General features: G+C 34.1%; 3 protein-coding genes and 1 pseudogene across 5 annotated transcripts in view; 3 read left to right on the forward strand and 1 right to left on the reverse strand.

Annotated features, from left to right (window-relative positions):
* Positions 1-12,008: 12,008 nt before the first annotated feature.
* LOC122569769 (transposable element Tcb2 transposase) lies at positions 12,009-12,551 on the reverse strand. The gene is given in 1 exon segment (XM_043731330.1): positions 12,009-12,551. A coding segment is annotated over 1 exon segment (543 nt).
* Positions 12,552-17,389: 4,838 nt separating this feature from the next.
* Positions 17,390-18,166, forward strand: LOC122569770 (annotated as a pseudogene).
* Positions 18,167-32,835: 14,669 nt separating this feature from the next.
* On the forward strand, positions 32,836-48,911 carry LOC122569860 (aminopeptidase N-like). The gene is made up of 12 exons (XM_043731515.1): positions 32,836-32,922; positions 33,347-33,886; positions 34,219-34,674; positions 35,209-35,392; positions 35,687-35,846; positions 41,468-41,549; positions 43,224-43,573; positions 45,213-45,490; positions 46,181-46,374; positions 46,989-47,294; positions 47,394-47,472; positions 48,303-48,911. Exons 2-12 carry the CDS (start codon positions 33,405-33,407, stop codon positions 48,513-48,515), a joined length of 2,784 nt encoding a protein of 927 aa, XP_043587450.1. The 5' UTR covers positions 32,836-32,922; positions 33,347-33,404; the 3' UTR covers positions 48,516-48,911.
* A 13,764-nt stretch (positions 48,912-62,675) lies between these two features.
* LOC122569859 (putative aminopeptidase-2) overlaps positions 62,676-72,089 on the forward strand; it is a 67,876-nt gene continuing 58,462 nt past the window's right edge. For 2 of the 3 annotated variants that reach the window (XM_043731512.1, XM_043731514.1), the window contains exons 1-6: positions 62,676-62,997; positions 66,959-67,077; positions 67,510-67,918; positions 68,214-68,369; positions 69,520-69,988; positions 71,484-71,719. In XM_043731512.1, the coding sequence (XP_043587447.1) occupies positions 66,993-67,077; positions 67,510-67,918; positions 68,214-68,369; positions 69,520-69,988; positions 71,484-71,719 (1,355 nt within the window). In that variant the 5' untranslated portion in view covers positions 62,676-62,997; positions 66,959-66,992. The remainder of the gene's footprint in view (positions 62,998-66,958; positions 67,078-67,509; positions 67,919-68,213; positions 68,370-69,519; positions 69,989-71,483; positions 71,720-72,089) is intronic. The other variant, XM_043731513.1, reaches the window with a different exon arrangement.

The following is a 72,089-nucleotide window of genomic DNA, read 5'->3' on the forward strand; positions in this document are numbered from 1 at the left end:
TAAATCATACCTAAGCAACAGAACATTTGTAGTAAAATAAAGGATGTATATTCTGAAGTAAAAGACATCAAGGGGCACCGCAAGGAAGCGTTTTAGGGCCAATATTATACATACTATATACAGCCGACATACCAACAACTACCAACAGCAAAATACTGACATTCGCGGATGACACGGCTGTACTAGTCAGCACACTAATCCAGAAACAGCAGTCACATTACTACAAGAGCACATAAAAAAAATAGAAAAATGGCTACAAGGTAAATGAATAAAAGCAAGTCCCAGTAAATGCAACCATATTACATTTACACTAAAAAAACGGAAACCACCGAATATCCAATTGAATGGCACGCATATAACACAAACAAGACAAGTTAAATAGCTAGGACTCCACTTAGACATACAGCTTACATGGAAACAACGTACTAAAGCAATTATAGACAAAATACGGATAAAAAGAAGACAAATGTACTGCTTAACTAGTCGAAATTCTAAACTCAGCATAGAAAATAAACTAAAAATCTACAAAACGATAATAAAACCAATTTGGACGTACGGAATACCTCTATGGGGGATAGCAGCAATGAGCCACACAAATAAACTAGAGTCGCTACAATCGAAGATACTGAGAAGAATAGTCGACGCGCCATGGTATGCCAGAAACGAAGATATACGCAAAGATTTAAAAATACCAACGATCAAAGATGAAATCGGCAGGTATGCAGAAAAATACAAGGAAAGGAAGGCAACACATCCAAACCAGCTGGTTGCTGATGCGGGCAAAACTCTCATAGAAAGAAGACTAAAAAGAAAACACCAAAAAATTTACCAATTGTTCAGCGAGACAAATTGTAAAGTACAAATTAAATAATAATAATGAAAAAACAGTGTGAGTGTAATTTCAACACAAATCAATGCCAGATTCACGGTTTGTGTTGGGCTTGGAGTAGTGCTTTTGTTCAGGCCGTTATAAGGCGACCAACCATCAGTTACCTGCAGCATTAAACCTACATAAGTAAACTTCCTCTCTTATTTCCCTATGCTAGTGGTACCAGTCAGTTAGAGCTGTTGCAAATCTTGTATCGATCAATCCTGCTGTTGGTGATATCTGATTTGAATACGATCCATCAGAATACGTTCATCGAACTTAGAATTTGCATACAATATATATTCTTGTTTTATCTCTTTTCCTCTTTTCTTTTGTACAAACGCAAACCGTATGCATCGACATCGCCTAAAATCATCTCGCAATCTGTAATCGCTTGCCGTACCCAGCGACAATGAGGATTTCGTGGATATATAAATTTAATAAGAAAAAACTTGTGCCTAAATTCGGGAAACTCGGTTTGGGTACTGAAGCTAGAATCGTGGAACCGCGGCAAAGACCAGTTGACTACGTCTCTCGGAACGACATTCCAAAGAAGATATGTCTATCTCGACGACTACAACGAGGAAGTGGATAAAAGCAGGGAGCTAGAAATCGATGCACTCGAGAAAACAATTGGACAGGATACAGGGACATCAAGGTTTTCACACACCGCCCTCGCAAAACCGATGTACGTACACCCGCTGTCTATCACATTCTTGATGTAATGAAAAGGATGTCTATTCCTTCCTAAAGCGCGTGCAAGAGTTCATAAGGCACACGTCTTCACAGAGGAAGAATTCTTCAAAGAAGCATCTGAACCTCTAAGGAGTAATGCGCAACATCGGTACCGGAATTGCACCAACAACTGCTAGTCTTGGAAAGATTTCGAGGAGAGATCTGCGGTTAATGCCCATCCGCAAACGGACGACGACACTTAAGTTGTCAGATCATTGAGCAACTCCAAGAGCCTCACAGTCCGATCAGGATCTACATCACAGTCTTCTCGACGCTTATAATTATTTACCAAGGGACAGCAGAAGCGAACTATTCTGCTCTTACTGCGGGAAGAGCGGCACGCCGATTCGCGACTGCCGCGGACCGAATCCGGGAAACACCGAGCTGGACTAAATGGATAAAACCAGATCAATTTGAAACATTTGCTACTATGTCGACTTCAAGCTAGGAAACATCCTAGCTTGTACGTACACGAATCAACAAATGGTATGAAAGTGCCAAACTACGAAGATGGCAGGCGACAAACGCAATATTGGCTAACGACTCAGAAATATTCTCTTAACACGAACGTAACCGGGACGTGGAATATCGACGAAAGAAGTATAAAGCATAGCTTCTTGTAAGTAAATAATACTCAACAGAAAACATGATTTTATAGCTTTTCTCCGTGTTTATCTTATAGTTTGCAGAAATGTCTGTTCTTTTGCGTGATATGATTAAATTTTCTTCTAAATATTTAATTTTTTAAATAAATGGAGAAATGTAAGCAAATAGTGATACGTTTTGGATGTCCTTTTCACCTTGATCATTGTTACGTCCGGTGACTCTGTACACAAACCGGACTCCATACTTCGGGCAAGATGGTTGCCAGATATCTACACACCCTTAATGCGGACTCTCAGTAATCTCAAGGACCCATCATAAATCTTAGCACCTTCATAGTTAAGGTCCTTCAGATCAAATATCAGAATCAAGTATCTTTTTAGTTGAAGTATTCTTTAGATTTAGTATCCATTCCGAGGAAACACGGGAAAGCGGTTTTCGGCGACCAGCCATCCTTACTCACCAGCCTTTTTCTTATACAATTAGAAGCAATGACACTTTCCTAGCCAAAATTACCATCAACGAATCCGATAGTCCCATGCACTAAATACACCTATCAATAGCTTTCCTCCACGACAACATCGCTGTTACAAGAGGGCCACCCGCTCAGAAATAGTAATCAAGTAGAGGAAACATCCTTCATGCCACAGCTATCAAAATAATAACAAAACAATAGTTGAATAGCCGCCTCTGATATACATCCGACGATAACCCCTCCAAAGGGACTAAAACCTCACTATAAAAACCCTCCTAAATTAGTAACACTTTTCCTAGTAGTAACACTTTGAACCGTCATTCTGTGGGATTTATATAATAAAAATTCCATCATCTTATACGAAGTTCAATTTCTTCACCTTATTCGTGAAACGTTCGAACTTCACTGATTTTTCATTCTTAGATCAGTCACCATCTCTTGACTGGTTTTCCGATCATTGACCAGTCATCAGTTTAACTTGTTACTTACACTTCGCTGAGAATACATCCACACGCATCACGCGTAACTACTTACATCTACATATACACATCTACTACATCTACAACGTTGTTGGAATAAAGTGTATATTGTAACCTGTTAAGTGTTATAATTCATTAAACACTCCTATTATCCTAACCGAAATAGGGAATCAACCGACCCGTGGCGTCGATTATCAAATCGTAACGGGAATTTACGACTCTCGTTGGTGCGCTTCTTCGCGATCGCGTCTCCCCGCGAAACGGTCGAACAATCATTATTCAAACATATTTAAATCTTTATAATGCAATAACAATCTATCTCATTTTATCCAGAAAGAGTTCACAGAATCTTTTCGTGTCAGCAACAACCGAATAACAGCTGTTGGAAAAACACAAAACATCTCCAAAGTTGAAACTTTGCATTTCTTTTCTTTTAAAGAATGGTTTGTAAATTCGTTTTTAGGTTACAAAGATCAACAAGAATTGTCTACTGAAGGATGTAAAATCGGAAAAAGGTCAAACTTTGATGATCAGTATTATATAAGTTAGTACTCGAGTAAATGAACTTCTATTGTTTATTCTACTCATTTAAATATGAATGAAAGATCATCAATAACAAAGAGAATCAATGAGTTTCTATTATGTAAGCTCCAGTTGCATTCTTACGCTCTGATAGGATCATATAAACCAAGTTTTCCTGTAATGTATCTGTGTGACTAGGATATGTCTTAATTTGCTGTATTCTTTTGATCATTATCGACTCGATCATCAAATACAAAAATATGAAAGAACTTTCGGTATAATTTTTCGTTTCAACTGTACGCTATAGATTTACTTAGAATATTAAGTCTTCCTTTATTTGCTACAATGAGAGCAATATTGAAATATATGAGAGAAATTCTAAAATTGTAGTAGACTTAATGTAAAAAATGTAATATAATATAAAATGGAGCTAATAGCTAAGAATTTTTAGAGATTCATATACACATATAAAATTCTAATGAACTTCAAAACGCTATGTGTTTTATAGAATTTAAAAATTTGAAAAGGAATCAATTTAGAATTCTTTTATCTTAAAATATTCCTTAATCAAAAATTGATTGAAGTAAAAGAAATTATTATTGATATTTGTAACATTAAATTCGAACTGATAACAGAATTAGTGTGAGTGTCATTACAGGTATAACTAAGAAATTGATTCCAAATTCTTTTGAAATCAATGTATTCATATGGATAATAGGGATGAATCACGGATGTTACATTAAAATCTGATTATCAATTTTAGTAATTGTTTAGACAACAATTGTTTAGAATTGTTGCTAACAAAATTTTCAGTTCGATACTACATATAAAATAAAATACTGTTGAATATATAGTACATTTGTATTGTACATGCGAGAGTGAGGGAACGTAGAGCGAAAACACACACACAAGTATGTATGCCCTTCTTGGTATGTATGTGAGCATCGCATGATGGCCTAGGACGCCGTTGAAAGAAAAGGGAGAAGTTCAGTGTGAAATCTCGTGCCCTAGACCTCCGGCGAGTAGCCCACGTGGCGAGCAAAGTTATATGAATGTTAGAATAAAGTTCTTTGTAATACCTCTTCAAGTCCTCTCCATACTTTAACAAATACAAAATTTTCGTGCAGAATCTATATTGTGAAATTTGAAGGACATTGAAAGTAAAAGTATAGTTACTGTGATAATATTAGTAATAGTAATAGTATTTAATATAAAGATTGCACATTGTGTGTTTAGTTCTTTTTCAAGTTTATTTTATTTGTCTGTCATTGTAATATAGTATTTTATCAATATCATTATCGTCACCATGCTAATTGTTGCCTTCCAAATAAAAAACATTTTTTACGAAGTATAATCTTGTCTTCTTATAAAGAAACAACAAATGTTAACCACAGACGAAGTATAAAAAACACTACAGGTTCTGTACACCGCCTATGATTAGGCTGACAGTGAGTGTTAGCTAGTTGTTGTTATGTTATGTATGTATATATATAGACCGTAAATATTTGTGCAAATTCACATTTTTATAAAAATAATTAAAGAAAATGGAATCTATAAGTATAACATTATTTTACATTCTAAATATAAAGAATACATTCAATAGAAGAATTACAAAATCATACATTGAATATTTTACATAATTTTTACATAAAATGTATATAATATATGTTTATACTGTCTATTTTTGTGCCTTCAAGTCTCTCATAAGTGCGTAAAAGATGGTTTACAAAGTTATGTGAAAAACATGTGAGCATTTAACAAAAGCAAATTTACGATGCAAATAACATTTTTCATCAACGTTTCCTGTTTACCGAAAGAGAATTTAGAGTTTAAATTTTATTTAACTTAATATTTTCAATTTCGAGCTAATTTTTTGTTAATAATATGTAATTCGTTAATATACGTAATTTTAGAAACATAAATGAAATACATAATTTTTATATTTGTGTAAAGTTTTCGGTAATTTTTTGTCATTTATTTGTTATGTATTATTTAAATTTTATGGTTTTCTTATTAATTTCTTACATTTCTTCACAGTGTGTTCTTCTTGGATATAAACAATTTTGCACAAATCATTGTACAGGTTGTTTAAAATATATATTTCATGGGTGGGATTGTAGTCTCTCGAACGAGGTGCATCATTTAATTGTGATCAAATTTCACTTACAGGTAAATTCATTTTACCGCTCCGTTATATTTCATTCGCTTCGTTCGTTCGATTACAGGTGTTGTTCAGAGAAAATAGCAATTTTAAATTCTGTTTGTCGAACTTTATGTGTACTATTATTTATATATATATTTAATTTTTTAATTTTTTATCATATATCTAAAATCCTTTTCTTTCCTTCTGTTTTTTTTTTTTTTTACTTTTACGGTGTTTATAATAACCTTATTTATAAAAAACCTTAATACCTATTTCTGAGTTCCTCAGTCGAAATGTACTATGTCTATGTACTGATTATGTCACGTCGGAGACACAAGAAATCACGAAACCGATAGATCGCCGGTGATCTCCTCGCGTCGCAGTTCGAACGTTTCACGAATAAGGTGAAGAAATTGAACTTTGTATATGATAATGGAATTTTTATTATGTAAATCCAACAGAGTGACGGTTCAAAGTGTCACAACAGAATAATGTCTTGAGCGCTAATTTAGGAGAGTTTTTATATTGAGGTTTTTCTCCTTTTGGAGGGGTCTCAGAGACGGCTATTCCGTTATCATCCAGCTACTATTTCGATAGCTGTGGCATGCAGGACGTTTCGTCTACCTGGTTACTGTTTCCGAGCGAGTGGCCTTCTTGAACGTGTGACAATTAGAATATATCTTGTAATAATTACTCTGAAGACGATATAAACGCAATGCTGTTGCGAACTCGTAATTATCTGCTAGTGTAGGTTTATTATAAAACTTTTCCAAAATCTAGGAGTTGTTTGACGGCCCTACTGTTCTTCTAGTTGTAGCTAAATCCATACTTCTAATACTTTAATATAGCCGCGCGTTTTGTCGAATGAACTATGAATCTATACTACTCTTCGTTAAGACACACCTTATCCGACCCTTAATTTGCACCTTAGCGACCAATAATTTGAGACACTTATGTGGCCTTTCTGTTGCAATAAATAACGTGTTAGCCTTGCCTTTTGAAGCTTTGATCTATATAAGATCTATATGTCTATATACCTGTAGGAAATAATATAGTGCTAGTAGATTTGGTAACGGTATGATTTGTTACAATGTCATTTGATGCTCCGTCAGTCTATATGCATGCAGTCACCATTCGTCACTCACTACTCTCGTTACAACGGTTCTCTTTTTATACGCTGATAACACTCCTTGACAACGCTGACAACACACACTTGACGTCTCCTAGGCAATCCATCCATAACTACACTATACTACATACCTATCTGTATAATCTATATATTTGCCTATATATCTATCTATATAATATCTATATATTCCGCAATAACCGTCACGGTAGATAAGTTAAACTCTTCAACAGACTTTGGTAAGACTAATAGTAGCTGATAACGTTCTAAGCCTGATATTTTAATAACATCTAGAATTTTTATTTTTGGTCTTGTCTTAATCTTGTTGACTTAATTTTAGATATTTCGATAGATACTAATGCCTGTGCTCTACAAAAGCAATACCTGGGGCTAATAATGTTATTACGTTAGTAGTAGTACGTTAGTAATTTAATTTATTTTAACCTTTTTTTATTAGTACTTTGCGCCTTCACCTATTTTGTTTTGATGAAAATATATGATGGAAAATCAAGGATACTACGAATTTATACGTAGTTAAAATACTATGTGATGCACCTGCTTCAAGCCACTTATTTAAAAATTTTAGGAGAATACTTCTTGCAGATTCATAAAATTCAGAATTAGTCTCTTTGCAGAATTGTACCCATACTCGTAATGCCGATTCATACTGTTTAGTCGTCCTGAGAGCTAAAAATTATTAGATAATGTCCACTGCTGTGATAGGTACATTTTTTTTAGGAAGGCTTCCCCGATAGTTTATTCACTATTAAACGCAGATACTTGGCCCGAGGATGCGTTTCGTTTTGCACGAAGATAGTATGATTGATTATAACAAATCAATATTTGGTTTAAATATAAGGAGTTTGTCTACAAGAAGACATATAAATAAACGGTACCAAGGGTACTAAGAACTTAACGTGGCCAATCAGGTGCAATAATAATTCTTGATGCTTCGTCTCGTTTAATTACTTAACAAACTGCTAGTAATTCTCAATAACGTATGTGATATTCTGTTTATCTATCGTCTGAAAAACCGTATGTTTCCTCAAAACCATTTGTAGCTCTCCAGCCAGTGCTTGATACATCTGTACTACTTTGAAATCCGTCGTCTTTATAGTACTAATTGTTATTGGTAAATTTTGCAATCATGGCGTCAGATCTAGTAAAATTAATTTTGGAATTAGCGTTTTTACGTCATATAGTTGAAGCTATTAGGCAATAACAATATCTTTCTCTCTAATAATTTAGTTCACAGTGGCCCATATTTGACTGTTGGACAAGTTGAGATTAATTTCTCTATGAATTATGCAAAATCATATTAAACACAATGTTTTCAACAAAAAGATCTTTATTCCTCTTTTTTCCTTAGTCAATTGAATCGCATATTCAATCAAATCAATTTTAAACCTAAGAAATTTGCATGCAGTTGAAGAAATTTAATAAAAATTATAATAAGTTAACAGTTTCCTTAACATTCATGTAGCAATTTTCATAATCTTTACTAATACACATAATATCATTCAGATATATAAACAACATTAAACCCTTATCTCTTATGAATCGAACTACTGGTTTTAGTAATTTTGTGAAAATATATGGACTTAAATGTAGCTCAATAGGCAAGTACGCAAATTGGTATAAAGTTCATAGAAATTCAAATCTTAGGAATTTTCAGCTTTTTTGTGAATCGGTACTGAATAATATGCATCTTCTAGATCTATCATGCATATGAAGAAACCTAAGAAAATCAGTTTCGCAACCGTTCGAATATCCTCAATTTGAAAATTGTTAGTATTTATAAATTTATTTAGCTTTTTTAAATTTAGTATAAAACGGAAGAATCCGCTTGGCTTTGGGACCAAAAACTGATTTGATAAGAATTGTCTTTTGTTTGGTTTGCAATTGTCTGGTACTCCTTTCAAACATATTTTATCAATAGCTTGTCTAAATCTTTTAATTTCTTCCATTGTCCCAAATTTTACTGATGGAGTTTTAGTCCGTTTTACTTTTTTATGAAGGACTATTTGATATTCTCTAACAGAACTTAATATAAATTTACCAGCAGTAGAACCTACGTTTATTTGAACCTCATTTGACGTTTCGCTTTATTGTATCCCTATTATTGCACCCTGTTGCTGAATGGCTGTTTCGTCCTGAAGAACAACCGCTTGATCTGTTCCGCTGAATACCGGTATCCATGTTGGAAGTCTGACTGGTTTAGAAATGGCTTTCTTTCTAGCATGCTGTTCGAGTTTAAAAGCTGTCCGGATGTCGCATCCTCTAACCCTTGAGACTTAGAAGAGGATTGCTTTTTAATAGAGTTGGCTACTTTATCCATTACTTTAGCTTCTATGATTTTTTTTGGATAGATTTTATCCAACTAGAAACTCTTCTGTTTTTGTCCTCGAACATGGTTTTCGTTTCTTTCGTCTTAATGAAACCTTTTCTTTATTTGTTCTGACTATGCACAATTTGTGTGATGAGCTTACCTGTATCATGTAATTTCCCCATGAATTGAATTTTATCGAGCTGATACTTCGATCAACTTTCTGATAGTGGAAACAAAAGCTGCTAACACTGCATTTGCTAATCGTCATCTCTTGGTCATGTAGCTACCTCTTGATTATCGATGCTTTAATGATTTTAAAGGGATTTCCAAGTTTAACTTAGGCCAACAGGATCTTGATATTTTTCTAATAAGCTTTCTTGTTCCTGCTTTTCTATTCCGTTTGCGAACTAAAATTGCCATTTGTTGTGAATGCAGGTCTCTAACTTTATTTGTAAAACTAAAATTAGATTCTAAGAAATCATCACCGAAAATTTCGCAAATTCTTCGTTAGAATGTACCTTGTTTATTCCCTCAACAGTCATTGATAACTTCTCTTGGTTACTAGCGTTCTGCTTAATCTCATTGGCCAATTTTAGTAATTTTCTTTTATTACTTACAATATGGAGGGGGGGGGGGGAGGATAAAAAGTTTTATGATCGTCTTAACGTCGCAAACGTGCGCTTATCTTTAAATGATAAGTTAGTTTTCTGGTGTACCTACGTGTTGCGAATACATGTTTACATGTGTATCTATAACGAGATAGGAAAAATCTGGTGTTTTCTAATTCGTTATGCGAGCGTACATATTTTCAGAAAGCTTCTTTTTTTAATTTTAGTCTTATTTAATTTTCCTTCTTTTCTTCTTTTGTGTGAACACTTCGTGCGAACATGTATATTCTTATTCTTTTAACCGTTCATTTACATACTGAGTCGTTTTCGAAATTGACTGTTTCTGCTTTTATAGTTACTTGAAGTTCACGAATTAAAGGAAGGGTTTTCCCTATCATGCTGATGAGTTATTTATAATAAAGTATGTTTGATTAATTGAAAAATTTGGAAAATTAAAAGAAATTAATATTAATCGAAAGAAATTAAAAAAGATAGGAATTGAAAGAAAGCAATTTATTTTGTTCCTCCTTTATTTCAGAAGAGCTTTCATTTTTTCTGCTTGATCTGATGCTATCTATTCTTTGTGAATCCTTGGCGTTACTATCCGACTCGACAGAACCTCCTGGAATGCTAACTCAATAAACCTTTTGTAATTGCTTCTACTATTTTATTCTTCTTGCTTAAGTTATCTAATAATTCTTCGTTACTATCTTTCTTCAGCTTATTCATAAACCCCAATTAACTTAAAGATTTAAAAAAATGTACTAATTATAGAAAGACATGAAAATGGAGCGGATTGAGGAGCGAAGACATGGTTCCTGTTTATGTTTCTTTTTTTTTTCTTTAAACTTGAACGTGGTGACCATTGACAGGCATCGAAGGAATATTACACCTGTAATCAAACAGGCGAGGCGAATGAAATATGATTAATTATTATCTGTATGAAATATTTGACTAAAAGGAAGTTATTGGAATAATTATTTTAGATAAAAATTTATTCAGAATCATTTAAATAATAGGCAACTTATTATAAACTGGTTATAATCCGATTATAAAATGTAAATATATATAGATAATGTCAATGTACGAGCTGGTGGAACCTTATGGTCATTTTCCAAGAGAAGACTCACTTGGTTGTCTTGGTGGTTCTTTTGAGACTTCCCTTCTTTGTGACAAACAAAAAATTTGATTTTGAATTTCAATTTTGCGGTATCTTTCTTTAACAGATTTTCAGGTATAGAATCATCTGTCAAAATCATGAAATACATGTTCTGAACACCTTGTACAACAAGAATTGAGATTAATTAAAAAATTTTTCAGATATTTTTTTATACGATTTAATTCAGATATTTTTCTACATATCTAAATATTTACATATTTTTATACCATCTTACATTTGAAATAAGTTTGAAATATTTAGGTACATTATTAGAGAAGCATTCGTTTAGATTGCCGTGTTGAAGTGCTAGTATTACAGTAGCGGACAAAAGATTAAGACGAAATGGAAAAAATAAATAACTGATTTACTTTCCGTAAAAAATATAAATACAGTGTTCTAATTTTGGTATTAACTAATTAGACATTTGTTTATACAAAAAAATTTCATTTTGATATTTTGCCCAGTAGCCAAGTTATGAAAAAGGAACGAAATCTGTATAATATTTCGTCGGTCAAAATTTTAAAACTACACAAAAAATATTAATTTTTGGTAAGAAAATATACACAATTTTTGTTTAAATTCAATATTTTGTTCAATATCCGTTATTTCTTATCACTTCGGTACATCTTCTTGGCATAGAATGTATTAATTTTTTACATTGATCTACCGTAATATTACTTCAAGCTGTTTCAATTGTAGAATAAAGTTCATTTAAATTTTTCGATTTATAATGCTCCACAAATTCTCGATTGGATTAATGTCTGGTGATTGCTAGGCCACAGCAACACGGTAATATTTTCTTCTTCAAAAAACTGTTTCACAACCCGAGCCGTGTGCTTCGGATCATTATCATTTTGAAAAATAAAATCATCACTCATATTGTGGCGTGCAAAAGGCAACATTGTGTTCTTGAGTATGTTCATGTATTGAAAACGGTCCATAATTCCATTGATACGACATATCAGACCAGGACTGCCTCGTTCCCACCACAATGTTTAAGAGTTTTTAAAACGCACTGTGTTTTCAAACTTTCGCCAATTCGATGTCTAACATGCCGTATCCCGTCAGAAGAGACGCGATTGAATTTCGATTCCTCTGAAAACAATATCTTTTGCCAATCTTCACTTGTCCAATGCTTATGAGCTTTAGCAAATGCAAGTCGTCTTTTTCGATTCTTAGAACTCAGTAGTGGTTTCTTTTGGGGTTTTCGTCCTCTTAAGTTAAAGTCTTCTAATCCTCTCCTAACAGTTCTAGCACTAATTTGTGTATCCTTTCCGCTCAATCGATGAACCCGGCGATCCATTTTCAGCGTTGTTTCCCGTGGTGTTCCGTTTTTTCGTTGATCGCAATACATGTCTGCCTTTAAAAATTTATACCAAGCTTGCTTACAAGCCGTTTCTGACCTGTTCACTATATTTGCTATTTCGGTGAAGGTTTTGCTTTGCTTTCACAGCCTTACGATTTGTTCCCTTTCGTTTTCGAGTAAATTCTTTGATTTACCCATAGTCTGTTTCTACCTAAATGAATTTTAAGCAATAAAAAGTGCGCTAAACAATGATTTTGACATTCCAGAATCAAAACACAGATCATCTTAAACTAATGTCCACTGTTTACAAGTGCTGTAACTAACTGTTGTAACTTCTACATTGTTTGCATTTAACAATTGACGGTCTGAGGTTACGAAGGTCAAACATACAGCTATGTTATTCCAAAGAGACAAACCGAGTAGAAGAACAATATGCGTATAAGATGTTTGTAATCCGATTTACAAATCATCGTTTAAAACTTTTGTCCGCTACTGTATATTAAAAATTGTGTCTCAAGAAAAAGTTATCTTATCAATTTAAGAACCTAGATAAAGTTTTTATCTGTTTTATAATATAGGTTTTATAATATAATATAATGATACAAAAGCTACGACAGTAACGCTAATACAATTATGAAAACATCTTTGCTAGATTAATCCAATATCGTATGATACAAAGTGTTGAAATAATTTCAACTTAGACATAGAAAAATTTTGTTTACAAAATTTGTAGGACGTTATAATCTGTCAGTAATAACTATTTTGTGGAAAAAGTATCTTTAAAAGTGTCAAATTATCTCTATTTTGTTTTAATAATATTTTTCAACCTTTTAATTATTTATTTTTTAACCAACTATTTAAACGACTTTTAATAAGAGATAAAAATTTCTAATAGATTTCTAAGATCATTTCACACACAGAAGTGAAAGAACGAAGCTCAAATAAACAATGTTTGATACAAGATTTCAATCATTAGATTCTTGAAATCCATACATTTCTTATTATTACCATATTGATTTTCGCATGCGTTGCGCACGCGTGCAGGTGCAAAACTTATAATGATGCATCAAAGAGCTCCTTTTGTGTAGGGTGTCTCTTACAATTGAATCAAGTTACAGCTTTAAAATAATAAAATAATAAGATAGGAGATGAAACAAATTCATTCATTTAGACAAAATTAAGTGGTTCTGCGTCGTGCATCCTGTTTTGTTTATGCCTTTTTCAGATGTAGAGACTGAACAAAGAGAATAATAAAAATTCAGCTTTTTCTGTTTAAAAACAATAGGATATTTTAATCACGGAGGTTCATCTCATATAAAATGTGACAATTGAATCAGATTATCAGAGAAGCACTGAATTGGTCAGACATTCATGCATGATAACAGCCCGAAATATATAACAAAAATGAGTAAAAGTTTTGATATTAGCTTTTCGGAATAAACAATCGCGTTTCAATTTTGCATTTGCACTTTGGGCTGACGTTTCGTAAACATTGTAGTCTGTTTCTTCAGGGCAGACCTGAGGATTCAGATTCCACAATCACCGTTACGTCACACGATGTTTCGGATGGTCGATCAAACTGATGACTCAAATCGGAAGTTCTAGCCGAATATTCAACCCGGAATATCTTATTGAAAGTCCCTTAACTTAATTGGTTAATCGAATTAAAAAGCTGACAGGACAGGTTACTAGGCGCCTGGATCCTTACAACGACAGAATTAAGAATAAATCACTTTGATGAATTGTTAATGAAATGGATCAGAAGACGCAGAGAGCTGGTACTTTAGGCGATCTACTGGACAGAGTAGAGTTTAATCCTTCTAATACGATGGAACGCCACTTTCATTTCAATGACGCGATCTCCCGGCTTTCTATCGAATCGGCATCGCCAGCCAATTACGGGGTAATAACGGCGCTTTGTGAGCGAAAATTTTCGCGATCCAATACTCTGAAGGCGAGCGTAATAACGAACAAGGCGATCATGAAATACACCGTTAGCGTAAACGCCGCGCCAGATCGACATTTTCATTCATGACGATGTAGATTTCGGGTGATGTACGGGGCCCCGGTATGGGCGGACGATCTGATGGCGAGTCGTCGCAGTATCCTGTTTCTCAGGAGGCTGCACAGGGTAACTGCCATCAGAATCGTCAGAGGATACCGAACAGTGTCGCACGCGTCGGCGACCGTTCTGGCCGCGTCTCCGCCGTGGGAGCTCCGGGCGTTGGTGCTCAAGAAGAGGTATGAGCAAAGGAGACCGTGGGACCCGGGAGGGGACTCGGCCGAGCAGGCGGCCCCAGACGACCTAGGAACCGCCGAGGAGGACGCGTGGTACCAGTGGCGATCCCAGCTGATCAACGAAGCAGGTGAACACCGAGGCGCGGCGGCAGTTCTCCCAAATTGGGAGACATGGAAAAGCCGCCGCGGCCTCCCGCTCACCTTCAGAATGACCCAGATACTCACGGCGTGTTCGGGGGTATCTGAAGAAAATCGGACGGGAGACAACGGACATCTGTCACCACTGCGGGCAAGACAGGGACACGGCGCAGCATACGCTGGAGGCCTGTCCGGCAAGGGAGCTGTCCCGCTATACCCTGCGGCAAGTCATAGGCGAGAGGCTGACCCCCTCAGCGATCATAGCAGCGATGCTGAGCGGGCCACAGGAATATGAAGCTGTCCGCCTCTTCTGCGAGCGAGTTATGCTCGCAAAGGAGCGAGCAGAAAGAGTGAGAAAGAGAAATTCTCACCCGTGTAGGATAACGCGATGGAGGAGGATGGCAGTCAGGCGGCCCAGACCTAACTCACTGCCACCACAACGAACCGCGATTAGAAGGAGGGAAGGCGCCAGAAGCAATGCCCCCCCCCCCCTAGCGCCAAATTCAACAGCCAAGGAATATACAAGACTGGCTCGAAGAGAGAACGCGGGAGAGGATGCGACAGAAGTAATTCACCCGAGGTTCCTGGAGCACCCCCTGTCATACGCGTAGGATGGCCAACGTGGTGTTTTAGTCGGTAGGAGTCCGACACTACTCTGCTGCTACTGTTAGCGGTAGCGGAGTGTCCATGAGAATTTCTCCACGTGCAAAAAAAAAGGGTCCTCACAACGAACCCAACAGGAGGCCAGGAAGGTGGTGCTCCCTCCCCCTCGACGGTCATCTGCGGTGACCCTAACACTGAGTGAGGGGACGAAAACATCATATGCCGAAGTGCTATCGACGGCTAGACAGAAAGTCCCGTTAGCCGAATTCGGCATCGAACTGTTAAAATCAAGAAGGAGATGACTGGGAGCATTATTCCAGAAGTTCCCGGGGACAAAGAGAGGGAGAAGACACCCGCGCTTGCAGCACGGTTGACACAAGCCCTGGATCCGACCACGGTAAAAGTTGTGGGCCCAACAAGAACGGCGGAGCTGAGGGTAACTAAGATCGACATCTCGATCGGCAAGGAGGAATTTCGAGACACCCTGGCGAGGGCTGGAGGGTGCAAGGCACTGGAAGTTCGAGTAGGAGACATCAGGACTTCTAGAGGTGGCCTTGGGTCAGCCTGGATAAGATGTGCGACAGCAACAGCGCGGAAACTAAGTCAAGCGGGAAGAGTTCTTGTGGGCTGGTCAATGGCGAGGGTCGAAGCCATCCCGAAGAGGCCCTTAAGATGTTATAGATGCAGCTATGCTACAGGTGCGGAGGCATTGGCTATCAGGCCAGGAGTTGCTCTGCCTTCGTGCCGAGGTGCCCGCTTTGCGCGCCCGCCACCCACAGAATGGGAGGAGCGGCACGTGTTCCGCCGAAAACTAAAGGGACGAGCCGGATTCGGGGGCCTGCTACGGACAGGAAACAGGGCGATAACGCGAGAGATCTACCGCAAGAACAGGAAAGGATCACGAGTGGGGAAGATGGCCGGGGGAGGCCATGGATATAGACTTAGCAAAGTAGATTCATGCGGCTCCTCCAGACCAAGTTAGGGCGATCAAAACGGGCACAAGACCTGCTCTTCCAGACGATAAGGGAAAGCAGGATTGCCCTGGCAGTGATAGCTGAGTCCTGTCTCATACTAGACACCCCTAACTAGGTCGGAGACCTGGAAGGCTTAGTCGCTATGACGTGGACGCCAGCACCGGGCACACCCGCCGCAAGGATCCTGCTCGAGCAGGGCAAGGGATATGTCGCGATTGAGTGGGTTAGGATGGTCATGGTGGGCGTATATGTTTCCCCGAACAGTGGCCTGGGCGCGTTTGAGGAGTTCCTGGATGGGGTTGGCGATTGCGTGAGACGATACCTTTCACGTCAGGTCCTCGTCCTGGGAGACTTTAATGCTCACTTCTCGCAATGGGGGAACACAAGGACAGATGTTCGTGGCCGGGTGCTGTCAGACTGGGCTGCGGGCCTTGGGCTCCTCCTACTTAACAGAGGCTCGACCAGCACATGCGTGGCGTGGAGAGGGTGTTCCGTCGTCGATATTACATGGGGTACCCCTAATGCCTTCCGGCGAGTCTCAGGCTGGAGAGTAGCTGAAGGGGTGGAGATTCTCTCAGACCAACTGTATATATTTATGGAGGTCAGCTCGCAGACAATGCCCGCGAGAGAGGCTCGCAGCATTAGGGGAACGGAACGCTCCCACCCGCCTCAAGAATAGAGACAACGAGATGCTTCAGGCAGCAGCCACTGTCGCGGCCTGGAACTGGGACGCCCGTACAGAGGAGACAAGCGTGGCCGAGGAGGCGGAGAACCTTTGCCGAGATATGAAAGCAGCATGTGATGCGTCAATGCCGCACTCCGTGCCTGGGGCCAGACAAAACGGGAATGTGTACTGGTGGACCCCGGAGATTGCAGAGTTACGAGCGAGGTGCATTCGGACCCGTATGCGGTTCGAGAGAGCCCGCCGTCGGCGGCCTCATGACGAGGAAGAGATCTCCCTCTGCTACGAGACATATAGAGAGTCGTAACATAGCTTACAGCTGGATCAGGAGCGCTAAAGCCCGAACCTGAATGGACCTCGTCTAGTCAGTCGAATCCGACCCGTGGAGGCGGCCGTACACGATGGTGATGAAGAAACTACATCCAAGGGCACCACCACTGACGGCAGATATGGATTCGGCACTGCTGGAAGAGGTAATTTGCACACTGTTCCCGCCACAGGAGGACAGCCCGGGGCAGCCGCGGGCTACTTCGACTTGGATAGTGGAGAGGAGAGAGGAACTAGGAGTTGCGGAGGAGGAGATGCTGGCTGCGACGAAGAAAATGGCCTCCTGCAACGTGGCGCCGGGCCCGGACGGAATCCCGGGACGGATATGGGTGGAGACGATGGCGGTCATGGCCCTCAGACTACATCACCTATTTACGAAGTGTCTGAGGAAGGGAGTATACCCTCGGATATGGCGCATGGCGAGACTGATCCTGATTCGGAAGGAGGGACGACCGATAGACTCGCCGTCCGCATATCGTCCGGTATGCCTACTGGATGAAGTGGGCAAGCCGCAAGTGGACTCTTCGAAAGAGTCATTGCCGCCCGTCTGGAAGCCCACATATCAAGGTGAGTGCCCGGTTGGCACGAAAGCCAGTACGGCTTCCGGTGGGGCCGCTCGATGATGGATGCGGTGAACTGGTACGAGAGATGTCACGAACCATGGCTTCGCGGGGTGGGGTAGCGCTGGCAGACTCTTTAGACATAGTCAATGCATTCAACTCCATACCCTGGGTCTGGATATTGGAGGCCCTGAATTTTTCGAGGTGCCTACCTACATCATTCGTGTCATGCGAGCCTACCTGAGCGACAGATGGGGCAGCTACACCGGCAAGGATGGAGAAGGGCGGTGACCCGTTGAACACGGGGTTCCGCAGAGTTCGGTTTTGGGTCCGATTCTGTGGATCATCGGATACGACGCAGTGCTTCGTTTCCCCACGCCCCCAGACTCAAGCATGGTATATTACAAAGACGACACATTGGTCTTGACCGGAGGACGCTGATGGCACGAGACGCTGCGCCACGGAGACCTTACCGCCGCTTGCGTGATACGAGCTATACGAAGGCTGGGCCTAAAGGTATCCCTAGACAAGTCGGAGGCCATATGGTTTTTATGACTACCGACGTAGGGGGACTCCACCGCGGAGAGCTCACCATCGACAGCCAATGGACGTTCGGGCCGCACTTCAAGCTCCTGGTTCCCAAAGTGACGACGACAGCCAACATTTTATGTGAACTGTTGTCGAATATCAGTGGAAGTTGGAGTACGCCGACTGTATGAGGGAGTCATCCGTTCTCGGGCCCTGTACGGGGCACCAGTGTGGGCAGAGGATCTGATGAAAAGTCGACGCAGTCTACTTTTTCTGGGGAGGCTTCATAGGACGACCTCAATCAGGATCGTAAGGGGATATCGGACGATATCATATGCGTCGGCGACTGTCTTGCCGGCGTCTCCTCCGTTCGAGCGCCAGACCCTAGCGATCCGACGGGTGTACCATCAACTGTGCTCGGACGGGGATACGCCCTTTGCCGGCCGGTCGGTCCTCGACGTCCGGGGCAGGCAAGACTTGAGACCAGGGAACGGTGGCGTATTCAGCTCGCCGCCAAGTATACGGTGCGGCCTCATCTGACCGTTGGAGTGGTCCTATCGAACTGGGAGGACTGGAGAGATCGTGGTGGGCTCCCGCTGACGTATAGGATGACGCAGGTGCTCACCGGGCACGGAGCGTTCTGGGAGTTCCTGATAAGGATTCGGCGGGAGGTGACTAATAGCGCCACCATTGCGAGGAAGAGGAAGACACGGCACAGCACATGTTGGAGTTCTGCCCGGCGTGGAGGAACGTAATACGAAAAAGATGGTTCCGAGGCTCTCTTACCAATCATCAGGACGATCACCGTGGAGGTTTTAGCCGGTACGAATTCGGCATTACTCGGCGTCCTCTTCCCGAAAGGTGCGAGGCGCCTATGAAGGTTTCCCCCACGAAAAAAAAAGAAAAAGTAATATCAATATGCAAAAGCCTGAACAAGGGGCAGACTCTAAACAAGTTTAACCTGACCTAATCCAAATTTAATTTTAAGTTAATCAAGTCTGTCTGCTCCTTTTGTGAGCGAGTTATGATCGCAAAGGAGCAGGCGTAGAGGGAGAGATAGAGAATATCCCCTCCTTTCAGAGTACTGCGCCGGCGGGTAGTGGTGGGCGGGCAGCGTAGGGCCGTGCTGCCACTCACCTCGGACGACGATTAACAAGGAGAGGAAGACAAGGGGCCCGTTTTGCCAGAGTCCAACGGGTAAAAGGGTCATTACACCGGGAAGGCACTGGGGTCTCCGTGGACTTGCACGATGACTCAGAACGGCGGGGCGGCGCGTCAGGAGCTGCCTCTCTTGACGTCCAAATTAGATCGCGGGATCAGCTTCCATAAATAGGAGAAGACGTGCCGGAGTGCACGGGCTGAAATTCGCAAGAAACCCCGGAGCACTCCTGTTAACTGTTTAGGAAGACCATCATAGAGTTTTAGTCTGTAGGAGTCCGGCACTACTCCGCTGCTTCCCAGAAAAGCAGCCAAAAAAGGTTTGAGTTACCTAGGTTACTTAAAAAAAAGTCTCAATTATTAACATTCTATTAAATATAGAATAGTATCCGGAAAATTATATACCTTCATATAAGCTTTTTTTTTAATGATAAACTTTTAATAAACGGCAACCCTCAATTAAAACACGGCACAAATTGATGATTTTGACAACATATTAAGAAGTTATCCAAATTGGAGATGTCTCCCTTTTTGTGGGTATCTAGTTATTCAATAATTTTATTAACTATAAAATTGTAGCGGTACTCGACACGAACTAGCGTCAGACGACAGCAGCGCAGTGGTTAGCGCCTTAGGTTACGAACGTTCGGGACCCGGCCTCAAATCCCGGCGACCGTAGTCCGATTTTTCTTCCACGATACAAAAATGAGAAGGAAAGCAGCAGTACCTCAGCAGCGATATCTACACTACATAGAACCTATCTCGGCCTCTATATCAGCAATAGCACTATCATCACAACTAACAAACTACTGCACAACTATTACTACACCTCAAAATGTTAGAAAATGTTCAAGGTTCGTACCCATTTGCACACTTTCACCGACCTATACAGACTAATCCCGTTATCAATGTTTACTAGGAGGTAAATATATGCATAATTCTGTGTAATTCTTTAATCAGTCATACTGATCAGCTATCATGCTATTAATAATTCGATTGTGTCGACTCGTGGACCTCCAAATTTCCTTTGTGATTACCTCCGGCAGCAGGTTACGGACATAAATTCAAGCAAATAACTGCGTAATAGAAGTATAGAAGTTTAGAATAGAAGTTTTGAGGTTAGAGTGAACTCATCACCACGTACTGCGAAAAACAGAGCAAAAATTTATTCTTAAAAATAGTTAAAAATAAGCACAGTAAATTTTACTAGACTCGAAATGTTATCAAAAGAGAATTACGATACGTGGTCGTTTCAAACCAATGCGTTGCTGATTAAAATTGACACTTGGGAATTCAAGTTTATCAGTTAGTGGCGAAATATCGAGGCTAGATCTAACCGGTAACACAAGTCGACAAAAATGTGAAAGGTATGAGATAAGAAAATGAGGGATGATCAAGGTTAAAATTTGGCGAAAGCTCGAGTCCAAATACGCTTCTTCGGATTCTGCCCGAAAAGTTACGCTCCTTAAACAGCTGATACTTCAGAGGATGAGTGAAAGAGACGATATACGTAAGAATATTAATAAATTTATTATTAATTAATAAATTTAATATAATTAATTAATAAATTTCAATGTTGTAGTCACTAGCTTGAGGTAATAGATATGAAGGTCCAAAAGAACCATTTAAGTATTCTGTTTTCATACAGTTTTCTTGTTAATTATGAAAATTTCAGGTGTGTAATCGAGTCTCAGGATGCATTGCCTGGAACAAGAAAATTAAACGTAAAAATACTTGAAGAGGACAAAGGCATGCAAGCAAAAATTCAAAGAGAGTGGGTCTGGAGCAATGATCGCGACGAGGAATGAACCTGACAAACAGGAATATTATGAAAATCAATTACATGCCAGTAAAAATGGAGCCGCAAAGGAGAAAATTTTGTTTAAGTACAGCAATGCCGTAAGCACAGCCACGGGGCTACTGATTACATTTCCAAAAGGTCAGAATACGTAACGGGTACATCTCGCCGATGAATCATATTCTGTAATAGCGAATGCCCATCAAATGCTGTCAAGACGTCGGTTGCCGACTTAGAGTAAATATATAAAATATATCAAAGAAAAGATATATACGTCGGGTTCACATTATGATTAGGGTTAGGGGCGTAAAACGAATCTTTGTTTGGATTAGACATTGTTGTCATGCAATAGAGAAGATATTGACAAGTGCAAATATGATTATTACGGAACTTGACAAGTAACCGTGGTAATTAGATACTCGAGACGCTAATGACAATAATCCTAGGTTTGATAACGAATCCACGGTCAACGGGATAACAAAATGCGCTTTCTTCTAAAGACCAAGTTGTACCCAACTTCCGTGTCTACGGTACAAGTGTTACTGAAATTACTCTTTTTTAAAACATAGAATATCCACCGAGCGTAAAGACACTATGTAACTCGCAAATGAGACCTCATGAGAGAATGACTTTCGGTCACGATGATGCTGCAGAGGAAAACTGTATTGGGGTGTGTCTAGGGACACGAGATCATCAGATTCGTGGAGAAATGGCTTCGTTTGGAAAGTGAGGGAGATTGACGTTGCTGTTAATTGGTCAATTTCCATGTTGGTGGTTAGAAAAGGATATTAACCATCCTTCAGAGAGAGAGAGAGAGAGAAAGAGAGAGAGAGAGAGAGAGAGTTGCTAGCGGAAGCGTCGTATGTGAGAAAAGAAGATTTCTCGTATCTCGTGTTCAAAAAACACCTAAATAAACTTGCAAAGGAAATGAAAAACAAAATAAAAGAACACAATAATAACGAATTCACAAAGTTCATAAAGACACTCTCTGCACACAAGAACTCCAACTACTCCCTATGGAAAGCCACGAAAAAAATAAAGAAACCAATAAAAATAGTCCCAGTAATCAGAAAAGCAGATAACACATGGGCAAGAAGCAACGAAGAGCAAGCTGAAGAATTTTCCAACCACCTATGTAACACATTTAAATAACATAATATCAACAACAGCAACCTCAATTGTCATACGGACGAGGATGCGCCAACCACTAGTATCTCAACTGANCAAGCAATACACCATACCTAAAACAACAGCACAAGAAATCAGAAACATAATCGAAAAAACAAAAAAAAATAAAGCACCAGGAATCGATCTAATCAATGTTAAAATCTTGAAAAACCTTCCTCCAAAAGCGATACGACTAATGACAATAACATACAATGCAATACTAAGAATCCAATACTATCCTAAACCATGGAAACTAGTACAGATTGTAATGCTACCTAAACCAGGCAAAGACCCACACCAAACAGCATCTTATAGACCAATATCACTACTTCCTGTGTTTTCCAAAATACTAGAAAAAATAATATACGCCCGTCTAAAACCAACAATAGAGAAGGAGAAATTAATACCAGATCACCAATTTGGATTCAGAAACAAACACTCCACGATAGAGCAAATGCACAGGCTCATTAATGAAATAATACTAGCATTAGAAAACAAACAATACTGTACAGCCCTCTTTATGGACGTCGAGAAAGCATTTGACAAAATAAACCACGAAAGCCTGTTACAAACAATCAGAAAACAATTCCCGGAGCAAATATACTAATTAATAAAATCCTACTTAAGCAGCGGAACCTTCGTAATAAAAATCAAGGACACATACTCTGAAATTAAAGACATCAAGGCAGGGGTTCCGCAAGGAAGCGTCTTAGGACCAATACTATACACACTATACACGGCCAACATACCAACTACTACCAATAGCAAAATACTGACATTCGCGGACGACACAGCTGTACTAGTCAGGCACACTAACCCAGAAATAGCAGTCACATTACTGCAAGAACATATCACAAAAATAGAAAAGTGGCTGCAAGTTAAACAAATAAAAGTAGACCTCAATAAATGCTACTATATTACATTCACACTACGAAAACAGATACCACCAAACATCCTACTGAACGGCACGCGCATAATACAAACAAGGCAAGTCAAATACCTAGGACTCCACATAGATACACAACTCACATGGAAACAGCATACTAAATCAATAATTGACAGAATACAGACAACAAGGAGACAAATGCATTGGCTAACAAGTGGAAAATCCATACTGAGCATAGAAAATAAATTAAAAATATACGGAACGATCATAAAACCAATCTGGACGTATGGAATACCACTATGGGGGACAGCAGCAATGAGCCATATAAACAAAGTAGAGACAATACAAGCTAAAATTCTTAGAACAAAAGTAAATGCCCCATGGTACGTTAGAAACGAGGACATACGGAAGGACTTGGGAATATCAATGGTCAAGGAGGAGATTAGCAGATGATCGGAAAAGTACAGGGAAAGAATAGCATCACACCCGAACCGGCTGACTGCGGAAGCGATCAACACATCAAACATAGAAAGAAAATTGAAACACCCAGCAGATCTCACAAAGGATGTAACCTAACAAACACGAAGATGGTATGCCGCTGGGGGTAGCCACCCACATGATAATCAAACAGCTAAAAAATTCTACCAAATGTCCAAATTGGACAAATTGTAAATGCAAAATATTAAATAAAAAAAAACGTAGTGATATATAGATGGCTAAACACTGATCTACAGACTGAACATGATCCGTTTCAAAATACGTTAATTTCACACTAGTAGATTATTTGAATAAACAAAGAGTCTACAGAAAATAATAGGGTATTCCGTAAGTAGTATCGTGTTTAGATATTACTTTAGATAACTTTAACAATAAACTTTCCAGAGTCAGAAATAACATCGAAATTATATTTCTATAATTTTAGAACACTTAAAAGTGTAAGATATTTATTATATTTATGAACGAATAATGTAAGTATTATTTGTTTCGAAATTTTTAGATTACTGCAATTGTTGGATAATTGTTAAAATTTTAACGTAAAAACATTTGATTATTACTTTGATCTTTCGTTGTGATATGTTTTTTACATTTTATAATATTTTAGGATCATGTATTGTACACAATTTATATCTAAAATAAAGTGGGTAGTGTAATAATATCCAATTATAATCCTTTTATTCATGTAATATCTTTCTGGCTGTATACGATCCATTGTAATCATGAGGAAGAATTCTTTTCGACTCATGAGTATGCTATTCGTCTAGTATTCATATAATCCTTTAATTAATAGTACTATAATTATTCATCCATTTTGTATTCCAAGTGCAAGGCGCAAAAAGAGAAAACATGTAGAATAACCTGATATAATATTGTTAATAAGAGATATGAAACATATGCTGATATAAAAAATATTTTGTTTTACGTCCAAAATATTTTTAATAGTAAAGATTTTTTTAAAAATAATGATCTTGGTTGCAAAGTTCCTTAGAAATATGTACGTAACGATTTAATATGTAAGATATCCCTGGGGCATGTTATGAAGTTGTCACACGCTCAAGAAGGCCATCCGCTCAGAAACAGTAATCAGAAATAAGACATCGACTCCGAGCTTCGGACTTCTTTAGACACATCACCACCTTATTATCATAACCCACACCAAGGTTGTGACGCACCTTAGTCCACATCAAGATAGGACATCGACCGAGCTTCGGACTCCCTTGGACACATTATCACCCTATCATCATAGCCTATACAGAAGCTATGACACACCTTAGTCTATATCATAGATAAGATATCGACCCCCGACCTTCGGACACTTCTCCACATCACAATCTACACCGAGCCCCTCAACATCCTCAAACCAAAATGTATATAAGCCGAGACTTCAGACAGCTCGGGCAGTTCTTGCGCTGCCCTTTTCTCCGGTTCAGTGTCAGTCTATTGTTTGTAAGCGGTGAATTTATAATAAAGAAGATTAATAGTTAGTTGGGTTATGACTCGGTATTCTTTTCCTTTATCATCCAACCCTGAATTCTACGTGACAAAGTCAAGCTCTATAAAATTGAAACTGAAATTGAAATTGAAATTGAAATTAAGATCACAATATCGTTTAAATAAATTATTTTTCCATTTAAATGCCTGAATACTCTTTATAGAAAATGAAAGGATGCATTATTTAGTATATAAAAAATTAATAGTTATATTTAAAATAAATAGAAGTATAAAATCTTGTAAGCATCGCCACTTCCGGTGTCGAAGCATACACCAGGTTATTTACTATTCGAAACAATTTATCTTTGCCTAATAAAATTCGCTTTATCCTCAACCATTTTAAAGCTACACAAGCTCACGAAAGTATTCAAAGACTTTTGGATATGCTTTACAAATGTGTTATGCCTGTTATACGAAACATTTTGAAATTTCACTAGTGTTACGTAAAGACTCAGGGAAGATCCATGCAATGGCCCTTGGGTCGCGTAATTAAGGTTCACCCAGGAGCCGATGGAATCGTAAGGACAGCTACGGTGAAAACGGCAACGAGTACCCTGGATCGTGGTGTCAAACGACTGGTTCCCCTACCCTGTCAAACCGAGCAAGACGAGTCGGGATAACCCCGAATAGCGGAGGAGGTGGATAAAAGGCCCCCCTGATACATAAAATTTGATCGGTGCCCTCTCAACGGGGGGAGGATGTTACGTCGCGCCAGATGGGCCGTGTGACGTCACTCTGAGTCTGGCCGCCAAGGCCCCACATACCGTAATTCCGACCTCAATAAACCTAAGGACCCACCATAAACCTAAGATTTAGTTTAGCCTTTAACATTATGTTTAATCCTGTTAATGTTTCGGTTTATAGCTGGTTCTTAAAACAGTCCTTAGGCTTATTATACGCTCTCAAAAATCACTGAGGAATCGAGTATTTGCATAACGGAAAAACTGGGTTCTTTCAGAAACTACGTCACGCACAAGCAACGGGGATAGTTACCCTCTCTCTTTTAATACAAAACAATACAACCGAACTTTCCTCCGTGATTACATGAGAGCAGACAGACAGTTGATCTTCTGGCTCACGTTCTGTAACCATTAAATTCTCTTTGTCCATATTGTATAGTAAATTGTTAGAAATATACATATTCTAGATTCTGTTACCGCGGTGTTGTATTAAACCAACCATCCCTATTATCTTAACTGAAATCAGGGGATCGATCAAATCGTGGTTTCGATTATTATAGTCGTAGCGGGAATTTACGACTTCCGTTGACGTGATATTTCGCGAACGCGTCTCCCCGCGATTGGTCGAAAATACAACTAGTGTTGTTATGAAATTCGACTGTCATGGTTATATTGAATAAAGTTCAAAACAAACTTAGTAGTATACTGCATATAGTAGTAGTATATAGTACAATTTAAAAGTATAATGTATATAGAAATTGCAAAAGATTAAGTGAAGGTAGGTACATATTTTGCAAAGAATAGACAAAAGTAAATTATCGATTATGATAAACCTCAATATTCAGTAGAACCATCTTAAACATACATAATATAATAACTATTATATAAACTATTTATGTGGTATATGAATTTTTTTCCTAAATATGTATATATGTTTACAATAAATACCTTGTCTATATACATTTTGAGACGGATTTCAGATTGTACCAACATAATCATGATAACTGTGCCTCAATATAGTGATAATGAAATTTCAAGATGTTTTATATAACACATAAAATATTGCCCTAAAAATTGTATGCTAGATGTACGAATAATTTCATAACCCAGTCATATAAAGTATATTTTGGACCAGTTGAATAGGATACCCCGTATAATAGAATATACCAGTTCGTACTCAATTAAAGAGCATTTTATTCTCAAAAAGAAAATTGTTTAAAAGTAAAGTCAACAACGGAGTTCAAAATGCCAATATCACGTAATTTTCAACTATCTTACAAATTTAATTTGAAATTAAGTTAATCAGAAGCAGCCTCTGTTATCGTAATCCATTTCGAATAAACGAACTTATTTTTAATCAGTTTTTAACCTGAAATATTCTCCACAGGTATCTCAAGATATCAATATCTACTGTACAAAATGTTCGTAAACAACAGAGTATAATGATAGTGAATCTATTTTAGATGGGAATGTTGAGAATGTAAATCATGTTTTGGAATTTGTTCAGTCGAATTTACAGAGGACCATTAAACTGTAAAGCATACTTATCTACATTTCACGAATCTTTGTAGTCATACAAAAATACTTCTGATCTTGATTATTTCAAGTTGCGAATTTGTTTGCGATAAATACAAATTCCTTTTTGTAGAAGAGGATACGATTTTGTGGGAAAAGTGATAGCGCCATCGGGCAAAGAATGACAACAGCAAAGCAAACAGAAATGGTATTGCTCGTATATACATATTCGTTTTCTGTGTATTTCAACAATCGAATTATTCTATTGTATTTTCTTATATATTTTATGGTATTTGCAGAGAATTATTTTTTATGTATTTCTCCAAAATATTGTTTGACAGATACAATTTTACTTCTAATTGGCCTTAAAGGTATCTTTACTAATAAGAGAAATAAAAAAAAAGAATTTCCATTTTGTAATATCATTTCCCATCAATCCAAGAATCATTTCCCAATAAGCCAAAAAGAACTGATATTTCTTTATCTTATTTATATTATATATCTATTTCGATGAAAATATTTATCAAGGATTTATACCGTATTATTCATATTTTGATCCTCATAAAATATTTGTTTCACATCCAAAATTTTATATTTGCAAGAAGCCTGCAAAAATTACTTCGAAAGATACTTTACTGAAAGAGACAACTGTTTCTGAAAATTAATTAGAAAGTTGCCTAATAAATAGTAAAATTTTAAGAAAAAAATTAAATTACACTTTAGAGGGCTCAATTTATTGATTCTTTTTCCGATCTTATGGATCTCGACGTGTTTCGAGTGAAACACAAATTTTAAATAACTCTATAGAAAGGTAGTATCTTCTCAAATCTTCTTTGAATCGTACTGCAAATTTTTGGAACATCCGACTGTATTGTAATCGTAGCATTAAGCTTCTTTCAATTGCTAATATTTTCCTAAAACATCTTATAGGATCACAGGAAAATATCTTATAATTAGATTAGTTAGTTTATAATATACCAAAATATGTATATAAAGTAACAATAATAGAGTATTCGTTATAATTTTTAGTAAGTAACATAAATCTTACTTATATCCACAAAAATTTTAATTTGCATTAAAGTTTGTAAGTAGCATAAAAAATGATTAAAAAGTTTCTAATTAATACAAATCCTAAAATCAATCCTTTCGATGCAAACATAAAAGTCATATTTATGCATAATGAATCGATATACTTCTCAATACTCTTTTCATCTTCTATCTCTGTATTATAACCTACATTTTCTATTTCTTATCAATTCATCACATTATTTATCAGTAAAATGTAAGTAGCGTTGTAAGGTAGATTAATATCTTTTCATTTCCACAAAAAAAAAAAAAAAAAAAATGCAGAAGTCAGGTGATCAAGTAATCGTTGTACTGAACTTCTTGTTCTATGTGTTTCTCACTGAAAGTTCGATTTAAGACTAGAATATCTAATTCCTGCAGTATACTTAAATTGTAAAACAAATTAAACTGAAATCCGTTATATTGACAAATTTAATAGTCTTAATGTTAAGATTTTAATAAGCATTTTGAATCTTACGCAAGGTTTACTTCAGTTCTATAAGTACTTACAGTAATGAAAACAATGTGGTGAATATAAAACTTGATATAACATCGAAAAGATTGATTCTAGAACCTATGTTGATTAGATATTTTGTATTGCTCTCGACGAATAGTATATGCTCGAAAAATCTTAGAATTGAAGCTTCTTTTTAATAACACTCTGTATATTGTTACATGATTGTTGATTTTTATTACAGTTAAGTACGCTTATTAAAATATATTCCGAAGAACTAAGGTGAATATTGGATACAGCAAAACAGGTATTATCTGTGGCCTTGGAAAACGTGGAATGGATTAAGAAAATCATGCCCAGTATTGCTAAACACTTTAATTAACGCACCTTACGGTAATTAATACTAGACTTATTAATGAAATGAAGGTCATTAGGGTTCTTAGTGAAATTATTTGTATGTAATTGTGATGATTCCTTTTCCTAAATGAAGAAAGAATTTAATAAAATTATTGTATTTATATAGAATAAGCTTTTACAAAAAATGATAATTTGATTGTATTGTATGTTGTATAGTATTACTAAATGAAATTCATATACTTAACAAAAACCAGTGAATTAATAAAACAAATTCGAATATTCATCATCAGAACGCGTTCATTCTTATTCTATCATTACTTCATAATTTACTTAAGAAGCAGCATTCCCCAAATATTTTTTAAACCTTGATCACTTATCTTCAGTGACAATATGTATCTGTCTCTTCATAGATGTTTATTTAACATCAAATAATAAATACAATTCTTGTAGCAACTGTAATACAAAGATATCGAAAGATTGTTCATCGGAAACTGAAGGTTGGTGTGTTATGATTATGGATTTTGAAAAATATTATTTAACAACGAACGATTATGTCATTTAGCTGGAATGTGACTGAGCATTATGTTAAATACAAAATTTATTAGAACATAATAACTATTTTATATATGTCGGGTTATCATTGGGGTTAGGGGCGTATAATGAATCTTCACGTGAATTGGCCATCGTTGTTATGTACGATAGATGATATTTTACTGATACAAATGTAATTATTACAGAGTTTAACAAGTAATAGCGGCGACTAGATAATCGATATGTTGATGACAATGAATTTAGGTTCGATAACGAATCCACGGTCAACGGGATGACGAATGCGAATCCTGCCACAGTCTAAGTTGAACTCAACTTACTGATCCACGATTCGGGTGTGTCTCAACATACTTGCCCACAATACAAGTAGAACTTATCTGACTGAATCTCAGTCCAAGTGGAACTGCCCTTGTATACTCCTCTGCGTACCTCTCCGTACACCTCGGGTCAATCTTTGTTTTTTTAAGGAGAGTTATATAATTACTCCATACCTCTGTTAGGTACACGTCCCTAACCGTGGCTACGTTCAGCGACCCGTTATGTCACTTCGAGCCTAAACCCATTGTCATAAATCTCGGGCACCCATACTCAGATTAAATCATAAACAACTATTTCTCAGTTTTATTATTTAAGTGCAGCTATAATAAAAAGACTGGACTAAAGTATTGGGGACCTTCCCAAACATTCCAAAAGAAAGGCCCCGATGTCCTTTCATCTTCGACGTATATGACATAATAACATTAAATATTAACGAACAGCGCTCTATCCTCTTGTACATCTCAAACAGGAAAGAATTTGTTTTATCGCATATTCAGTCATTCAATACATCATACGCGATGCGTTCGTCTCATGGTGTTTTTCTTTTGTCTTCCTCTTTTTCATTCCTTGCTCGTACAATACAGATGTACATACAACCATTTTCTAATAGTGATAAATTTTTCTGAATAAATCACTTGAAATAATAAAGATTCAGGTAGTAGCCATTGCATCCGTGAAATAAATCATTACTGAATTATCAGATTGTTGATATCTGATACAACCAATTTAAATTAAATATGTAAATAAATATAAATGAATATATTATATAAAATGAATATATATGGATAAAATGAATATATTATACTAGTCAAATTGCAGATTTTTATGCATTTATATGAAATTTAAATCTGTGAAAATGGCCAAAATGAATTTATATATATAAATGCAAAAAAATATAAAATATCTAAAACGGAGCACTGGTTGTAATATTTAATAGATGAAACAGATTTCTATTTGGATTTTATTCATTTACTTGTGTTCATAAAAATATAAATTTGCATAAAAATCCACAATTTACAAGGAAATTAATCGGCATGAAGAAACGACCATAATTCATAATTTGCGTATAAAATTATATGAAGAAAGAACGATTTAAATATAAAAAAAATATATTTCTGATGTAATAAAAGAGGTCTTTTTATATTTTAGAGTTCTTCAGCACTAGAAAATTTGAGATATCGATGAAATGTTAGTATTTATTTTTCATTAATACCTCGTGTTTTACATTGCTTTACGCATTAAAGACCAAAATTGGGCGTTTACGTACTATTTAATTTATACACTTTTTAATCCATTTAAATTAATGAATTCTATTGATTTCACATTGTAATTGTAAGAAGAAATCCCAAGAATATTGCCCAATATCTTTTTCTGTTGAAGTTGATTGATAGAGGAACGAGTGGATGAACATGTAATAAAAAATATATTGAAATAAGTATAGGTATAAATATAAGTACATATATAGTGTATGCTGATCCAGCACCTCAGTCTCTCTATATTACAATACAAAAGAATATGAACATTGCCAAAAAAAGTTAACCTTAGTGTGTAACTCTACCTGAAGGCTACAAGAAACAGCAATAACAATCTACATATAGTTTTTTGTTTTTGGATCTTGTAACCCAAAACAACATTTATATTCAAGGGCACAATAATATGGACCTCTCCCTGTTTTGAATTTATTTGCTTTACTATATTCTATTTTCTTTGTAACAGCAGTCACGGGCATACAAAAAAAAGATGTACAGTTTTTCTTAAAGTAGTTACTTCAACGTTTTCTTTACCATTTCATTTGCTACCTAAATATTATTAGATTCTCCAATTTTGAGAAATTTTAAAAAGTTTAAATATTGATAACACTATGATAAATTCTTTTTCTCATATTATAGGATTTCTCTTTGTGCTTTCGATTTTTTTAAAGAATGATTGTTGAAAATATTGCGTTACCTCATTTTACTAATTGTTTCTCAATCGGTTAATTCCATAGATGAGAAATTAATGACTCAATACCCGACCGAAATATTGTAAGAATTAAACATTAGTACGTACAACTCGAAAAGTAAAACATATTTCTTTCATAGAATAATCACGATAAAATTTATTTACATTATCTACTTTACTAAATCAAGATGGAGAATTACCTAACATAATATAATAATTCAAGCGATATTGACGATAAGACAGAGCCAAACGAACTGAACTGCTAAGAATTTGCTAGTATCTTGCGAATATCAATGCTTGTACAAACAATCACATTAAAGTATTGCATTGTAATTCATCGCAGTATCGGCAAAGCCTTAGATTAAAATGGATTACAATTAGATTACAATTGAACGTTTCGAAGAAATTCCGTGAATATAACAGACCATTTTTTGGTCACTATCCGACGATATAATAACTTCGATCGGAACAACACGTCAATTGATAAGATTAGGAAAATTAGATATATTTTTGATAATAGCTCGTCCATGCGTGCCTTATAAAGCATGAACACTTGTAGAGGTAGGCTTTCATAAGGCAATCGTTAACGTGTAACTTTCTAGCTGACATTTTACGTAGCCGACTGAGCGATTGATTTGTAAGGTATGTTGAGCTAATGACTGACGTATTTTTCCGACGATTTCGAGAAATTGTTACAAAAATATCAATTTTTATATCGATCGAAATATGAAAGTCATAATGATCAGAGCTATTAAGGAACCTATTACGTTTTCTTCTTATCATTAAATCATTCGATGGATTACACGTATACGATTCCATCTATATTTCTTACGGTATTATCTTCTCATTCGTATCTCATAAATATTTGCAAGTGAGCTGAAACGTCAGATACGTATGTACATTGAAAATCTATCGCAGGTTGCAAACGATTCTGGTGTAGTATTTAATTACATACGTCCAAATTAACGTCTCGCGTGATTTACAAGTAAAATCGAGTAAAGAAATTTCATCAACATTCACGAGCCGAAATAATAATATATAATAAATAATATATTTTACAAAATAGAAAATAAACGAACTGTGGGTCATCCAGTGGATGCGCTTGTTTGCCGAATCGATCCAAGATGGCAAAAATATTGATACTCTTCCTTATCAATCTGATGTTTACGAATCTCCTACTTGGAGACGTGATTGGAGACTCTCAAATCGACGATCTAAGCTATAGACTACCAGTAGAAGTCAAACCAAATTTTTATGAGCTAGATTTGACAGTGAATTTGAATTCAAATTTATCAGAAACAGACTTCAAATTTACCGGTGAAGTGAAGATCGACATTGTAGCTGAAATTCAGGATGCCCAGTCAATAACACTGAACATGAAGAACCTCACTATAGAGGATATTGCCCTGTACGATTTAAATAAAACCGCTATTTATGCGAATAGTGTTGCATATGACGACGTACGTGAATTTTTAATTATCACGCTTGATGACAAACTTAAGAAGGGAAACGAATACTTTCTTACTGTGAGCTATTCTGGAGTCTTGAACGATCAATTAAGAGGATTTTACAGGAGCAGATCTGCCGACAAAAATGGCAATCTAATGTAAGAATACCTTCTTATATAGTTTGCAAGTAATCTCTTAGATAAATTTTTCATTTTGTATTCATTTTATAATTTTTCATTGATATTAAAAAGAATTTTGATAATATCGAGTATAAGAGCATGATAAATAAAAGAAACCAATACAAGAAATAAACGCTGTTAGGAAGTTATGTAATATTATTCGATATTAGTTAAATTATTCATTTTGAATTGAATTGGCCAGAAAATTTTGCACGCCATCATTTCGCTTAATAAAACGTAAAGAAAAATTACGACTGACTGTTGCATTTTCTCGCTCATCTTTTTGCTCGAACTTTATTTTCATGTTGCAGGTATGTGGCTGCGACTCATTTCGAGCCAACTGGTGCACGGTTAGCGTTCCCTTGTTGGGATGAGCCTGCTTTCAAGGCACGCTTCAACATTTCTATAACCCATCCGAAATCTTACCATGCGATTTCGAACATGCCTCCGTTGCCAGTTGAAGAACTAAAAGTGGAAAACGACATGAAGACAACAAAGTTCAAAACAACTCCACCGATATCCACTTATTTAGTGGCATTCATAGTCTCCAATTATGAATGCAACGAAGATGGCATGTTCAGAGTGTGTACTAAGCCACAGGCAGTGAATCAAACATATTACGCCTTAGAAAAGGGTAAAAAATTACTAAACGCTTTAAATGAATATACCGCCATCAATTTCACCTCTTATGTACCAAAAATGGATCAGGTATCGCTGAAGGACTTTTCGCCAGGCGCTATGGAGAATTGGGGTCTCGTCACTTATAGGTAATTGTTGCAGCACGTAATCAATCAGCACGTTGATCAAGATCACAATTCGATTTAACAGGTCAAAGTTCAAATTTCAACGGCGAACTCATCGAATGTTCGACCAAAGCGTATAAGAGTTTTTAAGAACGGATGATGAATCAAACATATAACATACCAGTAGAGTTTTAATAATGTGCTTTCTTAAAATTAGAAATTTTATTTTTAAGAAAACCAAATGTCATGGTTTTTTGCCTACATGAGGTTTATACATATGCACATCCAGTTTAGAAATCTGATTCATCAACGAATAACGTTCACAATTGCTAAGCTACCGTTAAACACATTCTTTTAAATTGTCCCAAATATAAAGAGCCTCGCCTTAGATTTAGATTCCAGATTAAGAAAATTCTAAGTGCAAATCTCAGTGACAGTAAATAAATTTTAAAAATAGTCATATCTCATGTATATATGTGCAATTAATGCAATATTGAAATCTATTTAAAAAATGTTATATTTTTGATGGTGGACTTCAATCGAAACTTTTCATTTCAGGGAGTCCGCTCTCCTTTATAAAGACGGTGTTACCACAACTCGTACGAAGCAAAGTATAACTACGATTATAGCCCACGAATTTACGCATCAGTGGTTTGGAAATCTTGTTAGTCCAGAATGGTGGACGTGGATTTGGTTGAACGAAGGATTTGCAAGCTACTTTCAATACATTATTACTCATAAGGTAAGTGTAATAAATGTGTCTTCTACTTATATTCTATTAATTTGTTATAAGGGAATTGTTATAAACTGGATAATAAATTTTTGTTGCATTCAAAATTTCAATTATCAGTTGCTCATATTTTATATAACTATTAATATAGCTATGCATTCTATGTATGTTTCTGACCCCTACATCAATTAACAACTAATATATCTTTCACCATTAAATTCTCGCCGAGAACTTTACTTTAACGTACTCTTAATACTTTAAACGTATTCTTGTATTATATCTAGTACATTTGTAATATATTTGTAGATACTACCCGAATGGCGATTAGACGAAGTGTTCGTCGTTGACAGCATACAAGGAAAAGCTTTCATTGCAGACGCAGGCGAAAATCCGCGTCCCATGAACAAGGACGCGAACACGCCTCAAGAAATTAGTAACTTGTTCGACAGTATTGCGTATCAGAAAGGTAAGAGATTTTCTCATTGTTATTAGAAGTAATTCCCAATACATATGATCGAGAATATTAAGGGCAAAGTTCGACGCAACATTTTTAACATCAAATAAAAAATATAAACGAATACGATGTGAGCTTCAATAATTTCTATTTATTGGCCAATGCCAAGGGCAAGAAATAATAGGTACCTACATATCTTATCAATTAATTAATATATTAAACCTTAGGCTTAAACATTATCAGGCAAAAGATAAAAGGTGAAACTTTCGACGATAAATAGTTGGGAGTCGTCCTATAACGGATCTGTTTGTAATTTTTACAGAATTTAAATTTTCACATAGAATCATCGAAATAAAATACACACACCATTGCTCATGAAGTATAATACATATACTATAATTCGCCAAAATATATGAGCTCGTGTGAATATATTATACAAAACAATATATTTTACATTTGAAACTTCTTTAGGCATTGTCATGAGATACGATTGTCATGATTATATCGGTACGATTTATAAAAAGATCTTTTGATAAAATATTTAAATAGAAAGTTACAAAATATTTATTACAAGTATACTTCGCAAATATTAACCAAGTATTCCAATAGTCAATTATTCATTACACTGTTTACGCTATTCATTAATTTTTTACGAGTAATAAGTGTATTTCTTGCAATAAATTTCTACTAATCATACTTTTGAGATAATTATAAATTTTACCAATATAATCAGGTAGTTATGTTTCATTAATGAAATTTCAAAATGTTTCGAATAACGAACACAATATATCCATCCATAATTTTCAAAAATTTTCTACGACAAGTGTTCACATACTTTCATGAAGCACTTTAAGTATACGGACACCTTAGCCAATTTGCAACAGAAGAAAATTAATGTTAATAAACTATGTAAGTAAATGAGTAACTTATGATCAAAAACACATATCATCTTTTCATAAATATCTCTCAATAAAAAGTAAAATGTAATTATTCTCCTTAAAGTTCACCAACAGTATTGTAGGATCTTTACCACAATTAATTTATTTACACTAAATGGATTAAACAGGTGTTGGTTAAACAGGAAAGGGTGGTTATTTAACGTGAATTATATACAATAATATATTATAATTTAGACAACTAAATAGTTAATTTGCAACTCTCGTCACCACGGATCCAACGCTCTCTCTTACGCGGACCACACTCTCTCGACAACGCAATTTGCACTCTCTGACTTCTCGATTGACACTCTTTGACTTCTCAACTCACACTCTCTGACTTCCCAACTAACACTCTGACTGTTAACCCTTAGAGTGCTGAATACTCGGAGCCTATGCCATCCGCACGGACGGCACGCTGCCAGCGCTGACGATCGCTGTGGACTGAATACTTTTTCGCTATACTGAACTCTGTTGATTGACTATTCAAAGCGCAAATCGTAATAAGTTATAGTAATTCTTTTGCACGAGATTAAATGATTCAAGAGCGTAATTTTTTAGTATTAATTATTTATTATAAACATTGAAATTTACAATAAACAAGAATTTTGGTAGTAAACTAGAAAACAATAAACTAGAAAACTAAATTTAGTAAATATAACACAAGTTAATAATTCAGTTGTGTGTGAAAAATTTCAAAACAATTATCGATACATAATCCGACATCGCATTTTCTGCAATCGTATCGCGTGTCGTTCCTTCTCTTATTTTTCATATAAACAACACATTTTCTTCTTGATAATTGTGTTGTGCCGACACGATTAGGGGATTTTGATGGAAAATGCCTATCAATTAAACGAAACGGTAAATCCTCAGACTTTCTCTTTCCTCCTCCTGCCATGCTTCTGCGTTGGGAATATTTTCGTAAAATGTCTCTTATCAACGCTAAATGAAATTTATATAAATTAAGTAGGCGACTGATCTAACGGTAGAAACCCGGTAAAGATATCGTTAATATAATAATAATAAGTTCGCCAGATATCTCTTAGGCCTTTCGTCCACGATACTACAGTATATTGAAATTTGAAATATGATAAGAACTATTAGATTCGAATAATTATTGCTTGAATAAATTATATTATAAGTTTCAATTCATTCAATTATATTGTATGGAAAATCTTTTCTATTTCATTTACGACTACAGCTACAGACTACAGACTACATTTACATATGTAGATAGTTTGAGGATAAATAAGCTCTCCATAATGTCTTGGTAAAAATTTTTTTGAAATATTGTATCATAACCGGTTTCACTCTACAAATCAAATTAGTTGATTCCATACCTACTAGTTATTTATAAGTAATTTTCCTGTCATAATAATATAATACTAATACAGAATGTCGTCATTATTTATTAACACATAATTATTAATTGTGATACTCTAATTAAATTGCAGGATACTTTTGAGTGCTAGTGGAGATACATTAAAATGGCGTTGATTATATTTCTTGAATATATGATTAGTATGGCAATTAATTGATTAATTATTAATATTAATAATTTCTATGAAGAATAAACGTTCAAAGAGAAGAATAACAACTTACATAGCGCAGATCATTGAAACAAATTAATACTTTGTCAATAAAAATATGAGGAATTTTTTAAAATATAAGTACTCAACTTGTCTACATCAAAATTGGAAAAAGTAGGTTCACTGAATTGCATTAAATAAATTCTTTAATGATAAAGTCGAAAAGTGTTTCATGAAAATGTACTACTAATAGAATATTTAAAAACAGCAATCTAACACAAATATAATAATGTAACATTGTAAATAGCAAGCTAGCTTTTTAATAGAAAAATGGACGTAGATTAGATGTAGAATTTCTTGAGGATTGTAGATTAATTAATTTACTGACTGTTAATTTATCCCTGTTAGTTTCTTTTTTTATTTAATTTTTTACATTCATAATTTGTCCAATTTGGACATTTGGTAGAATTTTTTAGCTGTTTGATTATCATGTGGGTGGCTACCCCCAGCGGCATACCATCTTCGTGTTTGTTAGTAGGTGTTTCCTTTTCAGTCTTCTTTCTATGTTTGATGTGTTGATCGCTTCCGCAGTCAGCCGGTTCGGGTGTGATGCTATTCTTTCCCTATACTTTTCCGCGCATCTGCTAATCTCCTCCTTGACCGTTGGTATTCCCAGGTCCTTCCGAATGTCCTTGTTTCTAACGTACCATGGAGCGTTTACTATTGTTCTAAGAATTTTAGCTTGTATTGTCTCTATTTTGTGTATATGGCACATTGCTGCTATCCCCCATAATGGTATTCCATACGTCCAGATTGGTTCTATGATCGTTTTGTATATTTTTAATTTATTTTCTATGCTTAATTTGGATCTTCGACTTGTTAGCCAATGCATTTTTCTCCTTGTTGTCTGTATTTTGTCTATTAGAGATTTAATATGCTGTTTCCACGTGAGTTGTGTATCTATGTGGAGTCCTAGGTATTTGACTTGCCCTGTTTGTATTTTGTGTGTGCCGTTCAGTAGGATGTTTGGTGGCATCTGTTTTCGCAGTGCGAATGTAATATGGTTGCATTTGTTAGGGTTTACTTTTATTTGTTTAACTTACAGCCACTTTTCTATTTTTGTGATATGTTCTTGTAGTAATGTAATTGCTGTTTCTGGGTTAGTGTCCCTGACTAGTACAGCTGTGTCGTCCGCGAATGTCAGTATTTTTCTATTGGTAGTAGTTGGTATGTTGGCCGTGTATAGTGTGTATAGTATTGGTCCTAAGACGCTTCCTTGCGGAACCCCTGCCTTGATGTCTTTAATTTCAGAGTATGTGTCCTTGATTTTTATTACGAAGGTTCCGCTGCTTAAGTAGGATTTTATTAATTAGTATATTTGCTCCGGGAATTGTTTTCTGATTGTTTGTAACAGGCTTTCGTGGTTTATTTTGTCAAATGCTTTCTCGACGTCCATAAAGAGGGCTGTACAGTATTGTTTGTTTTCTAATGCTAGTATTATTTCATTAATGAGCCTGTGCATTTGCTCTATCGTGGAGTGTTTGTTTCTGAATCCAAATTGGTGATCTGGTATTAATTTCTCCTTCTCTATTGTTGGTTTTAGACGGGCGTATATTATTTTTTCTAGTATTTTGGAAAACACAGGAAGTAGTGATATTGGTCTATAAGATGCTGTTTGGTGTGGGTCTTTGCCTGGTTTAGGTAGCATTACAATCTGTACTAGTTTCCATGGTTTAGGATAGTATTGGATTCTTAGTATTGCATTGTATGTTATTGTCATTAGTCGTATCGCTTTTGGAGGAAGGTTTTTCAAGATTTTAACATTGATTAGATCGATTCCTGGTGCTTTATTTTTTTTTGTTTTTTCGATTATGTTTCTGATTTCTTGTGCTGTTGTTTTAGGTATGGTGTATTGCTTGTCAGTTGAGATACTAGTGGTTGGCGCATCCTCGTCCGTATGACAATTGAGGTTGCTGTTGTTGATATTATGTTATTTAAATGTGTTACATAGGTGGTTGGAAAATTCTTCAGCTTGCTCTTCGTTGCTTCTTGCCCATGTGTTATCTGCTTTTCTGATTACTGGGACTATTTTTATTGGTTTCTTTATTTTTTTCGTGGNTTTTCCGTAGGGAGTAGTTAGAGTTCTCGTGTACAGAGAGTGTCTCTATGAACTTTGTGAATTCGTTATTATTGTGCTCTTTTATTTGGTTTTTTATTTGCTTTGCAAGTTTGTTTAGGTGTTTTTTGTTTTCTCGTGTTCTATGTTTTTGCTATTTTGCTTTCGCTTTTCTTTTTTCTCTAATTTTTTCAAGGATGTCTCCCTGTTCTTATGACAGCATTTTCTCTAATCTAATGAAAATAATTTTCCAGGCTCAAGATGTTAATGTAAAGATGAATATCACAATCGCTGAATTTTTCAGTTTCAAAGCATTAGAAAAAAATTAATAAATTAGAAAAAAACATTAATGATCAAAATGCGTTATTTGCTAATAACATTTATAAGTTAGAAATTTATTGCACACGTCGCATACAGAGTTAACTGGAAAAGAATCCTACCCACTGTTTTATTGCAATATATTGATATTATAAAATCTAAAAGATATAATTATTATAAAAGATTTTTACCATTATCATTTTCGCTTTCCAAGTAGTGCAATCGAATTTGAGAACAAGGATATTTATTCAAAGACTCTACAATATTATTATAAATATTGCTCCTTGTAGTTAGAAGATTATCGTGTAATTTAAAAAAGAATGGTATAGTCGACAATGGTCTGCGTAATATACATATTTACATGTGATGGAACAGTAAAGGGTCAAATTGTATATCTTTTATTGGTGAATTTATTCAAAATTTTTAAATAAAACATATGAAACGTACGCGACTCATTTGGTGAAGCATTTCTTAAACATAAGAAATGCTTAAATTGAAAAGAATGTTTACTATTTCTCTTTCGCAATCCTTAATAGCAATTGACAAAACTAAAAATAAAAAAAACAAATTAGATGCATTTACAGATGTATATCATTTGATCCTCGAAGAAATCTAGATACTGTTTACATCTGCATGTTTTGAATAATAAATAATAAACATAAATAATAACTTCTGAATAATGATCAAACCAATCAAAAAACCAATCCTTAATGTATATCCATATCTTTGCAGCGGGGTCAGTTATTCGAATGATGTCACACATCTTGACAGAAAACGTTTTCCACGAGAGATTAAAGGAATACCTCAAGCAGAAGTACGTATATTTAAGTCATTTATATGATATATGTGTCGAGTTCTCGTTGGGGTTAGAGGCGTGTAACGAATTTTCATTTGAATTAGTCATTGTTGTTATACAATATACATGATATTTACTGGTACAAATATGATTATTACAGAATTTGACAAGTAACCGTGGCGATTGGATACTCGAGATTAGCATGACAATGATCTTAGGTTCAATAACGAATCCACGGTCGACGGGATAGCAAATGAGCTTTCTTCCAAAGTCTAAGTCGAACTGAACTTACGTGTCCGCAATTCAAGTGTAACTAAACTTACTTGTCCACAGTACAAGTAGAATTCAACTTACTGCCACCAGTGCAAATGAAACTGCACATATATACTCATCTCTGTACCTCTCTATACCTCTTGACTCAACTATATTTTTGAGGAGAGCTATACAACTATTCCATACCTAGGTTAGATAAAAACGTCCATCCCGTAACCGTGGCTACGTTTAGCGACCAATTGTTTCACCTCGAGCCTAAGTCCACCGTCACAAATCTTGGGCAAACATAATCGGATTGAATCATAAACAACTAATTCTAAGTTTTACTATTTAAGTACAGCTATAATAAATAGTCTAGACTAAAGTATTGGGGATCTTCCCAAAAATTCCAAAAGAAAGGCCCCGATGTCCTTCCATCGGAGCCTTCCCTTTGAAACTTTGGGAAAATCCCGTAACCCCGTAATCTAGATTATACCATAGCCGTAATTAAACAATTGTGTATATATATATATACATATACATATACATATACATATATATATCGAGAATATATATATATATATATATATATATTGTGTATTGTGTCGGAGATGAAAGAACACCGGAGCCTTTCCTTTGGAATTTTGGGAAAATCCTCTAATACTTTAACCTACATTCTATCATAGCCGTAATTAAGCAATTGTTGTCATTCAATCTGATTGTAATTGTTCGAGATTTGTGATAGTGAGATTGGGCTCGAGGTGACACAACTGATCGCCGAACGTAGCCACGGTTACGGGATGGACGTTTTGCCTGACGGAGGTGTGGAATGGTTGTATGGTTCTCCCTAGAAATGTGGTTGTGGCGGCATACGGCCTCGAGAATGGGCCTAGCCACATGTGATTTTGCCTCAGAGGTGTCAATATAATGGGGCACACGTTGTATTAATAATCAAACTTCAGGTAGAAACTGCCTAGCAACGGCGATTGGAACTTTCTCGATGCTTCCAACCAGTATATAACAAACGAACGCAATCGTAAAAAAAGGAAAATTTTCATCAGTCTATTATTCGTGCAGTATATACCGAGCGTCCCAGCAAACGTATTTTGTGCTTCAAAGTATTATAGGTATAGTAAAAAGTTATCCCGTTGACCGTGGATTCGTTATTGAACCCAAGAACATTGTCAATAGCATCTCGTGTGTCTAAACACCTACGAATAGGAATACGACAAAAATTTTTAGAGTATTGTTCAATTACTCAAAAAATAAGATTTTTGTCACTGTGACTCTACAGTCATATACACTTCCCAAATAAAAATTAAATATTTGTAAACATTTTTCATTTAGAAGATATTTACATATGTTTGTTATTGGTTTTTCAAGTTTTTGTCTTTTGTTTTGCCTACAAATCATATTAACGGGAGATAACAATTCTTGCAGTGCAAAGAATGTTGCTAATTCGACAAATCTTTTCGAGCATCTTGGAAATAATAAAAAATGGGATGGAGCTTCGTTCGGGAAAATCATGGACGGATGGGTGAACAACGCAGGATATCCGGTTGTGAATGTGAAGCGAAACCATGACGATGAACTGCAGTTAAGTCAAGAACAATTCTCATTTTATGAAACTAAAAATGACGTAAACTGGTGGGTGCCTATAACTTACGTCAACTCGTCTAGCATGGACTTTAATAATACAGCTCCAATTCTATGGTTAAAACCAGGCCGCAATGAAACGATAAAATTTAGTAAAGCACAGGGGTGGATTATTGTGAATACACAGCAAGCAGGTGTGTAATATTGGCTATATTTAAAAATGTCTAGTATAGTAGAATTATGATTATCATCATCAATTAATGGGAGATTTTGGGACGATTCCTTGTAAGATTAAAATATAACAATGAAATCAATACATTTTCATTGTAGGGTTTTGATCCTATTTAGTTTCAATATTTACAGAATACGTAGTTGAAAATATAACCCTATTAAAAAGTATAAGGCCATTTCCTTGCAACTAATAAATTACAAGAACTAATACTAATACAACAGTAGTAATACATGAAATAACATATTTCTTTTTAGGTTTTATTGGGCGCTATATTCGTCACATTATCTATGATTTCGCATAATTTCTACCCAACATAACATTTTTTCGAACTTGTAACAAATTGAATATAGTTTGAAAATAGTTTCAAAGCGGAAAGTTATATCTACAATATAAAACAAACCATATAAAAATTCAAGAATTCCAAAGATCTAAAGAATTTTTTTATTTATATGGATGAAATACGCTGAATATACATATATTGAAATTTATTACTATAGGTTTAACATCAATAACTTTCATTTTAGAATGAAATATGCTTAAAAATAATAAATATCCTGATACGATTAATGAGAAAAATAAACAAATGGCGCGTTTCATGGTTATATATTTCGAATAATCAAGCTTCTGTAGTATAACTATTGTAGTGCTAGAAAGACTGAATTAAAAATTTCTATACTCATATACACGATCAAATTACTGACCTTGAAACAAGAATTTAAGAATTAATATTTAGTCGGTGAATTTTCTAATTCTTTATTTATTTATTCACTATTTTTCCTCTAATAAAAATTAAATTGTCCATTTTTAGTACCATCTTTTGCCCTATAAAACTGTAAATAGAATATAAGTGTTTTTTTAATAAATAGATTAGAAAAAAATTGAATACATAACTGTTTTGAGACTATTAACTAAAACATATGTAATACAAAATAATTTTAACTTTTCGAATGATAAACTGATGCTTAAGTTACTGCGTAGAAAGAAACAAACTATTTTTATGCAGGAATTTATAGTGATTTAATTACGCACCAATAATTGAAACTTAAATTGAATGAATTTTTAATTTAGTTAATATAGTTGCTGTGAAAACTTATGAAATCTTTACATAGTTAGTAACAACATGTTTATGTAGTAGTTAGAAACAACATGTTTATTATTATTCAGCTTTGTAAGAATTGCAAATTTAAATTTCGAGCTAGGAAGCTTACAAATCCTGAAAAAGTATTCTTATAAATATTTCAATACAATAATAATTATCGTAGCTTTAAAGGTCATAATAATTTAATATTTTAATATACAAATCAGACAATTACAACATGTTCTTAATTTATAATTGCGTTATCTGAAAAATCATCAATTTTTAATGGTTTAACTATTTTGTAAAAAATTTCAAATATTTATTATACTGTAAAAGTATATCTCAACGTTATAAAAATATGTGTATGCATTATATTTATAATTAACTAAACTTTTTGAAAAGTGTGCAAGATAATTAAACCAACCGTTATTATAAATATATCTGAATTGGTCTAATCTTTTACAAGATGAATAACACATACATACTTTCTTTTTTTAATTATTAGTTGCTCGGTTTGTTTTAGGTTATTATCGCGTGAACTATGAGCCAGAAATGTGGAAACTGTTGTCGATGCAGCTGAATTCAGATAACTATGAGAATATCCACGTCGTAAACCGTGCTCAGTTAATCGATGATGCCTTAAACATGGCTCGCACTAACCGATTGAACTACACGGTTGCATTGACACTCACACTTTACCTTGAAAGAGAAATAGATTACGTGCCTTGGCAAACGACCTTCAGGAATATGGAATTTTTGCACAACATGTTACGTACTTCTGCACAATATAATAATTTCATGGTATACATATATTTATGACATAATATGACTTAAAGAAGCCAAATATTTTAATTCATAATTTCTGATATATTTTACTCATTTTGGTAATTGTATAGGTTATTATATAAGTCGAGCAGGTATGAATTATTTTTCCATAATAGTTATATTAATAACGGCTATTCTATTGGTGATAGAGAAATTGTTTTTAATTATCTCTAATTTATAGAATTATTAATTTAGTTTATTTTAAAAATTAAGTTTTTAATTGACTAAATAATATAGTAGTCATATATTATTATACACACGATGAAAAATGGCTACAAGCGATCTTTTCTAGTGTAATTTTTGTCCAATCATTCTATGATAAGCAGACTCCGAATATTTATGCAAATTCATATTTTTATGAACACAACTAAAGGATTAAGACCCAGACAGAAATTTAATTTACCTATTAAATACTAAACCGAGTACTGTACTTTGGATATTTTATAGATTTTTGCATATCATGTTCATTCATAATATTTACGGTCTTGCACGTTTTTTATTTTAAAACAGACAGTAGGCAATTTTACACAAAAGATAATAGGCAGAAAAAATTGAATTCACGTAATAAGAAGGATGCGCATATTATATTCCTTCCGAAAGATCTTTTTGATCTAACGTAACCAATTTTTCTATTTCTGTTTAAATAAAAGTTCAAAATCGTTGCAGAGTTATATTCGAAAAATAATGAAATCCGTGACGAAACATGTGAGATATAATCCGTATCAGGAAGGCGAAGAGCTCGATATCGTGAAACTTCTTAGGGTAAACGCAATGGAATGGGCCTGCAGAGCTGGCGTTGCCGAATGCAAAGATTATACCAACAGAGAGTTCAACGCATGGTTAAATAATTCCAGTAGATCGTAAGTTGCTATTTTTGCTCTCACTTGATTCTTTTTTAATCTTCCCTACCTTTTATCGTTGACTTATTCACAATAAACGAAGATTTATCGATGGTGTTTATCATTTTCAAATCTTGCGATTATATTGTTTTCCAATTGTTAAACGCAAATGCATTTTATCGAATCATGACGATTGCTATAATTATACGAAAACTTATGTATCACGCGATAGTAAAAGTTAATTAAAGAATATATATATGTATATATATGATATTCTCTATATATTAGAATGTATATATATACAATATATAAATATATAATATATAATATGTATATAATATAAATTCCCGCCTGTATTCCGTTTTCTATATCATTTCCGATCGCTAGAATATTTCTTATGATTGAGAGAAATAATCGTTAATTAGTATGCGTTATTCCTGTTTTCAATTGCATGCTAAAAGTTTCTTTGAAACATTAGAAACCCTTTTTTTTTCGATTGAAACAAAAGCAAGACGTTGAGTCACAAAAAATGGAGGATCGAAGCAGAATTAAATGATATTGCCGATATTGAGATAGTCAATATGTATAGCGCAAGATGAATTTTTTTAACAAAAAAGTAATTACTTTATTTACAGATTTGACGTTGACTTGAAAAACAATGTTCTCTGCGATGGAATAAGATCTGCAAATAAACAAGCGTGGAACTACACTCTGACCAAATTGTTGAAAACGAAGGACGAAGTCGAAAAAGAGAGTTTACTTTCTCTCTTGGCTTGTTCCGAGTCAGTGTATCTTCTGAAGGAATACTTGCACATGTCCATTCAGGAAAACGCAACTGTGACATTTGATAATGCAGTTCAAAATGTAGTGTCTCGGAATGCAAAGGGTGTCAGCATTGCTCTGGAAATGCTCACTAGCAAAGTTGAGGAGATAAAAAAATTGTAATTGACAATTGGAATTGTTTTCATCGTTGAAAATCCGATCAAATAATATAGAGGCGTGATTGTTTCGGTATAATCTACAGAACTTGTTGATTTCAGGAACAAAGCCGAAGACGTCATCGAATCGAGTGCTGACATAATTGCAAGCGCAATTACAAATAAGGATCAATTTGTACAGGTACGATAACGTTTAATTAAAATATATTAACTTTGAAACTTTATTTTAATTCCTTTACTTTAATTAAATGCATTGGTCGGTCCTTATCACGAAATGAATTTTAACAAAGCCGCTAATGTAATTTTTCTTCTTCCTTATGGAAATATGCTCTTATTGTCTTTCTCATGCGTTTCCTTTGTCTGATCTAACTTATAAATGTTTTCAATCATTTTTATATGACAAGAGTAGAATTTAAAAGGACAACATGGCTAATCAATATATTTGACGTATACTTTGGTTATGTTCTTACAAAGAATCGTTAGTACAATAGCCAACAGTGAAAAGAGATACAGAATGAATCCGAAGAAAACTTATACGAACAAATGTTTAAACGTGCTATTCACAATTGTTGTAGTATTAGAAAGTTTCATAATTATAATGTAAAAGCACATGCAAAAAATATGATGAGTTGATATATCAAAAGATATAAAGGTCCTCAAAATAGGTAATAGATTTATGAAATATTATAAATGATTATAATGAAGGACATATTCAAAATTATAGCATTCAACATTTTATTAATATTCAATAACTAGTTATTGAGATTTATAATTGCAGATTATATTCCTTCCTTGTGGTTTTCCATTATATAGTAGTAACTTAAACTTCATATTAGTAAATATATCTATAAAAATTATGAAATTTGCTTGGTACTTAAGTAGTTAACAATCGTTTGTTTATTAACTTTTGAACGAGTAATCTGTATGTTCGCCTAAGCAGTATGTATCATTTTGAGTAAGTTTCTCCAGTTATTAATAATTAATAGTATACAATCACTTTTTACTTGACAGTTAACTATGTTTTTGACGAAGGAGAGATTAAACCCAGACAATCTTCAGTCTATCTTATTGAAGGCAACAAGAAATTTGGAATGGCTTAACGTCCATCAAGAAACCATTGAGAACTGGTTGTACACTCACAGGGACTATTTCAACTCCTCCAGTTCGCTGACGTTTGCAACGCTTCTCATTATATTCTCAATATTTATTACCAGATTTTGCTAAAAACTTATTCGATTGAACTTTAATTAGAATGTATCCAATTGGTTCATCGAGCAACCGAGGCGCATAAAAATACAATCAAGTATTAGAACAAATCGAGAATAATCATCTGTATAGAATGCATTAACACGATCATGGAATCAATGATTCGATAGAGAGATATAATATACAATTCATGAAGATTTGGAATATTTTTATAATTTAATGTGATTGTAGAGAAAGCTATTTGGTCCAAATATACTTTTATATTACGTTAAAAAATATATAATAACGAGTGAAATCTTAATGTCGTTCCGGATTTACTTATTTGATTTGTACAAGTTACTCTATTTACAATAATATTAACAAAAAAAAGGAGTATCATTATAACATAAAAAATAAATAATAACTTTAATCGTATGAAGCTGTTTAGAAATATGTTACATATTAATTAAGGTGTATAACTTGTATAGTAAATGTTCTTACATGCGTCATGCATTGGCGCAATCATGTATGTATATAGGTATTATGTCATTTACTTGAAACTCCAGTTAGTGTTTAATAACTTAATATTTTATAATATTATAAATAATATTGTAACTGTTTGAATATAGATATATGATAAAGAGACTTAAAAATAAATAAAGTATTGAGTGACTTTTATAATTTTATATTTTCGCTCGGAATAAGACAATATACATGTATAATTTTAACCTTTTGCCTTTATCAGCCTTGTTAACTCTGGCTGATTCCAACTTCTTAACTTTTCAACTTGTCCTTGTACTACGTGATTTCCGAGATATTTCGCAACAATGATTATGGTATAATTGCTAATGTAACGATCTCTTATACAGAGTGGATCGGAAATCATAAAAATAACCGGGCACGGGATAAATCTATATGAAAAAATAAGTTAAACATATAGAACACAAATTTTTCATATGACGCTTCGTTTCAGAGACAATCGAGTTTGAAAATTTGTCAAGCATACTTCAACTGGACTAATTAATACGAGATTATCATACATGTAAAAATCAGTTTAAAATATTAAAGAATATTTTTCCGTTTAAAATCTCATTTTCAAGAAAATAAACTTTGAACATGTTTAATTACGAACTGATCTGATACACACGCATGACACATTTTCAAATTTATCTTTCTTGAAGAAACAAAGAATCAGATGAGAAAATTTTATTCTACATTCTTTGCTTATTTTCACATGTAGTTTAAACCCCTATCGACTATTTATTATTCTTTAATCCGGGAATTTTTCCAAATTTAGATATACTTGTCAAATTTTCAAACTCGATTTTCTTGAAAACGGAGCCTCGAATGAAAAAGCATTATGCCAAAATATTTTCTTAGTTTTTTATGTAAAATCACCCCTTGTCCCGTTGTGCTACGATTTCCGCCCTAACCTGTATGATAATAATTGCAGCAAAATATTTAAATGAGAATAAATTAAACTAAAAATAAATTAAAAAACGAGAATTATAAAAATGAGAATAAAAAAATTGATATTTTTTAGAAAATAATTTCCGGGAGAAATGGATAAAGCAAGGGGTGAAAGTAATACTTACCTTTGACGGTAAATCCCTTAGTATATACATTTCTTTCGTTCTGCAAGTGAAATTGATTAAATTTGTTATAATTAAAAAATACCTATAATAAAAGTTATATGTGTATAATATATCTTTATTAGAATATGGGAATTGAAGGAGTCCCCGTCGAACCTTCGTAGAGATAAAACGTGTTTACAAGCAAGTATCAGCGAGTAATAACGGAAGTACAATCAGAGGTGTTTAAACTGTCAATAACTAATCTCATTAGAGCAACAGCTTTTTAATTTCATCGTTAACTTAAAAAAAAAATAAAAAGGAGAACTGCAACTGTCTCTGATTACGGAGATATTTGCAGATATGTTTTTAGAAATATAGAATCGGCGACAACAAAATTCCATCTTACTACATTCTATGTAAAAATGGTGCAGCAAGTCCAATATCCTACAAAAGAAATTGAAAGACCTTATAGTGCAACAATATACAGTGGCGATAAATAATATAGTCTACTCACTATTGGGATGAATTTGACCTGATCTAACGGAACTTTCTTGGATAAATCGCTGCCAAATATTGTAGAAAATCAACATTTCGTGTTGCGCCACCTGAAAAGTTTATGCTAAGTTCGTGGAAATTCAATATAGCAGAAATTACCACTTTATTTGGTACATTTTTTAAAATACCTGCTCTAGAAACGCACTTTGGTACAAAAAGTTTCATATATTTTTTGTTCATAGTGACTATAAATTTAAAACAATGTCAGATAGAACACATGTTCATATGAACCTTTTTCATTATGCCTCTTCTTCACTCATGAAGTCGGTCCCACATATTATGATACATTCTCTATAGAGGTAATAGAATATATGTATTCACACTATGTAAGAATACGATAGAGCATAAAGTAAATTGACGCCATTTTGCGTAAAATAGTAATAAATCATCTAGTTTATTTTCATGAAATTAATACTATTATAAATAGAAGTAAATCACAAAAATGGAACTAATTCTTCTTGTCTTCAAAACAGAAAGACAATGAAAAATCTAAGGCACTATTTTTATACTTGCCTTCCTTTATCCTTCGTAGACTAAATTTTATAAAATACAAGTTAACATATCTACTAAATTATTAATTTTTCGACATAGATAGGTTGATAACTTTTCATGGGGAATGTCAAGACGGAACGATTAATGTATTAAAGAATATATAATTTCATTAAAAACAGTAAAGGTGACCTTCATATGTCCTCTATGTTTCTACCTACAATAGACTATTGACATCAAATTATGCATTCCTAACTTAGCTTTTGTTTGAAACATTTTTCAGTATCATGAATAATCTCAGAGATATTTACAAGTATCGATTTGAATGGAATAATAGAAGTCTTAGAAATTAGTAAAGTTATACTTAAGTCGTAAATTAGTAAAATTTGGAAAAGTTTTCAGTGGATGTTTGGATTGTTCTGCACGACATATATAAACGAGAAATTATTTTTGTAACCTTATCTGGAAAATCGACAGGCAGGATTAACTAGATAAGGTAATTCTGTTAAGTAAATAATACTTTAATTACCGGTATAATATGCCGTCTTATATCTGGATTAACCAGATTATAAATATCCATTGTTTCTTTTCAGTTGAAAACCTTTTTTACGAACAGATGGAATTAACAAGGTTTCTAATGTACATTATCGTGTACAAGCTCCGACAATAGTAGAGGAAATAACCGCGGAAATTCTGCATTGGTTCAAAAGCAAATAAATATCATAATATGATCGTTACAGATTGTCAAACGGCCTCAACGATCCATAGCCCGGGCGCGTCCACTCTCGTATCTAGGCTGGTGCGTCAACTATCGAGCAGGGTCTGTCAAACCTGGAACCTAAAACGCCAACAGACCCCGGCTGCGCCCCCCCCCCCATCAGCCTAGAATCAGGCGATACTCTGCTGGAGAGGCCCCATGATTGGTTTCCTCAAGAGACAGCTTCAGCCCCAATGCCACTTCTGGGTAGCACGTCAGAGCCGAGTCCGGAGCCATCGAGTCTGTAGCACCCCGTCATACGCGAGGTCCCAGAGGAGTGGGCCTAATACAGACCCCTGCGGGACCTTGCTAACCACTTCTCCACACCGGTCAGTGTAGGTAATACTCCGGTCCTGGAGATATATCCGAACTACGCCCTGGAAGTAGGGAGGCACCCGGTGGAACTCCAGGGCCCCCTCTATCTTCCCTCAAGGCAAACATGACATACCTTAAACATTGTTTAGATTCTGGACACTCACTTGATGAAAATCGGACGGGAGATGACGGACATCTGTCACCACTGCGGGGAGGGCAGGAACACGGCGCGGCACACGCTGGAGTTTTGTCCGGCGTGGGAGCTGTCCCGCTACACCCTGCGGCACGCCATAGGAGAGAGACTGACCCCCTCGGCGATCATAGAAGCGATGCTGAACGGGTCACAGGAATATGAGGCTGCCCGCCTCTTCTGCGAGCGAGTTATGCTCGCAAAGGAGCGAGCAGAAAGGGAGAGAAAGAGAAACTTCCACCCTTGTAGGATAACGCGATGGAGAGGGATGGCGGTCAGGCGGCCTAGAGCCGCTTCATCGCCGTCCCAACGGATCGCGACTAGAAGGTGGGATGGCGCTAGGGGCAATGCCACCAGCGTCAAATTCAACAGTCAGGGAATTTTTAGGACTGGCTCGAACAAGAGGACGCGGGAGGGGGGGGGTGCAACGGAAAAATAATTCTTAAGAGGTTCCTGGAGCACTTCGATCATACTCATAGAATGGTCATCGTGGAGTTTTAGTTGGTAAGAGTCCGACACTACTCTGCTGTTACCGATTATTAGCAGTAGCGGAGTGTCCACGAGGATTTCTCCACGTGCAAAAAAAAGTGTATGTGTATGTCAATACGCATGTATATCGACATGTTCTGATATTTGACATAGGTTTAATAACAAGAGAGGATATTGTCACGTCATCATGAATTTATTCCGAGACCAATTTCCGATCGTTGTCTTTCTCCTACTCCTTGCTAGATATCAAGCAACAAACAACGTTGATAAAGGTAATTGAAATTTAAATAAATAATTTTGCAAAATTTGCACTTTATACAATTTGTTATAGATTTCTAATATTATTGTATGTGTTACTGATAAAAGTAAGTATTTCTTTTTATATTAAATTGTACATTTCCTCTTTGTAATAATTTATTAATTTTAATTACATTTATATTTTACACTCAAACTATTGCAAGTCTATTCTAACTTATAATTAAACACCAAGATTTATATATATTATATTATGTATTACCCTTACTACACTGTAATTACTAATTTAATTTTAAAATTATTTTGTAATACATGATTTACTGACTAAATACTTAACATTTTCACTATTTTTTCTACCTGTAATATTTTTTTATGTATCGTCGTATTATAGGCTAAGCATATAAAGTTTAAATGTTCGTCCCATTCTTTCTCTGAGTCTTTTTGAACGCATTTTAACATGTCTGCTATTACAGCGTGAATTCGTTCTAATGATCCGTTACTTTGAGGGTAGAAGCTAGTAGTTTTAATATGTTTTATTTTGAAAGCTTCTTCGTATTTTTGCATTAAACTACTAATAAAATTTTGTCCTCTGTCTGTCAGTATTTTCTTAGGTGCTAAAAATATGTATATGTAATGGTTTAACAGAGAATTCCAAATAGTTTCTGTTTGCTAATTTCTTATAGGAATAAGGATAAGGTATTTCGTGAGTTCATCGTGAATAGAAAGTATAAAAGAATTGCCTTGTTTCGTTTTCTTCAATGGTCTTAATATATCCATTGCTATCTTGTCATTTGGTTCCAATGGTGTGTCGGTTATGCATGGTTCTTCTTTAGGTCGAATCCTAGTCATCTTTGCGGTTTGACAGGTCTTACAGGTCTTCATGCGTTCTTGAATCTTTTCTATAAGATTCAGAATCTTGCATCGTTCTCTTATTCGATCATATGTTTTCTGTATTCCGGGATGCCCTATTAAATCGTGGTTCTCTTGCAGAATTTCCTCGATTTTCTCTTCAGTAAATTCCTGAATTGGTTCCCATGCTAGTGTGAATTCTTTATTTTCATCGATGCTGTTGTAGAATAGTATCATTCTCTTGATTTCATTCTTTTTGGTTTCTGTGAAATCGTAATCTCCAAAACCTATCTTTTTATTCTTTTGAAGGATATTACCTATTTTGTTGAGCCATGCTCGAGGTTCATTGTCTCCAAATTGTGTTTTATTCAGTTGGTAGAAGCTTTTGTCGTTAGAACAGATCTTTAAGTATTTTGGTTTTTCGCTAGATCCGATTCATAGTCCATTTTCAAATAGAATACCATATTCAGAGTCAAGTTCTGTGTTAAGTTCTTCGTTCGTAAGCGTAACTGGTTCGTTCGTTGTACAATGTATTCTACTGAGTGTGTCAGCTGCAGTGTTGTCTTTGCCTTTAATATATTCTATGTCATATTCGTATTCCTCGAGTTTCAGTCTCCATCGTATAAGTCTTGATGAAGGTCCTTTACAATTTTGAAGCCATTTAAAAGTTTGGTGATCTGTTCTAATGGTAAATCATCGTCCAAGTAGATACTGTCGGAGGCGTTTAACTGCCCATACTATTGCTAATAGCTCTTTCTCGGTTGTAGAATAATTACGTTCGGGTGGATTTAAAGTTCTTGATATATAGCTGCATGGATGTCCGTCTTGGGATAGTGTGGCTCCTATTCCTTCGTTACTTGCGTCAGTGTGAATGGTTTACTATAATCTAGATATTTTAATACGGGAGAGTCAGATAACTTTTGTTTTAGAGTGTCAAATGCGTCTTGAGTTTTGTCAATCCAGTGGAATGGCGTGTCTTTCTTAGTGATTTTGCTGGTTTTGAAAAGTTACGAATAAATTTTCTGTAGTAACTTGCTAGTTCAAGGAAAGATTTTACTTCTGTTGGATCTTTAGGTTGTCTAAAGCGTTTTACTGCTTCTATCTTCTTCGGATTCGGTTTTACTCCTTCACCTGTTACGATTTGTCCGAGGTATTCTAATTCCGGTTTCAAAAATTCGCACTTATCTGGTTGTATTTTCGACCCTAATTCTCTAAGTCTTTGTAGCACGATAACTAAGTTTTGGTTGTGTTCTTCTATCGATTGACCAAAAATAATAATATCGTCTAAATATACAAAGCAATGTTTGTTAATAAGTCCACGAAGTGCAGTGTCCATCATTCCTTGAAATATTGTTGGTGCGTTTTTGAGTCCAAATGGCATTCGATTATAATGGTAATGACCTTGTGGTGTGGAAAATGCCATGTACTTCTTTGATTTGGGATCCATAGGAATTTGGTGGAGTCCTGACGATAAGTCTAAGGCGGAAAAGAATTTTGCGTTTCCTACCTGTGATAGTATGTCATCTATGTCGGATAGTAGATATGCGTCTTGGTTTGTAAGTTCGTTAAGTTTCGTAAAATGAATTACAATTCTCCATTTCTGTTTTCCTGAGACATCTTGTTTCTTTGGTACACTCATACTGGAGAGTTATATGGAGAGTCGGAAGGTTACATAATGTTCTTCTTAAGCACTTTGTCCATTTGTTGTTTAATTTCTTTTTTGTCGCATTCAGGGGGTCGGTAGGATTTAGTGTTTATGATTTTGTTTTCTTTTAGCGTAATTGTATGTTTAGCAAGTGAAGTGCAAGGTAAGAGTTCTGTTTCGAGATTGAAGACGTCCAAATAATAAAGTAACATCTTTTCAATTGGTTCTCTAAGAGCCTTTTCTATATGTGAAAGTCTAACTAGATCTCTGAATGTAGAAATTTGATCGTAAGTGTTAGAATTTTCGATAGCATTAGTGACTTTTAAGTTTGATTTACCACCATTGATAAAGCATACTAGAGTTGGTTTTCCTTCTAGGTACACTGTCTTTGATATGGTTTGCCCAGGTGATATGGTCGTATCCTGTTGTAGCAAAATAATATTATTATCTAGTATTAATTTGTCATTGGAAAGCTCGAATTTAAATTGTTGAAACCTAATATTCCATCTTCTATTGGCAGAAAATCATTATCTACTACATGGAAGTCTATCTTTTTGCCAAACAGATTTATAATAACGCGTTCTGAAATTTCGAATTTAGAGTGTCCCATAGTGAATTTCTTCATAGGTATCGGTTCTGTTTTTGATATCCATTTTCGCTTAAGTAGGTTGATTCCTACTCCTGAGTCGACAAGAAATCTTCGTTTTGGTTGTCCAACTGGTCCAAGGAGCACTGTGGGGAGTTCTCCTGTAGTTGCACTGATCCTGATTTGAACGCTGATTTGATGTGTGTCCAAGGCGATTGCATTTGAAGCATCCTAGTTGAGCTCGTTCTGCCAATGGTGCGCGTTCGGATTGTCGAAACGTAGTTCTTGGTTGAATGTTTTGTATGGATGGAGTTTTGTTATGCCTGTTATTTGTAATCGTAAAGCGGTTACCTATCGGGCGAGACGCCTGGTTGCGATCAGGTGGCGAGGCGGTTGTTTGTTGTGTCATCCGTTTGCGAGCGTTATCTTCTCGAATCTTTCGTATCTTTCCACGTCCATTGCGACGATGATGTTTGGGGGAGGATTAACCAATAGCAATTGTCCTATTTCTGAACGAAGGCCTCTTACATAATCAGTCACAGAGTCCATGTTTAGTCGATCGTTCATTACTCGTCGAGTTAGCACGTCTTTATACTCATTGGTAATGCTGTGTTGAAGGTTGTTAAAAGCACGTCGAAATCTAATGTATAGTTTTGCATACTTTCGGTTAATCCTTGCCTTATTTCTCTTAATTGGTCTTGGTGTTCTCTTACTGATGTTTAAGTATATACGTTTCGTCTTAATGCTTCGTATAGAGTTTCGAAATCGTTAATACAGACATTACGGATTGCCTCTGCGGCTTTTCCTACAATTTTCTCTATTTTGATCATTTTTAATAATAATGTTTGTTCGCTACACATCATTCTCATTTCTTTTATTTCATGAATCTTCTACACCCATATCATCTTCTCCGTTTAGTTGTGGGATGCATTTTAGAGCGTCTTCAGCTTTAAGCTCTGCTTGTGCAAAACGTTCAGGGAAAGTTCTGATGGTCCTCGGATGCTTGAGGTGGTATCTGAGGTATTAGAGGAGGTTCTCGAAGGACTGATTGGTCTCTAGCGGTGTGAGTTATTTCATCTATGGTTATTAGGGAACTGGCTTCTGACATATTACCCATGAGTGTTCTTGCTAGAGTTTCATCCATACGTAGTGTAAGCATTTCAATTCGTTGACTAAGCATTTCATTTTGCTTCTCCATTGCGTCAAACATAGCCCTAACTGTTTGGTCTATTCCACTATTAGTTGAAGCGGGCCTAACAGTCTCGATTTTATCCTTTCGTGGCGTTGCCATTATTATACTGGTTGCACTATCTGTGCTATCTGTATTTGAATTGCTAGAGAAGCTGTCACTCACAATGGAATGTATCACAATGGGATACACACTGAATTAACACATAATAAATCACAAATCACTCCAACAACCTAGTTACACTGATACGTTAAGTACGCGACTGGTCTAAGAGTAGAAACCGGCAAAGATATATTGACTATTCTAAGGATACGGAATAAGTGAAGTTTTACTGACGATACTGTGTCTGAGGAAAGCCAGGATGGGTGTGCCTAAGAACACGGGGCCATCGGATTTGTTGATGACAATTTTGGTTAGGAAAGTAAGAGCAGTAGACACCGCTTCCGAGTGGATAATAAGAAGATTGGTGGACCAAGAAGGGTTTTAGCCTCCCTCGAGAGAAAGTTCCTAACGGAAGATACAGAACGTGAGGAAAACCAACTTTACCGTGTTAACCTGTAGTTAACAATAAATGTAAAAGGAAACCTGAAACAAGAGATACTTGTTTGGTCTCAAGGACCTTAACTATGAAAATGCCAAGACCCATGGTGGGTCCTTAAGACTATTGAGGATACGCGCCAAGGATGTGCAGACATCTAGCTGCTATCCTGCCCGCGGGGTGTGGCCTGGTCTCTGATGTGGATTGACGTTACATGTACGCAGTCACCATTCGTCACTCACTACTTTCGTTACAACGGTTCTCTTTTAATACGCAGACAACACTTCTTGACAACGCTGACAACACTCCTTGACAACGCTAATAATACTCCTTGACAACGCTGACAACACTCCTTGACAACGCTGACAATACTCCTTGACAACGCTGACAATACGCACCCGATATCTCCCAGGCAATCCGTCCACGATACTACACTATACTACATATATTTGTATAATATTTCGAGTATACGTAAACACGTATACTCGAGAAATATTCAAGCTCGATTTTCTCGAAAACGAAGCGTCATATGAAGAAATATTATTCTCTATTTTCTTTTCATTTTTCATAATTGCTTTGTGCTTGTCTGTACATACTTTTCGGCCGTACCACGTATACATATACGTATAAATTTATACTTTTCAAATTTCTACCATCAATACGTACGTTGCATCGTGTCGTCGCGTCGCATCGTATCAGTTGAAATAAATATCCCCACAGAAATCAACATAAGACAACAATTGATTGAAATGTCTGTGGTTTGATATGAACTATTTTGTAATTTTCCTACTGAATGAACACTTAAAAAAGTATGTTCAAACATATTATCTCTAATGCTCATTGTATTGAGACTTTTTATCTACATGTAAGCGTTAATTAATTGCCATAAATATTTATCACATTCTTTTTCCAACGTCAAGAGCACACATCTTAATCTAGTGATAAATGTGAAAGGACATTGAGCTAATAAAACGGCATGATAATACATTTGATTTCATTATTGACCTAAGAATACACACTTTTTCTGAGCACAATTACGTTTATATAAATGACGTAGTTGGAAACTTGATTTGATTAATGGTTCCGTCAGATAAAACTGAAATTTTATTGTCCATAATCGTCAGAGAATTGTTAATGTGCATACATTTGATTATGAAAGAATTATTTTAAATCTAAAGTACTTTCAAAGCATATCATTTAACTACGCATTTTCAACACGATTATGATATCGATATAAAACGAATAACGCAGTAGTAATCTGTCTCTTTCATCATTATGCTTTCAAAATTGAAAATATTTATAGCATTGATATCTTTCAATATAAAAACATACTTTATGTAATGCATTTTAGAATGAAAATTCCAAACTAAGAATTTAAATTGTTCTCATCATCAATCTTTTAAATCTTTTTTTGTATTTTCTGGTACTGCTTCATGAATATAATGGAAGTACAACAGTTTCGAATATAGGAATAACATGGTTCAAAAGTTATGCCAACATTCATGAGTGCGACAGCATCGAGAAGTTGACCGGGAAAAAAAGTTCCAAACGAATTTGAGATACTACATACGATTATAAGTACTTACATATTCAGAAAATAACGGTAAAATTAATTATCCATTAAAATCCGTATCGTTTCGTTCATACCAACAAAAAATCTAAATAAAATTAAATAAATAATTTTTAGTATTTATATAGTTATAAATAATTTCAATTTAATGTTAAATCTGTATAACAAATATTTTGTATATCTTGAAGATACGAAATTTCTAGAACAAACGAATATAGTATTAGAATCGGGGGTGAACGGAATTGATTTGACTCAATACGACATTATGGTGTTATTATGTGGCACTTGTTTGTATGAACATCATGCAAAATGATGGTCTTATTATTAAATATTTGCTACTTTATTATTTATATATTACTCAAATTAATGATTAACATGTTAGTTGCTTTACAGTCAATCTGCACTTGGACTAAATGAATATACACGGTGGCTCACGAATTGGTCGCCATGATATTGCAGGCACAATTTATCAGACTATAATTTAACAAAAAATTGTTTTGAATAAAATTTAATTAGTTTTCTATTGGTTACAAATTTCTGTATAAGAAATTTAAAAAATTACTAATTACTATAAATTAAATTATTTACAGATACTTTGACTTTTTATTGAAAAATAATTTTTCCTTGGTGATTAAATCTTATATAAAGTATAGTTTTGTCAAATTGTCACAAGTGCCTGAAATATTATAGCGACGGATTCGTGGATCACACTGTATACGTAGCTAATGTGCTTGATTAAAATAAACCTTAAATAAACTTGAATAAATAAATCAAATATAGGTAGCTATTGTTTGAAACAAAGGTACATTGTATATTGTATATCAGATATGTTGTACACAAATACTAAAAACAGATTATCATGTATAATGTACTCTTTCTTGACGAACTAATTCATTATTAAAATTCACGTTACCTTTAATAAAATAATTTCTATTCATATATTCCATTCTTTATCTGTTTCTATCTGCTCTTTCTTTTATATTAATTAAAGACAAATTATGTTACATTCACATGTGCAAAGATCAAATCCAACTTAATTAACATTAATTGAGTTTTATTACATTTTAATTCTGCGATTATAGAAGTTTCTAATTAAGGGTCCATCCATTTTGCAGGTATTCTTTCAAATTACTTAATTTATATGAATTTAAGCAACTGGAAACTACGTTACCGGCATGAACCTGTTTCTTACTTGTTACGGTCGATGAGTGATGACAATCGGTATAACAAACAGTTGAAATATTGTTTATGATTTATTAGAATATTAGTTTGCAAATAATTATTACAATCCAAGTTTTGGGTTATTTCTACAGGATACGTATTGTACAACTATATCGATGGATATCACTTATTAAAGTCTTCATTTACAATTGCACTATATATAATATCGTTCCCTCGTGAACCCTGACTTGTGTAAACATTGGCTTGATTAATTGAACGAGACGTTATAATTCAATAAGGGTTAAGTACAAAGTAAAATTATGTCATTGTAATCAGTTACTCGATAAAAATTCGTCATGCTAATATAATACTAGAAAACGATTTCATACACGAGAAAGCTTTATACCTTTATCGTTTGAGTAAATACAATAGTCGATTGTATCGCTTTAAGGCTTAGTGGATATCACTTAATAATAAAGCATTTCTTTTCATATAGAAAATCAATTGATAGACATGAAATTTCAGATTATCAATATTTTCCCTCATAATTCGCTGAGATAATTCGCATTATAGTTACAAGTAATTTTTATTCTGATAACTGAGCCGTCCTTTGATCAGAAAGTTTTATAATCACGGAATTAAATGTTTATAAAGATTATGTATTTTATTTTATAAATCAGTAGAGGAACTTTCTGGAATAAGAGTTTATAATGGTAAGTTATAGAGATTGCATTGGAAGTTTTAGTTCTAGTTTTTTAATATTAGCTATCTTTGAACTAATAATTACAATAACTTTTGAAAGACTTTGTTCTTTTCATATTTTAGAAAATATAGTCGGCATCTATTCTAACTATCAAATCTATTGATTATAGACCAATAGTCCCTTCTTACACAAAGTTCTTCAATTTTAGTTACGTCAATCTAGTTATTACAAATACCTATAAATATGATACACGTATAGGTAATTTATTTTTAAAAAATGAAACGACGACGAACATTGGGAAATCTTTAATTTTTAACTAATACGTTCTTTTAATGTCATACTAATACATAGTACTATAAATAAATTTTTATCCACACTACAGTTGCAATGATCTTTTTATGTTATTAAAGTAGAAATACAATGAAAACTACTTTTTCTCTAAAACACACATTTATTACTGTAAAGACGTTAGATACAGCAAAGTCTAATTGATGGAACGACAGAGTTAAAGAATAAAACTGAATTTAGAAACGCAATTCTTAATTTAAATTTCCTTTGGATAAATTTTTCCCCATAATACTAATTGATTTTGGTGCATGATTTCAGCTTTTCAGTAACGTTGAAAGATATTTCAAGTTAGAATAAAATATAAAGAAATTCTTATTGGTACACATAACTTCTAGTTTCAATCTTTATGTTAAACACCTTCTTAAAACCACTTTAAATCCTTCTTGTTTGTTAAAGTGATAATGAGATTGAAATATAAAAATTCGAGAATCTAGTATTGAGGATTATATAATGGAATTATTATGTCCGAAAAATTGACGAATTGTTAATTACATGTATATATAAGTTACATAGAAAGGAGCACACCTCATCGATTCTAATGATCTTGTAAGGAATATCATCATACCGAAAATGTAGTAGAATTTTTGTTTCACCGACAGTACTCCTATCACAGCTACATCATTTGGTTAAACCACACTTTAGGGGACGAACAATTATTGACTTTGAGACATACTCTTCTACGTACATTTATCGACAAATTAACTTATTTTCTTCGATTATCAGTTCAAAATTTATTTAGAAAACTACTAAGTAGAAAAATCTTAGGTTAAAATGCCTTAAACAGGTTCATCTAACATCCTAATGGTAGATTGTGTAATAGAAAAAAGAATAGAACGTTTGAACAATCCTCAAAATATTTGTATCTCTGTTAGGTAAAGTCTATGAGGATATTATCGTAAAATAAAATAGCAATACCGACCATTGGTCAGGTCGTCGATAAGATAAGCGACGATGCTATATAACAAATGAGCACACGATTGGTTAAACAAAACAAGTTGATAAGGCAAGAGAGAATAGAATGTAAAATAGCATAGAGTCGAAAGATTTGTAGAAATATCACGCTTCTTCTCGAATATCGTATATTAATAGAAGTAACGTGTCGCGCATCACGTCTGGTCGTAAACTGTGTGATCTGTGTCCGTAAAGAGGTTGCGATAAACATTGTTATAGCACCAAGTGACTTTCACTTTTCGAAACGGCCACTTCTGCTATTATCATTGATAGTCTCTCCACGGGAAGAATGTGACTATGAAGATTTACCGGTGTAAACGTTAGACAAAAGTAAAACATCCAAATTCGTCGGAAAACGTAAGTTAACAATTTCTTTTTCCTAATTCACAGTGGTTCACCAACGTATACGAACAATTGCAGAAATATTTTATGAATATATAAAGGTGTAGAAACATATGATTTTTTCGGTCATGGAAAGACCCATTGGTGGTATTGTTGATAAGCAATAAATCAATAATAGTAATATTGTAGAATTATAATTATTGCAATATATAGATGATAGAGATCTGCGAATTCAAATCTATTGCAAAATACAAATACATGAAACAGTTTTCTTTAAAATATAATACGTCGATTCCGTCGTCTACTCCAGTTGAAAGATTATTTAGTTTCGCTGGATTAGATTCTTTGTCCGCGACGGAGTAGTCTAATAATGAAAACATTGAATGACGCACTTTGTTACATGCGATTAGCCACGCTAAAAAAAAAAATATATTCAATTTGAAGGTATCGAGGATTCTTGTCATTCTAATATTATCTCTCCATAATCTATTTTTATTATCAGGAAATATCTTAAATAAATACTATCTATAATACAGATTTGAAATATTTCGTTTTATATTTTATTTTGTGAAAATAAACATATTTTATTTGCCGAAATTTAGCTTCCTATCCAAAATAATATTTTATTTGAATTGTAGGATAACGATTACTTAAAACCTATTATCACGTTCTCTTGTTTCCATAAGATAGATATATATTCCATAAAATATTTCTTATATCTCTCTTATATATATATCTCTTATTTTCATTGCAAGTTGAGTATATCTTGTAATTATTTGTGTATTTGTGAAGAAAATATACTGAATTTTATCAACTATATTTTATCGAGGTGGTCAGTTATGAATTTATTTCCATCTACGCCACCTATTTGTTATTAATTTTGTGAGTGATACAATCAATATTGTCAAAACTGCTGAACAAGACGAAGAAAATAATTCCCAAAAAGGAAAAAGAATATGTCCTTGATCTACATTTACTTAACATCTACTTAAAATTGCAATATAACGTATACAACTACTAATTAGTTCGATTAATAAATTTATACTGTAGAAGAAGTTTTTTGTATTCGTAAGGAAAATTCCATGATGAAAAAAAGATTCTCTATAGAAATTTAACCTACGGATTCTGTAAAGTCGTTGTTTATTTAGGAATCTTGGCGTTACGGTTTTGATAAAAAAATTACGTGATACTTTAGACGAAGTACTATGTATCTGGGAATTTGAACTTGTTAATTTAACTTGGAGGAAATATGTATCGTTTTCTCGTTGCATTAATTGACGATTAAGATAGAATATTTCGCAAGTACACAATTATGAATAAGTGTATTTGGATATAAAATATGGTTCAAACATAATCTAATTTTTGCGTTACAGTTAGTGAATATCGATAAAAATATTGGTTAATATAAATTAGTATAAAAGAAAAAGCAGTAATTGAAGACGAATGAAAATCGCTTCTATGGAAACACTTAAGTTAAGTGACTTTTAAGTGTATTTGTTCGATATTGATACTCTTTTTTTAATTAGCCCCAGTTGATCTGGAATTTATTTAGAAAAAGCATTAGATAGATTATTAGATTGAAATCTTAGAGTTGAACATGTGTTTCCAACCACATTCTAGGAGTTTACATAGATTCTATGAAGTGTCAGCTATTTATTACAAATAAATATGGAACTTGATGTTGAAAATACATATAATAAAAATATCAATGGTTTGATTAGACTGCCCCAAGTGTCCAAATACTTAGCCATGGTAATATGTACTATCAATACGATAAAAAGCAGAAAATACTTCTGTTTTAAATAAATTTGTTATTTTATTCCTATTTTACGTAAAATACTTCATGTTAGGATGACAACATGTACTCCCACTCAAAAATCTTGGAACAGTTATATTTGCTTGAAACTGAAGAAAGGTAAATAATTGCTTAACAATATAAATGTTTTAAAAAGATGCGAAATATTTCGTGCAAAGCGTCATATTAAAAGAGTCGTATGATACCAGGTACTGTAAATGTGTAAAAATGAACTCGTGAGTTCGAGATATCTCTATTATAAATACAAAGGTGTTAAGGTAATAAAATCTATCAGATTATTTGTCATCATTGTGCATATCTATTCTCTTTATCTTTATTATACATGATAATGTTACACTTACTCTTTTTATATAGATAAGCGTGAATAAATGCAATTTGTTCTAAAAATAAGAAATAATATTTTGGAATGACAAAATATCAATATTTTGTTATATATCATAGTTGTTGCTTCAAATTATACATACATAATTTTAATAATATTAATTCATAACATGTTGTGTTGATCGAAATAATTACGTTTAACTTCATATATTACCTAAATTAATTGAAATATATTTAACCTAGAAAAATTTGAATATTTACCATGAGTAAACTCTAGCTTAATTAATTGAAGAAGATTTATTTTTAATCTCCTTAATCTAACTAATAAATCCTACCATTGTCTACTGTACACTAATCATTTTTTTTTTACTGAGAATACAATTTCAGGATACTTTTAATGTTAAAGAATAACCTAACATTTCCAGAAACTTACACCTTACATTACATCTTTACATCTTTCCAGTTCCATACCAAATATATTTATAAAATATTTAAATTTACGTTAAAAGTTAAAATTTTAACAGGTTTTAACAGACAATATAAACGTTCACAATAAAGCAGTAAATCTTTTCGATCTATTTGGTGTAATACGCTTCATCATATATATAAAATTAATTATTATCAAAATACATTTTTTATTTCGTGAATAAAAATTCCATAGAAATTACTAATGTCTAATCACTAAAATGTTAAGATATTTATACTTACATAATAAATATCTTAAAACAACAGAGTAGAATGAATTAGCGTTTTTGTAAGTAATTCGTCAAAGAAAATAATTAGATAATAATGATAAGTATCTATATCACATTTTATTCCGACAAAATGTTTCTTATCTAATTCAAAGAGTTTCTTATTCTTAGCTAAAGTCTTCAAGTTTCCTTTATTAGCGACTCTTAGATAAATTCATAGAAAAGTTTATAACTTTCTTTTCAAATCACATAGATATAATTATGAAAAAATGCAATTTGTATGTTTAAAAGACAACTGAGTTAACTCTGAATTTTACAAATGAATGCAAAATATGTAGAATTTACTCAGTTTATTTCGTGACCTATCTTCTCCCACAAGTTTATGAATTGACGTTACTTCTTCATTTATTACAATAACAATATTCAAACAAAGTATTGTAGTATCGGGTAAATTTAGATATAAATTTTTTCCCGATTATTTACAATTTACAAAGACAGAAAACGATGGTTGTTTAACTGGAACTAAATACAAAAATCACACTCTATCTCAAGCAACTCTCGCAACTCAATAACGCTAACAACTCTATTTCTCAACAACGCTATCAACTCTATTCCTCGATTTCTAGACTAACTTCTAGACTGACCTTCGATTCACACTCACTTCTCGATTCGCACACTCTGACCTCTCGGTCAACGCTCTTTGGACCCAAAATCGTCCTTCTCCTCTAGCGTTCGTTTCCTTTTTTTCTAATCTCACTACGCCCATGCTCCGCAAGAACTAGGTGACCGTAGTCACATAGACTTTCTTCGATGTAAACTAACAACTGAAGGGCAGACGACACTGTTTTTATGATTTGATCGATCTCTACTCAGGCCTTTTTTTCACGATACTACAGTAGAATTAATTTTTGTAATATATTATTTATGTGCTATGTTTTATTATTTTCGTGATAAATAAAAAATCTGATATTTATATATTTAGCCGGTATTAATTGAGTACTTGTCACATTGATATTTAAATACGTATGTATAACTTTTAACTAATTATGAAATGTGTCATTTGTTTATTCTTATCTGTTATGATAAATTGCTTTAAATCGATGATAAAATACACATGTATATCGACATGTTCTGATATTTGACATAGGTTTAATAACAAGAGAGGATATTGTCACGTCATCATGAATTTATTCCGAGACCAATTTTCGATCGTTGTCTTTCTCCTACTTCTTGCTAGATATCAAGCAACAAACAACGTTGATAAAGGTAATTGAAATTTAAACAAATAATTTTGCAAAATTTGCTCTTTATACAATTTGTTATAGATTTCTAATATTATTGTATGTGTTACTGATAAAAGTAAATATTTCTTTTTATATTAAATTGTACAAAAATCTATTTTCTCTTTGTAATAATTTGATTGTTATTATATTACATTTATATTTTACATTCAGACTATTGCAAGTCTATTCTAACTTAGAATTAAACATCAAGATTTATATATATTATATTATGTATTACCCTTACTACACTGTAATTACTAATTTAATTTTAAAATTATTTTGTAATACATGAATAAATCATTTACATGATTTACTGACTAAATACTTAACATTTTCACTATTTTTTCTATCTGTAATATTTTCTCTCAATTAATTATTAATGCTAATAGTATTAAAAATACTTTTTATTGTGTAGCAGCATATACACAAGATGATACAAAGGAACCTACCATTCTTGACTATCGACTGCCAAAAACGATCATACCTACGAACTACGAAATTATACTTATTCCGAAATTAAAAGATAATTTTGAATTCAAGGGAATTGTACATATTAGTGCATATTTACAAAAGTCTACGGACACCATAACACTTCACCATGGACGAATGCAGATACATTTGGTGACCGTTACGATTGATTTTGAGAAGGAAGAAATTACGAACACCACGTATAATGATAAAACGGAAAAATACCAAATTAAACTAAGCAAAGTCCTTAGTGCAGGAACAAACATTACAATCAATTTTGAATACGTCAGTGCACTTAGGGGCGACATGATTGGATTTTACAAAAGCTCCTATGTCGATTCTAATGGAAAAATTAAGTAAGCTCCTATTGCGCTCCAAAATATATTAATTATCATTTATTAAAATTATTATATAATATAATAAATTATTGTATAATTAGGTTGAACGTAATCTATTATTTAGATTTCAAATATTTCTCTCCATTTACAAATTAGAAGAAAGTAACAAAGTTATAATAATACAGAGTTTAGTTTAGATCCTACAAAAGCTATTTTCTGTACGATATTACTTTCTGTTTTAAAAATCTAACTTTCCGAAAAGAAGAATAAAGAGAACTAGACGTACATAGAAATTGACATTCAATGGTTTTAGGTGGCTCGCTTCCACACAATTCCAAACAACGCATGCAAGACATGCTTTTCCCTGCTTCGACGAACCAAGCTTCAAGGCAACATATATAGTCAGAATTTTGAGGCCTGCAGAATATTCTTGCTTGAGCAATATGCCGCTAAACAGAAGCATAGAAGTGTAAGTAATATTTGCAACGTTACAAAAAAGTATTAAATGCCATAAAATGTTGTTCATTTACACTCCCATCTATAAATCATGAGATACATGCTAAAGATAATCTTTAGAAAGAACATTCAATATTCACTTAATTCACTTTTCCTTGTAATTCATAATTAATAATTATAATATCAACTCATCCACTGTATTAAATATTTCGTCACCTGTAAATAAGATTGTGATTTGACTGAATTTTTCTAAACAAAGAAGTGTAAAAGAGTAATAATTTTGTTTGGTTTTGAAGTTTGAGTTTAAAAATAAGTTTGTTTGGTTTTATTTATTGCTGATCACAATAGATATATATCTAATACATAATAATGTAACATTATTAACTTACAATGAGTCATTTGAATAAATTTTTCTATTTTTCTTACTTCCTTACTTATATAACATGGTATCATATTTTATTAGAATATCGTTATAGTTTACCTAACAATTGTCAATTCTAATCAATTCTAATCTTTTCTAGTGAAAAGCGAAAGAAAATTCTGGTTTTAGAGGATTAACCCCTAACAGTTTAAGAAAATAACCTAATATTTAATAAAACAGTGTAATGAAATTACGAAATCCGGTCACAAAAATGTTCAAAAAACCTTTTTATGTTCTAAAATACTTCCATACATGGTAAAAAATGTTTAAAAAAACATGTTAAAATTCACAAGTACCTTTCCTGATCGCTTCGCTCGAATTACGCTTGGGATAAACCGTTCACTCTACTAGAATCTCAGTGAAGATAAACTATTAAGTACTATTAAGGGATTAAACGTATATTAAATGTAACATGATATTAAAAATCTAAAATTGAAGAATTGGTAACAATAAGGAAACTACTACAATAATTAAATTGTATCTATTCGAAAAGAAATAGATGAATAAGTTTTATATTTAATGTTATTATATTCAAACGTGAAGGGGTGCTTTACTGTAAATATTAGTTAATTATAAAATAGCACATTTTAAAAAGTGATTTGATTTTGATGAAGATAGAGTTTCCTCCTTACTGCAGCAATTCCTTCAACTCCAAAACAATATGTGACACTAAATGTATTTACAAAGGTGGATCCTAAGGAGTTAGTGCAATTTATTCACATAATACAATTGATGATTCCAGAAATGAAACATTTTGGGACGAATTCAAGCAAAGCATCCCTATGTCGACCTATTTGGTAGCTTTCATTATCTCGGACTTCAGACCCGTAGAAGTAGACAATTTTAAGGTTTGGGCTCAACCAAACGCCACTGATCAAGCTAAATACGCTTTGAACATTGGCATGCAGGGTCTTGATTATCTCTCGAAGCGATTCAAGCAAAATTATCAAATTTCAAAAATGGACATGGTGGCTGTACCCGATTTTTCAGCCGGTGCAATGGAAAATTGGGGTCTTATTACCTATCGTGAATCCAGACTGTTATATGATGAAAACTCGACATCTGATGTCGCGAAACAAAGCATCGCCTCTGTGATTATTCACGAATTAACGCACATGTGGTTTGGAAATATGATTACACCGGAATGGTGGAGCTACCTGTGGTTGAGCGAAGCGTTTGCAAGATACTTTCAATACTTTGGCACAGCACAGGTAATTGTAATTTTCCATTAGTTAAATTAGTCTTGCAGTTAATTAAATACAATGACTCCAAAATTGATCAAATGTGTTCCCAATATGGCCGTTCTTATAATAATTACTATAAAGTTCTTGTAACAAATAAAGGAGGTTAATCTCTGTGAAATTTTCTTACTGTCTTCTATAAATTGCAGTCTTAGTTTTCTATAATACTAATCATAAATAAGCAAGGTTTCTTCATTTTCTCAATCATAAATAAACAAGTGTGTACTGCTTTAGGGTGCTTCAACTAACTTCAGGCACAAGATGACAGAAAAATTACATTTTGAATCGAGAGCCCAAATCGTGAAATAACGGGTACCCCAATAAGTTTATAAGTCGACAATCTTTCGGAATCCCGACCTGGCCCGAAATTCGAATAAAGCTTTAGTGGGCAAAATAACTATGTTCTTAATAGAATTTTTAAAATCGTTTAGTAATACAACTTCCTTACGATAAATATCAAATAGTCGAATGAACAAATTTTATTATACTAAGATTTAATTAAACATACGAGTAATCCAAAGCTCAAAGAAATTTTTTCAAAATTTAATTTAAATTGGAATAGAAAATATATCTATTTACTAGACTTATCACTATCTTTAATCGATATGTTATTAGTCGTATAGTAATAAAATTTCGATTATAGTAAAATGTAATAATTTTATTTACAAACAATGTAAATATACGTACATGATGATCAACAGAATATTGACTGATTTCAATTGAAAAACATACAGTAATATATGCTAAATCATATTTTCAACCATTTAAAAGAAAGCAATTTTAAAAATTAAAATAGACTATCAATGAATCCCATTTAAACAGACATCTCTCATTTCTACTTGATCTTTGAATTAAACATTTCAAAAATTTCAATTAATGACCAGAAAGGTCACAACATTAAGTAACTCTTTGATTTTTCACAAAACTATTTTTCAAAAAACTGGATCTATAAATGTAACAGCTTGTTCCCTGTTCTAACTATGTCATGTTAAAGTACATACTTCTTTTTAATATCAATATTAGAGAAGCAACAAGCCGTACCTTATCATGTACTTTTCGTGAAACCTTCAACTCCCTAAAATCTTGTATCGAAATTAAATAAAGGTTTCAGTTTTGCGTGTTTATCAGAATAAGTCTCGAAAATGTTTTGTGCCACTCAGTCCTCTTCCATATTTTCGATTTTAATCGTGCTACAATATTTAATAAAAATAAGAATTTTTTGCTAAATATTTGTTCAAATGAGAATGTTCATAGATAGATAATAGTGAGCAGTATAATCAAAAAGTTTTAAGAGTCTAACGGTATCTTTAAACCATTATATCATTATATCTCATATTTAACTTGTATTATGAAAAATATAGATGAAGCTTTTTCTTCATTTCCTAATTGTTAAATCCTTTCATTATTCAACAACCTACTGACTATTCTATACTATTCGTGATATTAGGAATTATCCTTTTTGTAGATCGAGAAATCATGGAACATGGAAGATCAGTTCCTCGTGGAGCAACATCAAACAGCTCTTGCAGCTGATGCTATCGAGTCTTCTCAACCAATGACGCGGAACGTCACAAATTCATCGCAAATTAGCGGAGTGGGAGATACTATTACTTACAACAAAGGAGCCAGTATCCTACGAATGATGAATCTCGTTTTTGGATCCGATGTATTTGATGCTACGCTACAAAATTACCTGAACAAGTAATGAGCAATTTAATTATAACGAGTATGGTAAACTACAGAAGAGACTATATTAAAGTTATAAATAGTTGCATAAAACCACTAAATAATTATAACTTCGTTATCAATGAAACACGAAGTTTTTAAACGATAAGGGATAATCACAAGTAATAATGTTTCATTATATCATTAAGTTCAAGGCTGTATCTTATATTATTTCCAAAATTAATTATACAATTTCAGCGAAGAAACTTTGAGATATATTCGTTTTTACAATATAACATTTTTTCAGAAATGTTCATCGATTTTTCCGTCGTCTTTTTTTTAACGAATGTCAAGCAATTATAGTTATAGTAGATATTAAGATACATTCATAACGTATATTTCAACA

This window comes from Bombus pyrosoma, linkage group LG7, assembly GCF_014825855.1.
Source record: "Bombus pyrosoma isolate SC7728 linkage group LG7, ASM1482585v1, whole genome shotgun sequence".
Classification (NCBI taxonomy): Eukaryota; Metazoa; Arthropoda; class Insecta; order Hymenoptera; family Apidae; genus Bombus; species Bombus pyrosoma.

Coding starts and splice junctions, on each gene's coding strand:
- LOC122569860 (XM_043731515.1), top strand. CDS start 33,405: ATGGCAAAAATATTGATACTCTTCCTTATCAATCTGATGTTTACGAAT. Junction 33,887..34,218: donor GACAAAAATGGCAATCTAAT/GTAAGAATACCT, acceptor TTCATGTTGCAG/GTATGTGGCTGCGACTCATT. Junction 34,675..35,208: donor TGGGGTCTCGTCACTTATAG/GTAATTGTTGCA, acceptor TTTTCATTTCAG/GGAGTCCGCTCTCCTTTATA.